The 61629-nt window shown below is 39.3% G+C and overlaps 3 protein-coding genes across 5 annotated transcripts; all 3 read right to left on the minus strand.

Moving 5' to 3' along the window:
• Positions 1-35453: 35453 nt before the first annotated feature.
• Positions 35454-38875, minus strand: LOC103991185 (protein-S-isoprenylcysteine O-methyltransferase A). 3 transcript variants are annotated; one of them, XM_065083552.1, is made up of 5 exons: positions 38584-38875; positions 37814-38057; positions 36266-36394; positions 35954-36060; positions 35454-35847 (listed from the first exon to the last, which is right to left on the minus strand). In XM_065083552.1, exons 1-4 carry the CDS (start codon positions 38828-38830, stop codon positions 35970-35972), a joined length of 711 nt encoding a protein of 236 aa, XP_064939624.1. In that variant the 5' UTR covers positions 38831-38875; the 3' UTR covers positions 35454-35847; positions 35954-35969. The 3 variants fall into 3 exon arrangements, with proteins under 3 accessions (XP_064939624.1, XP_009408819.2, XP_018684214.2); XM_009410544.3 differs by having other exon boundaries at positions 35944-36060; XM_018828669.2 differs by lacking the exon at positions 35454-35847 and having other exon boundaries at positions 35974-36113; positions 36322-36394.
• A 1350-nt stretch (positions 38876-40225) lies between these two features.
• Positions 40226-42575, minus strand: LOC103991186 (squamosa promoter-binding-like protein 8). The gene is made up of 3 exons (XM_009410546.3): positions 41861-42575; positions 40886-41061; positions 40226-40786 (listed from the first exon to the last, which is right to left on the minus strand). The coding sequence occupies exons 1-3, from the start codon at positions 42427-42429 to the stop codon at positions 40413-40415; spliced, it is 1119 nt and encodes a 372-aa protein (XP_009408821.1). The 5' UTR covers positions 42430-42575; the 3' UTR covers positions 40226-40412.
• Positions 42576-46374: 3799 nt separating this feature from the next.
• LOC135594099 (uncharacterized) lies at positions 46375-60528 on the minus strand. Its single transcript, XM_065084519.1, has 8 exons — positions 60300-60528; positions 58829-58878; positions 58636-58751; positions 57509-57872; positions 56115-56294; positions 47753-48379; positions 47575-47646; positions 46375-46401 (listed from the first exon to the last, which is right to left on the minus strand). Exons 1-8 carry the CDS (start codon positions 60526-60528, stop codon positions 46375-46377), a joined length of 1665 nt encoding a protein of 554 aa, XP_064940591.1.
• Between the last annotated feature and the right edge of the window lie 1101 nt (positions 60529-61629).

The following is a 61629-nucleotide window of genomic DNA, read 5'->3' on the forward strand; positions in this document are numbered from 1 at the left end:
GCAATGTACTCCGCCTCTGTGGTCGAGTCAGCAGTGGTATCTTGCTTGGAACTCTTCCAGCACACTACTCCTCCATTCAAGGTGTACACATACCCTGAATTCGACTTGCTATCATCGACATCAGACTGAAAACTTGAGTCAGTGTAGCCTTCAACCTTAAGGCTATTACCTCCATATACTAGTAAAAGATCCTTAGTCCTTCTCAAGTACTTAAGGATACACTTTACTGCTTTCCAGTGCTCCAAGCCTGGATCCGCCTGATACCTGCTCGTGACACTCAGAGCATGCACTATATCAGGCCTAGTACATAGCATGGCATACATGATAGACCCTATTGCTGAGGCATAAGGTATCATATCCATGTTCGCCCTTTCTTCTGGAGTCTTTGGGGACATACTCGTAGAAAGCGATATCCCATGTCTCATCGGTATGAGACCTCTTTTGGAATTTTCCATGCCAAACCTTTTGACAATAGTTTCTATGTACCTGGACTGGGACAAGCCAAGCATCCTTTTGGATCTATCTCTATAGATTCTAATCCCCAAGATATAAGATGCTTCTCCTAAGTCCTTCATGGAGAAGTGTCTAGATAACCAAGTCTTTATTGTGGATAGCATTCCTATGTCATTCCCAATGATGAGGATGTCATCCACATATAACACCAAAAAGCTAATAGCGCTCCCACTTACCTTTCTGTATACACAAGGCTCATCTTCGTTCTTAACGAAGTCATAAGATCTGATTGCCTCATCAAATCTTATGTTCCAACTTCGGGAAGCTTGCTTTAATCCATAAATGGATCTAAGCAACCTACACACCTTATCTGGGCAGTTCTTGGACACGAATCCCTCAGGTTGCATCATATACACCTCCTCCTCCAGGTTCCCGTTGAGGAATGCGGTTTTCACATCCATCTGCCAGATCTCATAATCATAGTGTGCTGCAATAGCCAATAGAATTCTGATGGATTTTAGCATTGCTACGGGTGAGAAAGTTTCGTCGTAGTCAACACCTTGCTTTATAGGTCTCTACCTTTCCATCTACTCCGATCTTTTTCTTAAAGATCCACTTGCAACCGATGGGTACAATACCTTCGGGTGCATCAACTAGGTTCCAAACCTTATTGGAGTACATAGAATCCATCTCAGAATTCATGGCTTCTTTCCACTTCCCGGAGTCTATACTCATAATAGCCTCCTCGTAGGTCTGAGGATCAATATCCTCTACATCCTCTGCTCTAATATGTCCCACATATCTCTCAGGAGGATGGGATACTCTATCAGACCTGCGTAAAGTTGAAACTTGTGTATTAGATACCTGAACAGACTCGGGCTGTAGAGTGGTGCTTGAGCTTGGTTCCCTAACTTCGCTCAACTCTATCATTCTCCCACTGTCTCTGCCAAGAATGTGTTCCTTCTCAAGGAACACTGCTCTCTTAGCTACAAAGACCTTTTGGTCCTCGAGATGATAGAAATAATACCCACAAGTTTCCTTGGGGTATCCCACAAATTTGCATCGCTTTGTCCTTGATTCTAACTTATCGGGGTTGTGTCTTTTAATGTGGGTAGGGCAGCCTCAAATCTTAACTACTTTAAGATCAGGCTTCTTCCCTTTCCATATCTCATATGGTGTAGACACCACCGACTTAGTTGGAACTCTGTTCAGAAGGTAAGCTGTGGTTTCTAGGGCATATCCCCAGAATGAGATGGGTAGGTCAGCGAAACTCATCATGGACCGTACCATATCTAATAATGTACGATTTCTCCTTTCAGAGACACCATTGAGCTGAGGTGTATAAGGAGGTGTCCATTGGGATAATATCCCATGGTCCTTGAGGAAGTGAGTAAACTCTATACTTAAGTACTCACCTCCTCGATCTGATCGAAGAGTTTTGATACTCTTTCCAGTCTGGTTCTCCACCTCATTCTTATACTCTCTGAATTTCTCAAAGGCCTCGGACTTGTACTTCATTAAGTACACATATCCATACCTTGAGAAATCATCAGTAAATGTAATGAAGTAGGAGTAACCTCCAATGGCATGAGTTGACATGGGTCCACATACATCACTATGTATGAGTTCCAACAACTCAGTGGCTCTCTCTCCAGTTCCACTAAATGGAGAGTTGGTCAATTTTCCACGAATGCAAGGCTCACAAGTTGCATAGGACACATAGTCGAATGGATCTAGATATCCATCATTTAGCAACTTTTGAATCCTTCTTTCATGGATGTGACCTAGTCTACAATGCCACAGGTATGCACTGTTCAACTCATCTCGTTTCCTCTTAGACACATTTACATTCATGATATGTGGAGTAGTGTCTAACATAAATAAACCATTATGCAATGTTCCTTTCGTGATGATCTTATCATCTAATAATATTGAACAACCATTGTTCTCAAAAACAAATTTATATCCACTAACTGTTAAACATGAAATGGAGATAATGTTTTTGATAATAGAAGGAACAAAATAACATGCATCTAATGCAATAAAAGCTCCACTAGGCAGATGTAAGGCGACCTCGCCAACAGCTACTACAGCAACTTTTGCTCCATTACCTATCTTGAGGTCCATCTCGCCTCTCTCAAGTCTCCTAGGCCTTGCCAGAACCTGCAACGAATTGCATATATGATAAGCACTACCGGTATCTAATACCCATGTGTTATCATAAGAGTCTGACAAATGGAGACTGATCATGAATGTACCTGAAGCTTCATCAAGCTTTTGTTTCGTCCTTTCTGCAAGGTACTCTTTGCAGTTTCTCTTCCAATGCCCATCTTTACCACAGTGGAAGCACTGGCCTTTGTCCTTTGTTGGGTCTTTCTTAGCAACCTTTGCTTTACCTTGTTTGCCCTTGCCCTTTCCCTTCTTAAGGGACCTTTCTGCTTTCCTTTTCTTTCTGGTCTCACCAGTGTAGAGAACTGGCTTCTCTTTCTTAATAGTACTCTCTGCCTCCCTCAACATATTGAGGAGCTCTGGGAGAGTCACCTCAAGCTTGTTCATATTAAAGTTCATTATGAACTGTGAAAAGGAATCTGGTAGGGACTGAAGCACAATGTCCACACACAAGTTATCCTCTAGGACCATTCCTAGACCTGTGAGTTTCTCTATCCACTCAATCATCTTTAGGACATGGTTCTGAACCGGTGTCCCCTCAGTCATCCTAGCGCGGAAAAGGTTCTTGGATATCTCATATCGTTGAGTCCTTCCCTGTTCCTCAAACAATTTACGGACATGTAGGAGAATGGATCTGGCATCCATCTTTTCATGTTGTCTCTGTAACTCTGGAGTCATAGAGCCCAACATATAGCACTAAGCAAGAGTGGAGTCATCAATGTACTTCACGTAGCGAGCGATCTCATCCTCGCTTGCCCCTTCTTCGGGCGTAGGCATCACTGTATCAAGGACGTACACGATTTTCTCCACTGTGAGAACAATTCTCAAGTTACGGAGCCAATCCGTATAATTTGGACCAGTGAGGCGGTTGACATCAAGTATGCCACGTAAGGGATTTGAAAGCGACATTTTCTGAAAATAAAGATGTAGCAAAAATGAATAACATGCAGATTTTGCAAGAAATAAACTATCAAGATATGGACTTCTATCTTAATATGCTCCCACTATTTTACTAACGAGTCACGCGACACCCTCAGCACGTGAAACGGAAGTCTCCGGCAGACTTCTAGTGGGGATCAGGATCCAATCAGCGTCTTAGTGTAACCTCGAGGGACTCGACCAATCACACTAAGCCTAAAAGGTAGACAACTCTTGCCGATCACAACTCCTTGTGATTCCCGTCCTGTTCGGCCTCCGAATCACCATGGCCTCGAGGGACTCGACCAACCATGATGCTCGGTTAAGTCAACACCTTCGTTACAAGATGAGTCTGATTTGATGATATACCCTCGAGGGACTCGACCAAGCATATCATGCCCTCAGGTCACCGGTGACATCTCTATGTCGTAAGCAAGATAGCGAATCGCGATATAGGTGAGTCTCGAGGGACTCGACCAACTCAACCTACACCGGGATTCGGTTCCTACTCATAACGATGGAAGGCCACGTGGGTCAATCTAATTGCCTCACGTTTACCGACTTAATATTATCGAGAGATGTTTCTATGATTTGGTCTCCTAATATGACATGTCACACATATACATATTTAATATATATCTACATCGCATGCAAATATATATACATATCTAGTATGTGTATAAACAATCACACCAGATGATCATGGACCACAACCTAATATGATTAGGCCCGAGCCAGTAGGCCTAATCACTCACATCAAGATCTATGTGTGCAACGGTGCATCTCCATGCCTTGTGATCGTCCATCTCGTCCTCGTCGGTTCCGTCGACATCTTGATGCATCTCCATGCATCACGATCGTCCGTCTCGTGGGTCCCGCTATGGCTTCCACGCTCCCGCTGCGCCTCCTCATGTGATTACAACTTAATCATAGGCACGCAGGCCCGACAATAAACGAGAAATATAATGGAGGTTCGCAGACCTCAATAATAATAATCACAAGTACACACATCACACGGTCCATGATCATCCGTCCACTCATCATACATCACATGTATAAATAATCATCATCATGTAGGACTACTAGATAATAATAAAAATAATAATCAACTAAACCTTTTAATTAATTAATATTTTCTGAAATCAGGGATATATAGGGAATTTCTCAATTCCTAAGGGTATTTTCGTAATTTGGACAAAAGACAGAAACTGGAATTTCTCAAATTCCGAGGGGCAAAACTATCTTTTGCGCAGAAAACCCTAATACCCTTTCCCCTTTTCGCTGCTGCCGCCGCCGCCACCCTGCCGGCGGCGGCCTGTGCGGCGGGGCGAGGGCACTGCCCTCGCCTGCAGGTGGCACGCCCGCTGGCGGCGATGCCGCTGCGGGTGGGCGCCCTCTTCGGGCGCCGCCGCCTCCGCGGGCGGCTCTGCCCGCGAGTCAGCGCCCGCAGGTGGTGCTGCCTCGCTGGCGGCCGCCCCTACGGGGTTTTTGCCCGTGGGAGCAGCGGCCACAGGCGCCGCTGCCCTGCGGTGCCTCAGCCCGCGCTGCTGCCCCGCGGCGCCTCTGCCCGCGGGCTCAGTGGCCGCAGGCGCTTCTACCGAGCGGGCTCCCAGCCCCGCCGGCCGCAAGCCTGCTGCAAGCAGACCGCCGGCCGGCTGCTGCAGGCACAGCGCTTGCGCATGCGCCGGCGCTGTGCTGCCTGGCTGCGGTTGCGGCTGGCTGCAGGCATGCAGATCGAGGGCAGCAACTGTTGCTGCCCTTCCTTGCTTTTGCGTCAACGATTTTGACGTCAATATTCTTCCTAAACACAACACACGCAGTTCAAAAACCAATCATTCGCACGAACAACCTGGCTCTGATACCACTGTTGGGAAATCATAGGGGGGGCGACATCATATGCGCAGCGGAAGAACAAGAAAACAAAAATCCCCGATTCCCAAAAAGATGTTCATCGTCGTGCGAAGATTGGTGCGCAAAATCCGCAAAAACACAAAAACTGCGTATAGAGATTGTGTTACCTAGGGAGATCGTATATCCCTGTTTCCTTGCAGATCCTTAGGAGAGGGTGAAGGAGGTCAAGCGTCCTCCTCTCTAGCGGTGATCCACACAGCAGGGTTGCGACGACGCTCCTCAAAACTCCAGGCCTACTCTGAGGTGGAGAGGGAGAGGAGAATAGGAAGGGCAAGCAAAGACTCTGGCCTATGAGGCTGTGAATCCCTCCTATTTATAGAGATCCCGTGTCAAAACCCTAATGGGTCCTTTCCCTAGTGGGTATTGGATCTGCATCCAATAAGACAAGGGCTCCGTCGGATATCTCATATCCGAACCTCTACTCATCGCAATGCCTACCATATGTGTGTGACCCTCTAGGCCCAATATCGAGCTGGCCGTGAGCCATACCTGTCAGAACTCCTTCTAACTCAGTGAATTATTATCTCTGTAATAATTCACTCGACTCATCGACTACGGAAGTACTAGGCCACTACGCCGTAGTCCCCAGACGATACAGGGGAATCCAATCCATTGGACCTGTCTGTCCTCAGTTACCATGTACCTATAGTCCCTCATCCATCTAATATCCTAGAGACCGTATATCGAGCATGGTGCTGTCAGACCCATACGGTTTCTACTCGAGTCTCGCTCTAATCGGATTCTCCCGGAGAACTCTTTCTCTCTCAACCCGAATGACCCTGGCCAGGGATTTGTCTGAGCAAGAACACATGGGATATTCCTCTCATGATACCGAGAGTGGATGATCCTCTATCGACACTCAATAGCCCTCGTAAGGTCGACTACCACTCCCAATGACCAGCTGTACTAGATCTGGGAACAGCCAAACCTATAAGTCTGGTATCAAAGAGTGGAGCACTCATACAGGACATCCTTGGTGTCTCAAGTCTAAGAACCAGATACACCACTAGGACTACGGAATCGTTGTCTGACAATAAGGCATCATCAACCATCCAGCATTCCGTAAGCGGATCAATCAGTGAACTCATTCTCCAATGAGCACCTGTACTGTATCCCTAGTGTCCCTACACGAGCAGCTATGAGACCAGCTGCATCCATCATATGGACGGGTATACAGCACACCAGTCTATCCGGTTATCACGATGTCCCTCTCGAGTAACCTATGACCGGGATTATTTAGGATATGTGTTTAAAGGTGAATCGATCTCATTATCGTGATCTCATCACGATCCGATTCCCATTGCACAAATCCAAGGATATCACAATATATATGCATTTATGCAATAGTTATAAAGTGATATATGCCAAAATATAATAAGCAAAAAGATTCTGTATCAAGTCACACGTGCCATCACTCACGTGATTGGCTTGCTGGGCACTTATGACTAGCACACTAGACCATTACAATTGATCCATTTGGACTTATTTGGACCAATTGATACAACAAGTCTAGGTGGAAGCAAATATGCTTTTGTGATTGTGGATGACTACTCTAGATACACTTGGACCTATTTCTTAGCTCACAAAAGTGATTGCTTCAAGTGTTTCTCTAAATTTTGTAAACTCACTCAAAACGAAAAAGGCTTTATGATTTCATCAATTCGTAGTGATCACGGTGGTGAATTCCAAAACCGTGACTTTCAAAATTTTTGCGAAGTTAATGGGTACAATCACAACTTCTCAACTCCAAGAAATCCTCAACAAAATGGAGTAGTTGAAAGGAAAAATAGAAACCTACAAGAAATGGCAAGAACTATGTTAAATGAACATAGTTTACCCAAATATTTTTGGGTCGAAGCCGTAAATACGGCTTGTTACATCATAAATAGGGTCCTAATAAGACCATCTCTATCAAAAACTCCTTATGAATTATGGAATAACAAAAAACCAAATATTTCTTATTTTAAAGTTTTTGGTTGTAAATGCTTCATTTTAAATGAAAAGATTGCCCTAAGTAAATTTGATGCTAAATCCGATGAAGACATTTTTCTTGGTTACTCCTCCGTTTCTAAGGCCTTTCGTGTCTTTAACAAAAGGACCTTAGTAATAGAAGAGTCTATTCATGTAGTTTTTAATGAAATTTCTGATTTAAAGAAAAATGATTTTGATGATGATCTTGGTTTTGATAATTTGAATTTAAACGAACCCCCTCCTCAAAATAGCCATTTGAATGCATCTTCTTCCGAAATTTCTTTACCTAAAGAATGGAAGTATGTAGATGCTCATCCAAAGGAGCTAATTATAGGAGATACAACAAAAGGGGTTCAAACTCGTTCTTCTTTCAAGAATTTTTGTGCTAACGCCGCTTTCCTTTCTCAAATTGAACCTAAATGCATTGACGAAGCCTTAAAAGATGATTTTTGGGTCATTGCAATGCAAGAAGAATTGAACCAATTTGAGAGGAATGAGGTATGGAAGCTTGTTCCTAGACCAAGTGACCACTTAGTCATAGGTACTAAGTGGGTCTTTAGAAACAAGCAAGACGAAAATGGTATCGTGATTAGAAACAAGGCTAGATTAGTGGCCAAAGGTTTCAACCAAGAAGAAGGTATCGATTACGAAGAAACCTTCGCTCCCGTGGCTCGATTAGAAGCCATAAGGATGCTCCTTGCCTATGCTAGTAGTAATAATTTTAAACTATTTCAAATGGATGTCAAAAGTGCTTTCTTGAATGGTTTTATTTCCGAAGAAGTATATGTCGAACAACCTCCCGGATTTGAAAATTCTCTTCTTCCTAATCATGTATTCAAATTGACTAAAGCTCTCTATGGCTTGAAACAAGCTCCTAGAGCTTGGTATGAAAGGCTTAGTTTCTTTCTTATTTTAAATAATTTTACCAAAGGCAAGGTTGATACTACATTGTTTATCAAACATTTTGAAAATAATTTTCTTATTGTGCAAATTTATGTTGACGATATTATTTTTGGCTCTTCGGATGAATCACTATGTGAATCATTTGCCAAATGTATGAGTCATGAATTTGAAATGAGTTTAATGGGTGAATTAACTTTCTTTTTAGGATTACAAATCAAACAACTTAGTGATGGTATATTTCTTAACCAATCCAAATATACATTAGAATTGTTAAAACGATTTAACATGGATAATTCAAAAGCAATAAACATCCCTATGAGTACTGCAACTAAGTTAGATATGGATGAAAATAGTGAAAATTTCGATCAAAAAACATATAGGGGAATGATAAGTAGTCTACTCTACCTCACCGCGACTAGACCAGATATTATGTTTAGTATAGGACTTTGCGCTAGGTTTCAATCTAATCCTAAATTATCTCATCTGAAGAGTGTTAAAAGAATATTTAGGTATCTTAAAGGAACTCCAAATTTAGGATTGTGGTATCCAAAATCTGAAAAATTCGATCTAATAGCTTATGCAAATGCCGATTTTGGCGGATGCAGGATAGATAGAAAAAGTACATCCGGAACATGCCAATTTTTAAGACATGCACTTGTTTCTTGGACTTCCAAGAAATAAAATTCAGTTGCACTATCTACGGCGGAAGCCGAATACATTGCTGCAAGTGCATGTTGTGCACAAGTCATTTGGATGAAAAATACATTAGAAGACTATGGAATTCACTTTAAAAACATTCCCATAAAATGTGATAATACTAGTGCCATATGTCTTACTAAAAATCCAATTCTGCACTCTAGAACTAAGCACATCGACGTTAGGCATCATTTCATACGCGATCATGTCATTAACAATGATGTTGTTCTAGAATTCATTGACACAAAGCATCAATTAGCAGATATATTTACAAAAGCTTTGAACGAAGATCAATTTGAATTCATTAGAAGGGAATTAGGCATGTTAAATTGTCCCTAAAATGAGCTTCACGAAAAATGACTCGTCCTTTTCCTTTCTTTTGTGGATTTGATTTCTTCCTTCTTCTTCAATTCAAAATGATCCATTAAAGTATAACTTATGATCTTGAGGGAAGAAGCTAAACAAAAGGGAGGAAGAAAAATTTTTTTTCTTTCCTCCGCGGGATGCCAGCGGTGGCACCGCTAGATCCGGCGGTGACACCGCTCGGTTTGGCGGTGGCACCGACCGAGCAACCCTTATTAACCCGAGGGGTTAGGGCCGGCGGTGACACCGCCCCCAACCCGAAAAAAAGGGCTCTCAAAACCCTCTCTCATTCCCTCTAACCCTCATTCTAACTCTTAGAAGCATTGGAGAAGGATTCTTGGTGGTCCAAGCTTTCTATCTCTCAACATAATCTCCATAAGGTAACACTTGAAATCCTTCTTTTTGGTATCCCATTCCCTCTTTTCTCTCCTCTTTCCCTTGCTTATTTTTCACAATTTCATCATCATCTTGTCTAGATAATGGCTCATAAGAGATCAAAAGGAAAAAGGATTGAAGGAGATTCATTTGACCATGATCTTTTTAGATCAAAAGAGGTAGCCCTTAGCTTTTCAAAATTTGAAACACGATGTATCCATAAGGGAAAATACGTTGATCTGGATGAACTAGAGGACTTAGAACACATAAGGTGGTTTGCACACCTAGAAGCTCTACCTCTACTACAAATAGATGAACCAATCTATCCGCGATTAGTTAGATTGTTTTATGCCAACCTATATGAGGACAACGATAACCTAAGCACTCATCTTCTAGGAACACCCATTAGAATATTTGACAGCACTATTTGTGAGCTAATTGGCATAACTGAAAAAGATAGGGGATGCTATTTTAAAGGTAAATGGGACGTCAACACAATAGGAGCAACCTATACCAAAGCCGTAGAAACAATTTTTGTAAATCCAAACCTTGACTTCCTACCCAAGAGCTGTGAACACTTACTACCTTTCAACTCTAAAATTCTTCATCACATTATCACAAGCATCATATTCCCCAAACAATTTTATCTTGACGAAATAAGTCAAATAGAGATAGGAACCATGTATTGGATTATGACCGGTCAGCATAATTGTTTTGGGTACTTAATTCGCCAACACATGCAGGATATTATGGCTAAAGATACTATATTGCCATATGGGAGGTTAATCACTAGATATCTTCATGCCTATAACATTTGCATTCCACCCGATGAAGAATCTATTCAAAATGATCGATATAACATAATAAATAAAAACCTACTGAAAAGACTTAGGAGCACTTTTAGGAATGGCATATGGGTTAGGCAGCCTAGAAGGACGGATCCAATTCCTCAACCAATAGAACACCCCGAAACATCAATTCTTATGGGAAATGAATCTCCTCCTCCTAGTCCCTTTGGCACAGCACCTTCAGCTCCTGTTTCCTCCTCTGAAGATCTCATTATGGCGGAACAGTCTCAGATCAAATCTCAGTAAGTACAAATTCAGAATCAACAAGTTGAAATTTTGAAGACACTACGACAAATGAATGAAAAAATAGATATCCTGTATCAGCACTATGGATTACCTCCTAAGGATTAAATTGATGTATCTTTTTATTCTGTTCTGTTTGCTTTTAACAGCAAGTTCAAAGTTTGTCATCGATTGAACGATAACTGATCCTTCCTTTTAGATAACTACTGTTTTGATCTGCATAAATGATGATGTCTTTTGGATAAACTATTTCTGGCAAATTTGAATGATGAACTTTGGTTCCTATTAAATGCTAAACCTTTTTTCTATGATCATCAATTAGTTGGCTTGTCTCTTTTTGTTGATGACAAAGGGGGAGAAGTGATGACTAAGTGATGACTTACACCATAACAATAGCATGACTTATATGAATTACAAAAACTTGCGTGATATGAATGTCTTATATGCCTTGCAAAATCCTTGAAAATATCACAAGATTGATTGATCATATTGCAGGCATGCCTTACATTTACATCATGAAATTCATGTTGAAAATCTTTATCTTCTATCGTAGTAAAAATTGTCTCTTATCATGATTTTCATCGAAGTTTTGTATTTACTATTGCTTAATGAGAATGACGATAAGTTCTACAGTTAGAACTTATCGGTTTATGCTTGAATTCTATGGATGGAATTCAAGTGTTTTCATCTTCTCATAATATGGCATATAGATAGGGGGAGTTATGTTTAACTCTGTCATCAATCGATTGTCATCATCAAAAAGGGGGAGATTGTTGAATCTCAGATTTTGATGATGAAATCAATTGATGGGTTAATTGATCTAATCCATATTATTGAGTTAAGTGTGCAGGATTAACTACGACAACCAGAAAACACAAAGCAAGAATACCGGAGTCAAGATCGATGGACGTTTAAGAGTCCGAAGAATCGTCGGAGATGCTGCCGGAACCAACCGAGAAGAAATCGGGAACCTATCGGAATTTTCGGAAGTTCGCCGAAGAGATCGTCGGAGGTTCATGGAGATCACCGAGAAGGCTCGGCTACTCGTTAAAGTCATCACAAGATCGGGAGCTTGATGGGAGTCCGTCGGAAGAAGTTCGTCGGAAAGCTCGCCGAAACAAGACTCGACGTTCACAGTTGAAAGCTTGCTTAGGATGTGTTTTTGTTATTAGTTCACTTGTAATTAGGATTAGGATTAAGAGATAATCCTATATCCTGGTTAGGGGCCAACTGGGCCCAAAGTCGGATATGGTTTGGGCTAAAATTAAGCTAAACCAGTGAAATCGGAGAGCCAGGCAGTGGCACCGCCTGGCTGGGCGGTGACACCTCCTGGGCTAGGCGATTGCACCTCCCAGCACCCAAACGCTGGACGGTGGCACCGCTTGGTTGGGCGGTGGCACCGCCAGCATCGGGAACCCAAAGAGAATTCAAATTTTGGAGCCCAAAATTTGAATCCTCTTGAGGCCTATAAATACCCCTCAAATCTCAACTGAGATTACAACTTTTGAGAAGCATTTGATTGAGAGAAAAGTCTTAGAAAGTCTTAGCAAGTCTTGTTTTCAATTTGCTAGAGAGTTCTCCTCCTTCTTTCTTATTGAAAACTTGTAAGAGGTTGAACTGCTTGTAAAAGGTTGTAAGAGGGGTACTTACCCTTCCATTTCAAGAGATTTGCTAGTGGAAGGTGGGAGCCTCATCGAAGAGGGGCCTCGCAAGTGGATGTAGGTCATTGACCGAACCACTCTAAAATCAGGCGTAATCTCTGGTTTGCATTTCATTATCGCTATTTACATTACTGCAAACCTTCTTACATGCATTAGTTCCTTATTACCTTTGCTGCACAACTCTAAGAATACATTTTCAAGTTAAGCTTTTCAAGTTCCGTTCTTATCGTACGAAAGATTTTTCTAAAACCGAAAGTTTTAATCCGCTGCACTAATTCACCCCCCCCCCCCCCCCCCCTCTTAGTGCCGCTCCGATCCTAACAATAAATACTCTACTCCTTTCTGTATGAAAAGGTAACAAAAAGAGTAGAAAAATATGAAAAAATCTTTAAGTGTTGGGGTGTAAAAGTGTTATAAAAGTGCTAAGAGTCCTCCTCTTTCTTTAGCCTTGTAATCATTAGAGAAGAGGTGTGAGGCTTGTAAGGGTTATCTCCTAAATGTATGAAAAGGATAAAGCTTTGTAAGAAGGTAGTTGGTCTTCTCCTATTTAAGGAAGACCATTAGTGGACGCCGATGACCTCGATGGAGGAGGAATTGGAAGTGGACGTAGGTCACAACGACCGAACCACTATAAATCCGGTGTGTTCTTTCCTTACTGCTTTCTTTCATTACTTAGCTGTAGTCTACACTTTACATTTACTCTAAGTTATTACTTTCATTACTTTTCGATACGGGCTTTGACGAAATGATTTTATCGAACGAAACTTTCTAAATCAACGTAATTTTTATCGCTACACTAATTCACCACCCCCCCCCCCCCCTCTTAGTATCGTATTGATCCTAACAATGCATACCTATGGCATTGTAGGCTAGGTCACATCCATGAGGGAAGGATTCAAAAGCTGTTAAAGGATGGGTATCTAGGTATATTCAAATATGAGTTATATGCAACTTACTAGCCTTGCTTCGTGGAAAACTGATCAACTCTCCTTTTAGTGGAACTGGAGAGAGAGTCATTGAGCTGTTGGAACTCATACATAGTGATGTATGTAGACCCATATCAACTCATATCGTAGGTGGTTACTCATAATTTATTACTTTTACTGATGATTTCTCTGGACATGTGTACTTGATGAAGTACAAATCTGAGGCCTTTGAGAAATTCAAAGAGTATAAGAATGAAGTAGAGAACCAAATTGGAAAGAGTATCAAGACTCTTCGATCAGATCGAGGAGGTGAGTACTTGAGTACAGAGTTCACCTAGTTCCTTAAGGACCATGGGATTCTATCCCAATGGACACCTCCTTATACACCTCAGCTCAATGGTGCATCTGAAAGGAGAAATCGTACATTGTTAGACGTGGTACGATCCATGATGAGCTTTGCCGACCTACCAATCTCATTATGGTGATACGCTCTAGAGACCGCAGCTTACCTTCTGAACAGAGTTTCAACTAAGTCAGTAATACACCATATAAGATATGGAAAGGGAAAAAGCCCGATCTTAAGGTTGTTAAGATTTGGGGCTGCCCTACCCACATTAAAAGACACAATCCTAATAAGTTGGAATTGAGAACGGAGCGGTGCAAGTTCGTGGGATACCCCAAGAAAAATTGTGGGTATTATTTCTATCATCTCGATGACCAAAAGGTTTTTGTAGCCAAGAGAATAGTGTTCTTTGAGAAGAAACACATTCTTGGTGGAGACAAGAGACAATGGAAGTGTGATAAAGTTGAGCGAGGTTAAAGAACCTAGCTCAAGCGCCACTCTACAACCCAAGTTTGTTAAGTTACCTAGCACATAAGTTTTGACTTTACATAGGTCTAGTAGAATATCTCATCCTCTTGAGAGATATATGAGACATATTAGAGGAGAGAATGTTGAGGATATTGATCCTCAGATCTATGAGGAGGCTATTACGAGTATAGACTACGGGAAGTAGCAAGAAGCCATGAATTCTAAGATAGATTCAATATACTCCAACAAGGTTTGAAACCTAGTTGATGCACTCAAAGGTATTGTACCTATCGGTTGCAAGTGGATCTTCAAAAAGAAAATTGAAGTAGATGGAAAGGTAGAGACCTATAAAATAAGGCTAGTGGCTAAGGGGAATCGTCAAAGGTAAGGTGTTGACTATGATGAAACCTTCTCACCCGTAGCCATACTAAAATCCATCCAAATACTATTGGCTATTGCAGCACACTATAATTATGAGATCTAGCACATAGACATGAAAATTGTATTCCTCAATAGCAACCTCGAGAGGAAAGTGTATATGATACAACCTAAGGGATTCGTGTCCAAGGACTACCCAGATAAGGTGTGTAGGTTGCTTAGGTCCATTTATGGACTAAAGCAAGCTTCTAAAGTTGGAACATAAGATTTGATGAGATAATCGGATCTTATGACTTTATTAAGAATGAAGATGAGCCTTGTGTGTATAGGAAGGTAAGTGGGAGTACTATAACCTTCTTGGTGTTATATATGGATGACATCCTGATCATTGGTTATATAGACACTTCTCCATAAAGGACTTAGGAGAAGCATCCTATATCTTAGGGATTTGGATATACAGAGATAAATCTAAGGGGATGCTTGACTTGTCCCAATCCAGGTACGTAGACACCATTGTCAAAAGGTTTGGCATGAAAAATTCCAAAAGAGTTCTCATACCGATGAGACATGAGACATCACTTTCTATGAATATGTTTCAAAGACTCCTGAAGAAAGGACGAACATGGATATGATACCCTATGCCTCAACGATAGGGTCTATCATGTATAACATGCTATATACCAAGCTTGATATAGCGCATACTTTGAGTGTCACAAGCATGTATCAAGCGAATCCAAGCTTGGAGCACTAGAAAGCAGTAAAGTGTATCCTTAAGTACTTGAGAAAGACTAAGGATCTTTTACTAGTATATTGAGGTAGTAGCCTTAGGGTTGAAGGCTACACAGACTCGAGTTTTCAATCTGATGTCGATGATAACAAGTCAAATTCGAGAGTATGTGTACACCCTGAATGGAGGAGCAGTATGCTGTAAGAGTTCCAAGCAAGATACTACTACTGACTCGACCACAGAGGCAGGGTACATTGTTACAGTAGAGGTAGCAAAGGAGGGAGTTTGTATGAAGAAGTTCATCACAGATTTGAGAGTCATGCCGGGCAACAAGAAGCTGATTCCCTTATATTACGATAACAATAGGGTGATTACTCAAGCGAAGGAACCCAGGTCTCATCAGAAGTCTAAGCATGTTCTGAGGAGGTTCCACCTAATCAAAGAGATCGTGACCCGAGGGGATGTAGTAATAGAAAGAGTTCCATCCAAAGATAACATCGTAGATCCACTAACAAGGTCGTTGTCTCAAATTGTCTTTGAGCATCACAAAGGTCTAATGGGGATCAGACATAGAGGTGATTGACTTTAGGTCAAGTGGGAGATTGCTAGTCATAAATGCCCTGCAAGCCAATCAATCCAATCACATGAGTGATGACACGTGTGACTTTACACGTAGTCTTTTTACTTATTATTATTATTTGATATTTTATCACTTTATATTGCTTGTTGTATGAATATATTATGATGCCTATGGATCTATACAATGGAAATCGGATCATGATGAGATCACGATAATGAGACTATTTCGCCTTTAAACACAAATCTTAAATAATCCCAATCATAGGTTACTCGAGAGGGACATCGAGATAACCGGACAGACTACTATGCTGTATACCCATCCATATGATGGATGCAGCTGGTCTCATAACTGCTCATATGGGAACACTAGGGATATAGTGCAGGTGCTCATTGGAGAATAAGTTCACTGATTGATCCACTCACGGAATGCTAGATGGTTGATGATGCCTTATTATCAAATAGCGATTCCATCATCCCAATAATATATATGGTCCTTAGACTTGAGACGCCAAGGATGTCCTATACGAGTACTCCACTCTTTGATTATAGATTTGGAGGTTCCAGATCTAGCACAGCCGATCATCGAGAGTGGTAGCCAACCTTACGAGAACTATTGAGTATTGATAGAGGATCATCCGCTCTTAGTGTTATAAGAGGAATATCTCATGTGTTCTTGCTCAGACAAATCTCTGGCTAGGGTTATTCAGATTGAGAGAGAAAGAGTTCTCTGGGAAAATCTGATTAGAGCGAGACTCGACTAGAAACTATATGGGCATGATAGTACCATGCCTGGTATATGATCTCTAAGGTATTAGATGGATGAGAGAATATAGATAGGTCCAAAAGATTGGATTCCCCTATATTGTCTGGGGACTGCGACGTAGTGGCCTAGTACGTTTGTAGTCGATGAGTCAAATGAATTATTATGGAGATAATAATTCATTGAGCCAAGAAGATGTTAGGACCCTTTTTCAGAGCTTTTGAATAATGTTTATTGAGTCTATTTAGTCCAGTTGTTTATTGAGTCGGTTTGGTTCAATTAGAGTCAAGTAGAGGTTTATTTAATATTTATTTATTATTAGAGTTCAAGTCCTGATGGACCTTGGGTGGAACTCTATAAATAAGGATGTAACTACTTCTTTTCGATAATCTAAGAAAAATACTATTGTCTTTGGACAAACCCTAGGAGGCCGATCCCCTCGAAGAGATCAAGGAGGGCCGATCCCCTCGAAGAGATCAAGGAGGGTCGATCCCCTCGAAGCGATCAAAGAGGCCGATCCCCTCGAAGTGATCATTATCATTCCCTTTTCTCCCATTTCTTCCACGATAAAACTTTAGGGTCTTATCATTTGGTATCAGAGCGACGATAAGACCTTTAGGGTCTTATCATTTGGTATCAGAGCCTACGATAAGACTTTAGGGTCTTATCATTTGGTATCAGAGCTTACGATAAGACTTTAGGGTCTTATCATTTGGTATCAGAGCATCCTCATTTCTTCCATTTCTTCCACGATAAGATCTTAGGGTCTTATCATTTGGTATCAGAGCCTACGATAAGACTTTAGGGTCTTATCATTTGGTATCAGAGCACGATCACCGCCGCACCGCCGTTGCCGGCATCGCCAGCGGCTCCGGCTGTAGTGCGATAGAAACAGAGCAGCGATCCTCGGCGTTCTCGCTGTAGTTCGTCATCGCGTTCAAAAAAAAAAAAAAAAAAAAAGGGGAAAAGGAAAAGAAGAAACACGAGAGGAAGAAGAAGCCGCAGCCACCCCTGCGTCCCCTGCTTCCGGCCAGCCCACCCGCCGCTGCTTCTCTCCGGCCAGCGCCCACCATCGCCCCGCTTCCCGGCCGGCGACCACCGCCGCCTCTGTTCCCCGGCCAGGAGACGACGCTGCCAACGTCCATCCCAGCCCTACTACCGCCGCCCGCCTCCCCTTGCGTCGCAGCGCAGCCGCTCGACCTCTCCTCCTCGGCGATCGTTGGTGACGCTGCTCCCAGCCGCGCCACCACTGCCGCCTCCCAGCCGCAACCCTAGCCGTGCCCCCCCTTGGGTCGCAGCCCCTCGTTGCAACGGTTGCAGAAACAGAGTTCCTCTGTTGCCGCAGCCCCTCGTCGATCGCAGCCGCGCCGCCTCCAGCACTCCTCTTTCCCTCCAGCGCCGTCGCCGCGCAGCCGACCCACCACCACTGCCAGCCATCGTGCGACGACCGCCGCACGCCTCCCAGCAGCCGATCCTCCTTGCTCTGCATCTTTTGTAACCGAAACAGGGCTATCACGGCAACTCACATCTGCTGCCTTTGTTTCCAGCCGCCGCCGTCGCCTCGAGCGCCGTCGCCGTCGCCTTCCAGCCGCTGCTCCCCCGTGCGATGACTGTCGCTCGCCTCCCAGCCGCTGCTCCCGCTCGCTTCCCAGCCGCTGCTCCCCTCATCCGTCGTGACCGAAACAGGGCAGTTACCACCGTCGAAGTCGCGGGTTCCCTTGCTGCCGCAGTCGCGGATCCCCTTGCTGCTGCGATCGCCGGTTGCCTTACCACCGTCGATTCCTATTTTCCACTGCAGCCTCAACCTTGGCAACGCCACCGCAGCCGCCCTCCAACAGCACACGCAACGAGCTCTTGTGCGGCCGCTTCAACCTCGGCAACGCACGCACCTACTCCTTTTCTCAACCTCGATCGCTTCAACGACACCGTTGTGTCCTCGCACGCGATCATCGACGTTACCAACGCCTTTGTAGTGCAGTAGAGACAGAGCAACGCTGCCTTCCATCCACACCGTCTCAACCACCGCAGCGACAGGCCCTTGGCGACGTTGCCCCTAACTGCAGCCACATCAACGCAGTCGCCTTCCAACCTCGGCACTCTCACCCCACGCCTCAATAGAAACAGGGCAGCTATTCTTCCTCCAACGCAGCGACCGCAGCACTGCCCTTGGCATCCACCTCCTCGGTAACTTCGCATCTACAGTGTTGATACCCTTGTCCGATACCAAAAATAGGAGTTGAGATTACAGATTTGCAGTCTTACGCAATAGCCACCGATAACTCAGTGAAAGCACAAATGGAAGCATTGGAAATTAGAATTGAGAACCGGTTACAAGAAATACTTAATGATTTCAAAAAGAACTTACTGGGGAGCCTTAGTAAATTTCAACAAGGTAGGAGCTCAAGTTCTACGTTGCACAGATCTGAAAATACAGGGAAAGGGCCCCAAGATTATGACACAAATTATTTACACATGAAGATGGAATTTCCGAGATGGAAAGATGGAGATCCGACCAATTGGATCTCTAAGGCAGAAAATGTTTTCCATTTTCACAGAACCCCAGAAGAATCCAAGGTAGAAGTGGCCTCAATCCAACTTGAGGGAGATGCACTCCAGTGGTACGATTGGTATGAAACTTTTCACGGAGTTCCTTCGTGGGAGTAGTTCAAAAGAGGGCTTCTTGTTCGCTTTGGCCCATCCGAATATGAGAATGTTGATCACCAGCTCGCCAAAATTCATCAAACTTCTACAGTGTTAGAATATCAGAGTAAGTTTGAAAGATTATCAAATCAAGCTAGAGATTGGTCGAACCGACAACTTCTGGATACATTTATTGAAGGGCTTATTCCAGAGATCCGGTGTGAAGTTAAGGCTCGTCAACCCCGTACTATGATAGCTGCGATCTCATTTGCAAATCTACATGAGAAAAAAATTAGCAAGGAAAGATCAGCAAGGGGTTTGTATTATGATGAAAAATGGAGTATGGAGCACCGATGTAAACAAGGGCAACTTCTGATGATTGAATCAATTGGAGAGGAACCGAAAGCTAAGAATGTGGACTCCGATCATGAAGGTATAAATTCTAATGAAGAGGTTGGACCTACCATACATACAATGCATGCATTAGCCGACTATTCTAACCCGCAAAATATGAAAGTTGGCGAAACTCTGGAACATCAACCTGTTATAGTTTTGATTGATACTGGTAGTACTAACAATTCTATGGATAGTGAGACTGTTGACCGATTGACCCATCACATTGAAGACTATGATAGATTCGAAGTAAAGATCATTGATGGATGGACTTTCACTTGTGATAGCAAAGGTTCAAAGATAAAATTGATTATACAGGGCCAGAAGTTTCATGCAACGATTACTACACTGAAAAATCGACATGTTGCTTACACTCTCAAAAAGTGGAGACCATACTTACTTGATCAACGGGTTGTGATGCGTTGTAGATAGTCTATTGTTAAAGTGCTGAAAGAGAAGCTCCCTGAGATTGATGCTACTCAACCTTGAGGACAAGGCTGATTTGAAGAGGGAGGAACTGTTAGGACCCTTTTTCTGAGCTTTTGAATAATGTTTATTGAGTCTGTTTAGTCCAGTTGTTTATTGAGTCGGTTTGGTTCAGTTAGAGTCAAGTAGAGGTTTATTTAATATTTATTTATTATTAGAGTTCAAGTCCTGATGGACCCTGGGTGGAACTCTATAAATAGGGATGTAACTACTTCTTTTCGGTAATCTAAGAAAAATATTATTGTCTTTGGACAAACCCTAGGAGGCCGATCCCCTCGAAGTGATCAAGGAGGGCCGATCCCCTCGAAGAGATCAAGGAGGGCCGATCCCCTCGAAGCGATCAAAGAGGCCGATCCCCTCGAAGTGATCATTATTATTCCCTTTTCTCCCATTTCTTCCACGATAAGACTTTAGGGTCTTATCATTTGGTATCAGAGCGACGATAAGACCTTTAGGGTCTTATCATTTGGTATCAGAGCCTACGATAAGACTTTAGGGTCTTATCATTTGGTATCAGAGCATCCCCATTTCTTCCATTTCTTCCACGATAAGATCTTAGGGTCTTATCATTTGGTATCAGAGCCTACGATAAGACTTTAGGGTCTTATCAGAAGAGTTCTAATAGTTATGACTCATGGCTAGCTCGATATTGAGCCTAGAGGGTCACATACATATGGTAGGCATTGCGACGAGTAGAGGTTCAGATATGATATATCCACCAGACCCCCTATCATATTGGATATCCAATAAATCCCTTGAATTATTGGATCCTATGGAGGAGATCCAATAAGAGTCAATGAGAGATTATTGGATAGAGATCCACTAATCTAAGATGCTTGGGTAGTTAGATAGAGATTCAATACTCAATAGGACAAGGTCCATTAGGGTTAAGTTGATAGGGGGCCTCTATAAATATAAAGGAACCAAAAACCCATAGGCTAGAGGTTTTCTTAGTTGTCACCTCATATTCTCCTCTCCCTTTCTCCACCTTAGATAGCAGGCCTAGAGATTTTAGGAGTGTGGTCGCAGCTTTACTATGTGGATCACCGCTAGAGAGGACGCTTAAACTCCTTCATCCTCTCCTATAGATCTGTAGGGATTCAAAGATATACGATCTCCTTATATAATATAACTATCTCACGCGTGATTTTCAGTTTTGTGAATTTTGTGCACTAATCTTCGTACAGCGATGAATACATCTTTGAAAATTTTGGGGATTTCGTTTTTATATTCTTTCGTTATGCTTATGATGTCGCCCCTAGATTTCCCTATAGGTCTCCCCTTGGCATCAAGTAGCATCATTGATTTAGTTTCAGCTACATAAGATACATTAATATGTTTATTTAAATTAAGTGTTGGATCATAAGCCAATTGTATCTTATATATTCAATTTTAGTCCTACTTAATATAAGACCTTTAGTTTTTAAATATTACCTCATTAACTCAAGTTTATAATTAATTTTACTCAATCTCTCAGTAACTAAGATAATATCATTATCAAATATTTAAAAACTAAACTCAATAATATTCTATAAATCATAATATATAAAAAGCTAAAAATTCATCATTCTAGTTTTCAATCTTGGTTGTCTAGAGAAATCATTAGACCTCTCTTGGATGCTAATTAAATTAATAAAATATTTGTTAGGATCTTAACAACACTAAGATGATAAAGGGGTGAATTAGTGTTTTAGTAAAATTTAATTAATTTTAAATTTTAGTTGAGAAAAACATGTTTTAAAAGCATGATTAATGAATTATTGAGCATATAATAAGAATTACACGTCAAATGAATGATAATAAGTAAATAATCATGAACAAAAGAATAAATAAAAGAATGAATGACACACCGATTTATAGTGATTTAGTCTTTTCAACCTACAACCATTCTCGTTTCATCTACCTGTTAGGATCGAGAGCACTAAGAGGGGGGGGGTGAATTAGTGCAGCGGAAATCTTACAGCGATTAAAAACCAAAAGCTGCGTTCGTCCGATAAAAAATGATTTCGATATAAAAGCAGAATCACAGTGCAGTTTGCGTCTAAGCGCAGTTTTGCGTCTAAGCGCAGTTTGCGTCTAAACACAGTTTGCGTCTAAGCGCAGTTTGCGTCTAAGCACAGTTTGCGTCTAAGCGCAGTTTGCGTCTAAACTCAGTTTTACGTCCAAACGCAGTTTTACGTCAAAACGCAGTTTTACGTCTAAACGCAGTTTTGCGTCTAAACGCAGTTTTACGTCTAAACGCAGTTTTACGTCAAAACGCAGTTTTACGTCTAAACGCAGTTTTGCGTCTAAACGCAGTTTTACGTCTAAACGCAGTTTTACGTCTAAACGCAGTTTTGCGTCTAAACGCAGTTTTACGTCTAAACGTAATTTTACGTCTAAATGTAGTTTTGCGTCTAAAAGTAGTTTTGAACCTTGAAAAGCGTTTTACGTAGAAAGCAATTTGTAGTTATAAATGGAATCCGAATGTAAGCGTAAACTGCAGTGTGAAGATCGTACGAAAACACGATTTACGTTTGAATGCAGATTCTGAAAGAACAGCACTTAGAACTTGTTCGTGAAAGCGCAGAGAGCAGTAGTAATGGAGGAGGTTTGCAGTAATGATAAAGTGCTCAAAAATAAACGCAAACCAGAGATTTAGAGTGGTTCGGTCAGCCTTGACCTACTCCACTTTTGGCTTCCTCCACCGACGAGGTTGCCGACGTCAACTAGCTGCCTTCCTTCAATGGGCGAAGGCTAACTGCCCTTTTACAGTTTCTCTCCTTTTGACAGGCTCAGGAGACAACCTTTACAGATCCTTTCTCTCCTCTCTTTACAACTCAAGACTTGAAGAACAGAAGGAGGAGAACTTTAGGACTTTACACAAATTTGAGCTCTTAGAATCACTGAAAAGATCAAGAATTCGGTGTGGATCTATATCTTTTCAGTGCTGAATGGGTGGGGTATTTATAGGCCCCAACCCAGTTCAAATTTGGAGCTCAAAACGATCAAATCGATCAAATCCCAGAATTCTGGGATCAGGCGGTTGCACCTCTTGACTGGAGAGGTGGCACCGCCTGGCAGAGCTCGAAGAATGAGCTCAGGCGATTGCTTCTCTCTGCCAGAGCTCGAAGACTGAGCTCGGTGATTGCATCACCTGGCAGAGCTCGAAGACTGAGCTTGGTGATTGCATCACCTGGCAGAGCTCGAAACTGAGCTCGGTGGTTGCATCACCTGGCAGAGCTCCAAACTGAGCTCAGGCTGATGCACCTCTCTGCCAGAGCTCGAAGACTGAGCTCGGTGATTGTATCACCTGGCAGAGCTCGAGACTGAGCTCAGGCTGATGCACCTCTCTGCCAGAGCTCGAAGACTGAGCTTGGTGGTTGCATCGCCTGGCAGAGCTCGAAACTTGAGCTCTGGCGGTGCTACCTCTTGGCAGAGGAGGTTGCACCGCCCAGTCTAGCTCGTAGACTGAGCTCTGGGCGGTTGCACCTCTCGGCTGGGGCGGTTGCACCTCCCAGCCTCGCAGCCCTGGCGGTTGCACCTCCTGGCTGGGGCGGTTGCACCTCCCAACCCCACAGCCCAGGCGGTTGCACCTCCTGGCTGGGGCGGTTGCACCTCCTGGTGCAATCAGGGTCTGAATGGTTCACTCCATTCGGCCCACTTTGAATCTTTTCAGGGGCCCAATTGCCCCAAGATTAAGCTAATGGGATCACCTCCCATTTTCATGCTTAATCATCATGCTAACTACGATTAACTCTAAGACAACTTCTGCAGCTTTGCTCCGATGCGTCAATCGCTTCTTCCGGCGAGTTTCCGGCCAACTTCCGTCGATCAACCGATAACCCTCGGTGATCCTTCTGCGGACATCCGGCATACTCCTGGACTTTGCGACGATCCACTTGGCGAGTTCTGACGAGCTTCGCTTGGCAAGCTTCTGGACTTCTCGGATCTGTCCTCGCTGAACCTCCGACGACCGTCCGAACTTCCGTCGAACTCTCGAACTCCCAACGTGATCATGATCTTGACTCCGGCGCAACACCTGCTGCTTGTCTTACTCTTATCGTAGTTAATCCTGCACACTTATCTCAACACATAGATTAGACAACAAATGACAATTGACTTCATCATCAAAATCCGAGATTCAACAATCTCCCCCTTTTTGATGATGACAATCAATTGATAATGGAGTTATCCTTAACTCCCCCTGTCTATATGCCATAGTTGAGATAAGTCAACCTTGAATTCAAGACTAAGAATTCAAGTGACGTATTGATAAGTTAGATCAGTTAAACTTATCAATACTCCCATCATGATACCTATCATGATGTATCTCTTCAAGGATGATGTCAAAGCTTGACATTCATCATCACGTTTGTATTATGGTGTTTGTAACTGTTCATCATGTAAACATATAAAGCTACGAAGGACTTTTTACATGATGCACACATTTGAGATTTTCTAGCAAGTTTGCATTTACTTCACAAAATAGGATATCAAATCAAGATATGATGCAAACTATAGCACATGTTCACATATCTCTTGGTGATGCAAGGATGGCATAACATTGTTTATAGCATCATTCAAGTATTTGCAACTATGACATAGATATGATGATGGCAGTTCAGCTATGACATAGTGTTTATCAATTCATATGTTTCTCCCCCTTTGTCATCAACAAAAAGCATGATAGCATTATCAAGCATATAAAGGAAGTCATGACACGTATATCTTTTTATTATTTTTGCTTGACGGAGGAAAGTCATTTTTCAAAGAGTTTTCATAAGAGTGTACAAGAACATCCCATTTTTAGTATACAAACCGAAAAATGAACTTCTTACATGCATCTGGTTAAAAATGTTTGTGACATAATTTGCAACATGTTATTTGATCAAGCGTTTGTCAAGGCATGTAATAGTAATAACATCCGAAAAATAATTTTAACTAGTTAAAGTATTCGGACAATTCAACATTCCTAATTCTCTTCTTATGTGATCAAATTGTTCTTCACATAGGGGTTTTGTAAAAATGTCAGCTAGTTGATGTTTAGTATCAATGAATTCTATGGTTACGTCATGATTGGTGACATGATCTCGTATAAAGTGATGTCTAATATCAATGTGTTTGAATCTTTTGATGTAGTAACACAATTATTTCAAGTGCAGCATTCTATCATATTGCATAGCAAGATTTTTATTTCAGCAAGTGTAGCATTGCATCACATGGTAAGATAGCAATCATATTAGCAACCATATCAATGTCATACTGCTGACTTATCAACTTACATTGGTATGTTGCTTCATATTTTTCAAGGCATAGGCTTTTAAACCTTTTTAGTTTCAGTGCAAAAACCGAGATAAACAACAAGAGATGTTTGCAAATATGCTTACACAAACAAAGATAACTATATGTACAGCATATCAGGTAACCATAAAGACAAAGTCCTTCATGAATAACATAAAGAGTTTACAACATCAGATGTTTATACAAGCTTATTCATGAAGTGGAAGATTAAAGTGCCTAAGTAAAGAGTCAAATTGTCGATGGATTTGCTGCAGCTCGGTTAGGATTTGATCTTGTTGAAGTTCAAGCCGTTCTTGTCTTTGTTCAAATCGGTCCATCCGAATCCCGATATCTTCGATGGATGATGTGTGAGTTTGCTCAACCGGATATGTTTCCTCAAAGGGACAGATCGGAGGAGAGTGGGTACTCCTAAAGACTGGGGTTTCCGACTCTGGTTCAGGCTGAGGGGGATCAGTTCTTCTAGGCATTCTAACCCAGTTACCGTTTTTATAGTGACATCTTAGTCGGTGAAGTAGATTTTTGTTTATTATGCTGAATCTATCTGATTTCATTACTTCTTCTTCTAGTGGTATTTGAATGTCGTAAGCTTTCATTATTCTAGTAATTATTCCACCATATGGGAGCATCATATCTTTCGTAGATAATTCCAACATGTTTTGTTGGATCAGATAGCCAAGACAAATGTCACGTCCTTTCATGATTAGGTACATAATTCCTAATTCCAATTGACTCACTTCATCATGATGGTATTGTTTAGGAAGAATTATACTAGTCATGATATGATGAAGTATCTTAGTGTTAAAGGGCAATAGATGTTCACAACTTTTAGGAATAGATTCTATGTTAGGATTGGCAAGGATTGTTCCTAAGGCTTCAACGTAGGATGTTTCAATAGTTTGTTCATCCCATGATCCTTTAAAGTAAAGTCCTATGCTTTTCATGGGAATACCTATCATATCACAAATGAATCTATCAGTGATTGAGATGTGTTGTCCTAAGAGATAGGTTGATATCCTTTCTTCATCATCTATTTGCATGTTGTTGTAAAACAATCTAACTAGTCTAGGATAAATGGGTTCGTTGATCTGCAAAATGGGAAGTAGATTTAGGTTTGCAAACCAATGGATAGTCTCTACATCTCTTAGTTCATTCAGATCTACGTATTTTCCCTTATTGATGCTTCTTAGTTCGAAGGAGAGAAATTTTTCAGCATGGTTTTTGGAATCAAAAAGAGTGAGATCAAACTCTTCTACTACTCTCCTCTTTCCCTTGTCCCTTGAGGATCTTCTAGATCCCATTACTACTGCTGTTTAGAGGGATGATGATGAGCTAAAGTAAATGAAGAACAAAACAGAATTTTAAGAGCTTCTTAGAGAGTACCTTTGTGAAATCTTCAAGGGAAGGAAGAATTCTTGATGTTTTGCTCCGAAATGGGAGGTGTTTGGAAGGCTTAGAGGAGTGAAATGGGAATGGAGGAGACTTGGAAGAGTAGAGGAGAAAATGGGGGTGAGTTGTGGTCGGTTCCTTAGCCGGCCCTAGCGTGATTTTAAAGGGCAGAGCTGCTGGCGGTTGCACCTCTGGCTGGAGCGGTGCAACCTCTGGCAACCTGTGATAGCTGGAGGTGCCACCGCCAGCTGGAGAGGTGCCACCGCCTGCAGCAGGTGAGCACTTAAGATGATTTGATTAGGGAGCCTTTGCCTTGAGGAGAGTTTCAAAGCAATTAATGATTTCGTATGAGTTTTTATTTAAGGAAGAAGCTCTTTGTAAGATAGATCTTTTAACGTGCATACGTATGTTTGTTTGGTATCCCTTTTAAGATCATGACATATTTAGTTTCTACAAGAATTGATTCGTAGATGAACGAGTTTTGAAAATCAGGGGGGTATCATATGTTTCTGATTGTATCGTATTTGTGATAACTTCCACTTGTTACTTAAGCGTTGCGAGTTCCTTTTTGATTGTTGGTTTATGACCATTGAGAGTCAAGGAGCAGAATATTATTTCTTGCTCCGGCCTAGACTTTTAATGTTTTTATAGGAAGGGATGATCTTTAGGAACCCATTTGCTTTTGGGTGCCTCATAAATAGATCTACATTTTCTATCATGTTGCATAGAGTTTATCATGGTTCCCTTAGGAACCCAAATTAATTTGTTTGGACTTATTTTCTTGAATGGACAACAATGTGTCTTGTGTCCAGATTTGCAACAAAAGTTGCACTTGGTTTGGTGTTGAACATGTAAGATGGGGCCTTTTACAAAGGTAGTTGGATTTCGGTGAGGACTCCTCACAAATCCAATCCCACTTCTTTTGGGAATGTGACCCTTGTTTGCAAGGATCATGTTTAATGACTTGCTACCAACCTCGAATTTCTTCAAGGTGTCCTTGAGTAGCAGGTTTTCTTTTTGCATAGTTTCTAAATCATGACATTTGATACATGAATTTAAACTATCATGATGTTCGACTTTTAACTTATCAAACTCACAGGTAAGACTATCATGCATCTTTTTCAGCAATTTATATTTTCTACTTATACTCTTGCATTCGTCAAATAAATCATTGAAAGCATTTAATAATTCATCGAAAGATAAATCAGCATCTATTGAATTTGTTACCTCGTCTTCGATGGCCATTAAGGCGTAATGAGCAACTTGCTCGGTGTTGGACTCCTCTTCCTCAGATGCGCTCGAATCATCCCATGTTGCTTGGAGCGCCTTCTTCTTTGTTGTTCTTTTCTTGACTTGGGGACAATCACTTTTGTAGTGTCCCGGCTTTTTGCATTCATAGCAGATCACCTGGTCCTTTTTGGGTTCAAGTTTATTTTTTGCATCATTCTTAAATTTGTTTCTTTTAAAGAACTTTTTAAACTTTCTTGTTAGTAGTGCCAAGTCATCATCACAGTCCTCATCACTTGAGTTTTCTCTCAAGTGGCATTCTGACGTTTTGAGTGCCATATCCTTCCTGTTCTTTGGAAGGATGTCTTCTTGCTCTTCATGAGCTTTACAAGTCATTTCATAGGTCATTAGTGACCCGATTAGTTCTTCAAGAGGGAAATTTCGCAGATCTTTTGCCTCTTGAATAGCGGTGACTTTAGGATCCCAACTCTTAGGAAGGGATCTTAGTATCTTATTAACAAGCTCAAAATCTGAAAAGCTCTTTCCGAGTCCTTTTAAACCGTTGACGACATCCGTGAAACGGGTAAACATGTCGCCAATGGTTTCACTCGGTTTCATCCGGAAGAGTTCGAAAGAGTGTAACAGCAAATTGATTTTTGACTCTTTTACTCTACTTGTGCCCTCATGGGTCACTTCGAGTGTGTGCCAAATATCAAATGCAGTTTCACAAGTTGAAACACGGTTAAACTCGTTTTTATCGAGTGCACAAAATAAGGCATTCATAGCCTTTGCATTTAGAGCGAAAGCCTTTTTCTCCAAATCATTCCAATCGATCATTGGAAGAGAAGACTTTGAAAAACCATTCTCGACAAGATTCCATAATTCAAAATCCATAGAAATAAGAAAGATCCTCATTCGGGTTTTCCAGTAGGTGTAGTCCGTCCCATTAAACATGGGTGGACGTGTAATAGAATGGCCCTCTTGGTTTCCGGCGTAAGCCATCTCTCTTGGGTTTTAATCCTTTTGAGAGTTAACCGGGCTCTGATACCAATTGTTAGGATCGAGAGCACTAAGAGGGGGGGGGTGAATTAGTGCAGCGGAAATCTTACAGCGATTAAAAACCAAAAGCTGCGTTCGTCCGATAAAAAATGATTTCGATATAAAAGCAGAATCACAGTGCAGTTTGCGTCTAAGCGCAGTTTTGCGTCTAAGCGCAGTTTGCGTCTAAACACAGTTTGCGTCTAAGCGCAGTTTGCGTCTAAGCACAGTTTGCGTCTAAGCGCAGTTTGCGTCTAAACTCAGTTTTACGTCCAAACGCAGTTTTACGTCAAAACGCAGTTTTACGTCTAAACGCAGTTTTGCGTCTAAACGCAGTTTTACGTCTAAACGCAGTTTTACGTCAAAACGCAGTTTTACGTCTAAACGCAGTTTTGCGTCTAAACGCAGTTTTACGTCTAAACGCAGTTTTACGTCTAAACGCAGTTTTGCGTCTAAACGCAGTTTTACGTCTAAACGTAATTTTACGTCTAAATGTAGTTTTGCGTCTAAAAGTAGTTTTGAACCTTGAAAAGCGTTTTACGTAGAAAGCAATTTGCAGTTATAAATGGAATCCGAATGTAAGCGTAAACTGCAGTGTGAAGATCGTACGAAAACACGATTTACGTTTGAATGCAGATTCTGAAAGAACAGCACTTAGAACTTGTTCGTGAAAGCGCAGAGAGCAGTAGTAATGGAGGAGGTTTGCAGTAATGATAAAGTGCTCAAAAATAAACGCAAACCAGAGATTTAGAGTGGTTCGGTCAGCCTTGACCTACTCCACTTTTGGCTTCCTCCACCGACGAGGTTGCCGACGTCAACTAGCTGCCTTCCTTCAATGGGCGAAGGCTAACTGCCCTTTTACAGTTTCTCTCCTTTTGACAGGCTCAGGAGACAACCTTTACAGATCCTTTCTCTCCTCTCTTTACAACTCAAGACTTGAAGAACAGAAGGAGGAGAACTTTAGGACTTTACACAAATTTGAGCTCTTAGAATCACTGAAAAGATCAAGAATTCGGTGTGGATCTATATCTTTTCAGTGCTGAATGGGTGGGGTATTTATAGGCCCCAACCCAGTTCAAATTTGGAGCTCAAAACGATCAAATCGATCAAATCCCAGAATTCTGGGATCAGGCGGTTGCACCTCTTGACTGGAGAGGTGGCACCGCCTGGCAGAGCTCGAAGACTGAGCTCAGGCGATTGCTTCTCTCTGCCAGAGCTCGAAGACTGAGCTCGGTGATTGCATCACCTGGCAGAGCTCGAAGACTGAGCTTGGTGATTGCATCACCTGGCAGAGCTCGAAACTGAGCTCGGTGGTTGCATCACCTGGCAGAGCTCCAAACTGAGCTCAGGCTGATGCACCTCTCTGCCAGAGCTCGAAGACTGAGCTCGGTGATTGTATCACCTGGCAGAGCTCGAGACTGAGCTCAGGCTGATGCACCTCTCTGCCAGAGCTCGAAGACTGAGCTTGGTGGTTGCATCGCCTGGCAGAGCTCGAAACTTGAGCTCTGGCGGTGCTACCTCTTGGCAGAGGAGGTTGCACCGCCCAGTCTAGCTCGTAGACTGAGCTCTGGGCGGTTGCACCTCTCGGCTGGGGCGGTTGCACCTCCCAGCCTCGCAGCCCTGGCGGTTGCACCTCCTGGCTGGGGCGGTTGCACCTCCCAACCCCACAGCCCAGGCGGTTGCACCTCCTGGCTGGGGCGGTTGCACCTCCTGGTGCAATCAGGGTCTGAATGGTTCACTCCATTCGGCCCACTTTGAATCTTTTCAGGGGCCCAATTGCCCCAAGATTAAGCTAATGGGATCACCTCCCATTTTCATGCTTAATCATCATGCTAACTACGATTAACTCTAAGACAACTTCTGCAGCTTTGCTCCGATGCGTCAATCGCTTCTTCCGGCGAGTTTCCGGCCAACTTCCGTCGATCAACCGATAACCCTCGGTGATCCTTCTGCGGACATCCGGCATACTCCTGGACTTTGCGACGATCCACTTGGCGAGTTCTGACGAGCTTCGCTTGGCAAGCTTCTGGACTTCTCGGATCTGTCCTCGCTGAACCTCCGACGACCGTCCGAACTTCCGTCGAACTCTCGAACTCCCAACGTGATCATGATCTTGACTCCGGCGCAACACCTGCTGCTTGTCTTACTCTTATCGTAGTTAATCCTGCACACTTATCTCAACACATAGATTAGACAACAAATGACAATTGACTTCATCATCAAAATCCGAGATTCAACACTACCCTCATAGCAATTAGCTTCTACTAATTATCTTCCTTTAACATATAAAGATCAACTACCCTTATTACAACTTTCTTTTTTTCCATGATTAGAAGAGAACATTTATGGTCGATCTTTTACAACAATACTATCATCATAATATGGAGGTGCAAATCTTTACTTTGGTATTACTATAATTACTATAAGTGATACCATCATTGTCGTAGGTAGTTTAAGCCAAGTATTTTGCCTGGTCAAAATTTAGCCTAACTTCAAGCCCAATTATTACTATAAGCTTTCTTCGTAGGCTCCATTTAGTCCGATATCAGCTCAAATTAGCTCAAAATCAGTTGACCAAGACTTTGACTCATCAATCGCTTATCAAGCATATTGTCAAAGTTTTTCGACACATTATTGCTACTTTTGTTATGTCATCAAATCTTTCAGCACATCGTCCAATTCTCTGACTTAATGTTTGATCTTTAGCATGTCGACCATTTCTCTAACTCAACATCTAACTCCTCAACTTGATGATCCTCGAATGTGATAATGGATTCTTCAGGTCCACATTTGATCTTTAAGTGGCCCAAATCGTTAGTTGAAGTGTTTCTTATATTACTTATCTCAATAGTAAATTAGTTTATCAAATTTATTAATTAATTTTATTATCAAAATTTAGAATTCAATATCAATATTTAAAAATAACATATTTATCCCTTTATATATATATACATATATATATATATACATATACATATACATATACATATACATATACATATATATATACATATATATATATACATATATATATATATATCAAAATTTTGGAATATACATATGCATCCTTTCAAAATTCTAAACCTTTCATATATTAGAATTAGAAAATATTAAAATATTAATATTTAAAGGATTTAATATTTTTAAAGCATATTGATATTAATTTGAGTTTAAAATTATTATGCTAATAGTCATTAATTAAGTTCTTGATGTTAGCATGATAAATTAATATTCATTAAAATAATAATATAAAAATCACTTGTTTTGATATGATGAATTTGGTCTTAAGTATTTTATGATTTGGATGGATAATCATGTGACAAAAATTAACTACATAATACTAATAAGAAACCGTAATATCTCAAATAATTGAGATCACTTTAATATAATAATAATTTAAATTTAATTCAGAGGGATAATTACAAAAATTTTAGGGATACATGTGATTTTATGTTATATATATAAAAGAATAATATGGGAAGGGTTGCAATGCATGTTTTACACCATTTTCCTATTATTCCTTCTTAGGACTTGATTTGTAGCCGTTTCTACCTACCTACCTACGCACTATTTACCATTAAGACTCGCCAAACCACCGCACTCTTCCACCTCTCTTATATCGTGATGACGACGGAGTAGGAGGAGAAACCAGCGATCATCTCTTCATTGGAGCAGAAGGATTGTCTGTGGTTGATTGTACTCCTGCAGACTGGCGGCGGAGGTGGTGATGATGTCTCGGTGGTACAGGAACGTGGTCTTCCACCTCAAGCGAGCTTGGTACGCCGTCTCCTGCTGCCTAAGGTCCCCGCGGCAAGGTGAACATTCGCCCATCTGCACTCTCGCCGTTCTCCCTCCATCTGTTCCTCCGCTTACTGCATGTGCAGAGAGAAGAGAGAAAAGATCAAGTAGGGAAGATGACGCTAATCTCTTCCTCTAAATAAAGAAGAAACTCCAAGTCTTCTGTCACAGGAAGAACATAAAATATACGTGAAGAATGAGATGACAATTCTTTCCGTTTCTTTCAATCCAAACAAAAAACACAGCTTGGCCGTTCAATATAAGTTCCCTTGGAATAATTTCTGTCGATAGAGATTGTAATTAGAGTTGTTCCAAGGTTTGCTGTAAAAGAAAAGATCGACGCCAACCATGTTCTTCTTGCCTTTGGACAGGTAGAGGGATACTTGAGCTCCATGATGAAGTGCAGACGTGTGAATACGAAGATGTGCAAGTCATGTGGGACATGCTGACCAAACCTGTGATGGAGACGGAGACGGAGACGGTGGCGAATCAAGCAGAGGAACCGATCATGTCGGAGGCTGTCGTCGTGAAAAAAGCAGAGGAACTTCTGGAAACCACCAAAGAGAAATTAGAGAAAGCTTTAGATTAGTATTAGCTCTTCCACAGCTCACGATCTTATAAGATCACAAGAACTGTAGGATGATTGTATGGTATGTTACAAGCTTCATGTGTACAGGTAATAAGAAACCTCTTCCCTGGAGTACATGAGATGAAAGAAACGTTTCATGGCATTGTTAATTGTATCTCTCGCCTCCATCTTTTAGGTGATGAAGTTAATTCTCTCTCTCTCTTCCCCATATATATATATATATATATATATATATATATATATATGAAAATTAAGTTTTTTGATATATTATTGAAGAAAAAAACTATTACTATTGGGTTTTTACTTAAAAATAATTTTTCATCAATTTATCGAAAATATCTCTCTCCTCTTCACCAATCGCTCCTGATCATCAACACATCTCTGTCTCCACTGCTTCCTCCCCTAGCTCACACAGTAAGCAACATCACCCATTCTCCCCCTCCCATTTCCTTTTCTTCTCCCTCCTCACTTCTGTCTTTAATGGGAAAAGACGATAGATAATAAGGAAGGAGGAGAAAAGGGGGAAGATGATGAATGATGGGGAAAGAGGAGTGTTGCCGCTCGTGATGGGAGCAGGGGGCAATAAAGGTGACAATAGTGACTGATGGAGATAAAAGAATATTTTTATTATATTGATGGAAAAGAGATGTCCTATGGTTAAAATCAATTAAGGAAGAGTCATTTCCTATAAGTCCAATAGTTAGAACTATTTTAGGTAAAATGTTTTTTTTTTTTTTTCTGTTGATGCATTCCTTTAATAATTTTTTTTCTTATCAATGCCCTCACATTCTATGTATTCGTAAAATACTAAAGACCTATAGAAAAACATGTAACTAGGGAACAAACATAAACCAACTTATCTCCTTTGCGAGATTCTAAATAGGTATTTTTATTGGTTTTGGATGAATAATATTAAAAAATAAGCTTTTATATCAGTATTTTTTAATATGATTATAATGTTTTTGCTACCTCTACAATAAACTAAAGAACAAAAGTATACTACAAACCAATTCATCATCCGGTGAGATTTCAAATTTGTATTCTTATTTATTTAGGAATAAAAATATGATAAAAAAATATTTTTTATATCAATTATAATATTTTTGACACATCGACCAAAAAAAATTATAATCAAACTGGTCCACCTTATAGACTTATCCAGCGACGTAAAAAATTCAAAAAGAAAAAGAAACTATCATGAAAGTGTGGGAGATATTCTTATATTCTATCAAAAGGCATTTTGGCATAAGAAAAAAAAAAGAGATTATCATATCCTACCAAAGGCATTTTGGGATAAGAAAAATGAAAACACCGGTGGGATAAAACCAAAATTGGAGGAAAAGCCCCAAATGAAGGACTTCTCCAAAGAACTCATCCTATATCTTTTAAATATTAAACCTTTGACGCAGGCCACTTCCTTTTTTTGCATTCATTCATAAAAACATAGATTAGCCACTATTTATCATGATTATTAATGAGTCTTTAAAAAATAAAAAAAAAAAGTCTTTAAAAAAATTGAAAGGAACAAATACAAGAATAGCTGATGTGTAGGTAGGTATGCATGTAATATTTTTGAAAGATATTTAACATCATATGAAGCTTCCACGTTATTATACTAATAGTCAACTAACTTAAGTCTCCAAATTGCTACTGCTGTTCAAATATGCATCCCAACAAATGTATAGCGGACAAAATGCTAAGTTTACACAAATGAAATCGTCAGGATGAAGAGTCCAAAAAAGCTAGTTCTTCTCAGGCTTCCTCCTATTTCCTGATAAATATGTTCATGTTGTTATCCACGTTCTAGCATCCTGCTAGTCTACCTTAGAGACATAAAAGAAATAAGGATGATTGCTGCAAGCAGGCTCATTCAAGGAGCCCTTCAAATAAAAAGTAACATCAAAATCATTTGACTTCATGATACTTGAACGGCTACTGATTAATCTATTCAGGTGATGGCGATGAAACCACTTTTAGATTATCAAAAGTTAAAGAACCTCTCTATTGAAGCAGACCACCAAATGAAACCAGAAAACTTCCAGTACTACAAGGATTATTCAGATTACAGCACTTCAAAACAACATATCTTAGATGAAGATGACCCCCCTTCTTGTGTTTTACTCTCAGATAATGTGAAGGATCCAGGAAGCTCCTAGAAGCTTCGACACCTTGGCCACATCACTTATGTTACACAGATTCTTATGGATGGATCCTAGGTTCACAGTTTCCTTCTCCAGCAAAGTTGAGGAAGGCAAAAATGAGATGATGAATTTGTTTCCCTGGGTAGCTACATGAGTCGACACAAATAAGGTAACCTGCATCGAGAGATTCATGAGTAATCTCTACAAATTACATGTGACTCAACAAAGGAGCTAGCAGATATAAGATGAACAAAATACTGAGAGAAGTACTTGAAAATACTCGCGCTTTTATAGGTTTATCTGATGAAGGGAAGACCAGATGGCACTCTTTTTGCATATTCTACATACTGAAACCCAAAGAATTGCCTCAAGAAAAACTCTTCATATCTGTTCCTCGGTTAAGGATCAAAAGGCTCATGATATTTGTCCAAAGTAGCAACCTACAGATTTAAATGAATGTGAAAATTAATCATGCTAAATGCTGTAGCACGACACGAAGGCCACTAACAAATAGTCCCTAGAGAAGTCTGGAAGTAATCAATTAAGAGAAAGCAATCATATTTCAGATATAATTCTTTGACAAATTGGATACGGTATTCGTGTAGAGAAGAATCGCCAAACAACAACTATAAAAGCAATGATGCACACCGGGTTGCATAGCATGATCTGTGTTCCAGTTGCCCAGATGAAAAAGCCAGTGTAGCCAGGATGGCGGACAAATCTGCTTGGTCACAATAGTAAGATGTCAGAAAATCTTATTTGCTGGTACCAAATGCATGACAAATAGCATGAAACATGGACAAGTGGATATGGATTCCCAGGCAGTGACGAAAAATATGCATTTGAAGAGTCATCGGCATAAACCACATCATGAAGCAAGTTACAAGTTTCTTTCAAATGGTTATCCTATTCATAAACGGAATTTACATGGTTGATTATATCAGTGGAAATTAAAAAAATAACAGTCCATGATAGTCAAGAGAACACTGATGTGCAATATTAAAAAAGGTTACTACAAAGGCTCAAGCTAAATTGCCAGAGAAATTATACTCTCCTTTGAAACAATAAACAACCATCTGTAAAAGAGCTGCAAGCTTGCAGTTGCTAATTTTCAAGTTCATGAGAACTTGATAACTAATTCTAAATCATAAATCAGGTTTAAAGATATATAATGTGAATGATAATCAATTTAATTCATTACCAAAAATATAAGAAATCTTATTTGATTGGTGGAATAAATCTTAATTTCAACCATAAATATATAACTACAAATAAAGTAATCAATGTAGCTTTTTTCTTGCTTTCTCAAAATATCATAAGTCTCTACCTTACATATTGGAACTAAAGATCTGGTCATCCAGGCTTCTGGATGTCTCTTCTCAGCAGCTCTATCTGGCTTTTCTAATATCTTTCATGGTCTATACTTATAATGACTTAACTAAATAAGACCTTAATCCTTTTATTGAAGGGAGAGCTGTCTTTTAATCACACAAATTTTCTGGTAAGGGAACTCAGAGGCATCAATTAGTGAACTTTGAATTAAACTCCGCAGATATAAATCTAGGTCCCAAAACTAGGAAAAAAATTCAACCAACCAGAGAAAGTAAGAGATGAGAACACAAATATTATCTAAATCCAAATTTAGATCCCAAACTAATTACATATTCAGAAATCATTCATATGATGGGAACCTAATAAAGAATGTTGTAATCCAAGTGCGCACACAAAGTGATGAGAGCAAAAGGGAAAAACAACATCTAGAATATATGATGAAAAAAATTATTTCTTATATTTCATCATTCTACACAAGGAGACTTTGATCTCAGGGCAGGTGATGACAGTATTAATTCAGCCCAGTCTCATGAATCATCATAGCACACTTAACAATGAAGGTGTTCCTTTCTTGTACTTATAAAAGGTAATAATGATATGATATGCACCCATAAAGTTGCCAATCAACATAAAAAAACAAAAAATAATTACTCTTCCTGGTTCCAGTAACAAAGGGAAAATAGATAAATTGTTACTAAATACAACCTATATTCTATATGAGGAAGCACCAGTCACTCTTGATATATGCCAAAGCTAAAACTGAGCATCAAAAATAAATTATCACATTGAGATGCACATTCTCACTGACCTATAGATACCATGAGTAATCAATTCATGGTGGTCATCGTGATATTTTCTAATCAGATGTGTGAAAGATCGGCCAGCTGTTATGACTGCAGCTTTACGTATAAGCTCTCCAATTAATATCATCACAAGCCCAATGTTGCTAACCCACCAATACTCTTTCAACCTTGGGAAGAGGAGAATCTCTATAGCATATTCCAGCAATGCACAAACCATTGCAACAACATACTGCTTGCTAATCAGAAGTGCTGCACAACAAGCATTTCATTATATACCAGAGGCTTCTTAAAGAGATTAAATCGGATATTAACCGTAGAGTAATTGGAAAAACAAAAAATCTAAGTTTAAGCATAAAAAACAATTAACATTTATTTTACAATGACACTTTTGTAAAGTACTTATATAACAGGAATCGAAGGCAATCATTTCTTATAATGTAAAACAAAATTGCATGCTGTCTAACCATTCCACTAACCAGAAAGTGAGACAATAAATCGAAAACCAATAAAGTGAAAGGAATAAGCTAATCGCAGCCAGATGTTGGAAAATGCTCTAATTATCTACTCAAAACCCTAGAAAATAAGCCAACCAGAATACCCCTCTCACGCATGATTAGAGTCACCTCAGTCTTCCTTTCTTTCACACTTTCTCCGCTCTAATTCAGTTCCCGATCCTCCAATTTCGCAAATGAACGCAAGATGATCCAAGGAATTCTCGAACTACAACGGCTCCAAATTCCAAGACGAATGAGAGAGGTAAAAAAAAGGCACTCACAACTGAGGGTAACATTGGACCGGCCGTGGAAGAAGACGGCGAGCGCGTACTCCGAGGAGTGGAAGAAGGCGACGGCAAAGATGAACTGCGGCAACTGCCGGGAAGCCGTGTAGGCCATGGCAATCTCGGCCATTTCCCCTTGCAACAACCCCAGGAGCGCTGGAATCCCTCCGCCCAACCTCAGGAGCAAAATTCCAGGGTTAGGGTTCGACTCGGCCGCTCGACCGGGAGAAATGGGAGAGCGCATACAAGTCGAGGAGGGGAACGCCGCGAGCGAGTGAGCGAGCGAGCGAGGCGGCGTTCGACTCCCGCATAGAAGTTGCCATAAAGAGAAGCCCAAAATTACTGGGCCCCATATTACGGCCCACTTGGGGGGCCACTAAGAGTGCAGTGCTATCAAGCACTGGCCCTCCCACCTCAGAGAAGATGTGATTTTGGGGTTATATTATTATTATCACATTTGATATATAATTTTTAATCTAGTGCTCCTTCCTTTTCTAAAGAATAATTCACATAAGTATCGAGTTCACCATATATGTTAAGAAAGATGATATATTTTTGTTAGGATTAATGCCACAATGAGAACCTGAATGCAACATTGGCATCCAAAAGGGGTATTTAGATCCTCAAGGCATTCCGGGCTCTTCTTCGGACGTAAATTGCTTGAATAGTAGTACCACCGTCCAAATCGAAGGAACTCCCATGTGACAGTAACTGCGTTGCCGGGCGTCCCTGCTGAGCCCTTCACCATTGATGAACGAGAGCTGCTGCTACTGCTGCTGTCTCCCATTTCATTTCTCACCTACCACCATCGGCAGCTTCCAAGACACTCCACTCTGTAGCTTCAGCTGCATGCACCGTGGACGTGATCCTCTAAAACACAGTTCGATTTATGTGCTGGAGGAGATGATAGCACGGGAGGAAGCAGTACTCATGCAACGTACGCATGTTTGTATTCATGGAATAGCTCCTCCTTTACTCCTGTGCAAAAGCTGCAGCTATGTTCTCGATGATCACACGCAGCACGCCGCTGTGTGCTTCAGGAGATGAAAAGGCTTCCGCTCTGCGGCGACGAATCAAAACAGAGAATAAGAGGACGAAGAAGATGATGATCAGGCAAAGCAGGTCAAAATACGACGCTTCGTCTCAGAGCTGCAGTGCTATGGACCGGTCAACAGCTGCACAAGATTCGTGAGCTTAACCGGTTCCCCGGACACCACGCCGTACGTACGCACGGGAGATGTATGTACACGTACCACACGTATCTATTATATGACCGGTATTTGAAAGAGAATTAAGGAGAACAAAAAAATTAAGTGCTAAAGATCAAAATTGGCTTCCGAGAGAAATCCAATTCATCACTTAAAGTGGATGGCGAAGTTGAACTAAGTGGTGTAAAGGGCAAAATAAAATAAAATAAAAATCAAAAATCAAAAAATAGCTTGAACAAACAGAATTCGATTTTTTTAATTTTTTTTGTGGTTTAGCCTTTTTATATTTATTTCATAAAAACATATGACAGCAAGCTCGCATCCCTCATCGAGAGAAGAAGAGATCTGTTCCATGCTTCCGCATTCTCGGATTATATAATTTCAACAAACACCATGCATGCCTGGGGAATCTTAAAACGACACAAGATATCTTGAACACCATCCTTTGAATTCATAGAAACGGAAAAGGGGAGGGGAGGGGGATCTGAGCACATCCTACACAAATTTTCTGCAAAGGAACCAACTGAAGATAGAGAAGAAGAGATCAGAAAGAATAAAATCCTTCTTGCTACATCAGAGCTAGCAATTGCTGATCCATTCATTAGAGTCTGCCTCCTCTCACATGAAGTCCAGTTCAAACATGGCTTGTCCAAGGTGGAGGAGATTGGCTTGCTGAAGGTGGGTGCTGTGGCTTGAACAACCTCCTGTGGACTGGGTGGCCTCATTAGAATCGGAACTCAAGGGGGGATTGTGGTGGTGGAAGAATGTGCCGCTGGATTCTGAGAGGGAGAAGATGTGCTGCTGCTGTGGGAACTTGTCCTCCAACATTGCACCTAAGGTTCCTTGACTTTGGTACATGGTGTTAGAATCCATGCCTCTTCTTTCATCTGCCCCAACTCCTCTTATAGATAAAGCTGGTTCATTCCTCAAATGACCACTCCTTTTGGTACTAATACCAGTGAGATAAACAGGAGTTATGGACTTGGTTGGTGCTGTTAATGGAGGTCAAAGCATGAGAAGAGCAGAGATTTAATAGGAAGGACTGCGCAAAGCAAAAAGAATTATAAAAGATGGGGACTTCAGATCATTACTGATGTCTTGAGCCTGTTTGGTCTTCTCAATATTGGAGTTGGCTGTGGGAATCACGGAGGCTGAGGACTCTGCTATTCCTGTTGCGAGCTGAGGCTTCCTCCTCCTGCGGTTGTGGTCGGCCAGGCGCTTCCTGCAGCTCCTTTTGGCTTCATCAAACTCTGCCAGCGCATGGAACCTGACCACCATTTGGAGGAGAATGAGGAAGAGAGAAGAGACCTCCATCTGTTAATAGGAAAAATGGCCAAACATCCAATTCTACAAGGCTCTCTCTCTCTCTCTCTCTCTCTCCCCCCAACATGAGAAAGAGGAGCATGTAGAGTTAAAGGATGCCTGCATCAAACCAAGATGTAGAAGCTACAAAAGAGGGGGGAGAACCCGGTCCTTAAATAGACGACTTTAATTTCTATTCTAACCAGTGGAGAAAAGGGTAGGTGCAGTCATTAAAGCACCAGATGCTAGCTGTGAACTAATGTTCATGGAGAACATACGGAGATGGAGGAGCACTTTCTCTATCAAGGAACTGTGGTTTGCTGGTTCATGCTCATATGATTCACAGAGAAAAAAGCATTGAGTTCTGCAGTTAGTGCCACTGGTCTCCATACTTAAGGATAAAACAAAATAGAATAGGGCAATGTGAAGGCTATATAGTTCACATGACTTTTAGAACCTTGTAAACTAGCTCAAGCATGCGAAGACATTATCCTAGAAAATGTACTGAACTCTAGGACACATTTATTGCTGTTGCTGGGAATATTACTACTGATCATGTCCAAATGATCAGGGGGTGATCGAGGTCTTGCAACTCCAACTTCATCTGCTGCATTGCACCCACGCTCCACAAGCAAACATAGGGAGCATAAGACATGGAAACACGGGATCTTTTGGGCTGAAGGAAGAATGAATTGGGTGTGGAATTTGTATGTGGATTCATGTTTCTTCTAGTCTTCGTAATGGAGCTGACAAACGGATCATACCTGCTGCATTGCTGGCAGAACCGCTGCTGCAGTCCATGGGCGATGACGACGGTGGCCTTGGAGTGGAACTCGCACACCTTGTGTCGGCGGTGGTAGTGCTTCGCGCCGGAGAGATCGGCTTTGCACCCCTCGGCCTGGCACCGCGGCGGCTGGTGGCTCAGCGAGTACACGCCTCTCGACCTCGCGAACAGGTGGTCCATCTCGAGGCCGTCCCCGGACGAAAAGTAGGTCCTTTGGCCCAAATTTAGACCGATTCGGCCTCCGCTGTCGATGCCATCCTCCGTCTTGATGAGCGCCACCGGGAAATCCGGCACGGGCGGAGGTGGACAGAAGGCGAAGTGGTTCATGGGGAAGAGAGGAGGCGGGCAATCCAGGGCGGGAGCAGGAGGGAAGATTGGGCGGCTTTGGAGGTCGATAGCTTCGTGGTTGGTGGTGGGAACAGCGGCGTTGAGGTTGTGGGAGGCCGTCGCCCAGTCCCAAAGGTGGCGCTTTTGGTTGTTGCCTTCCAGCCCAGCAAAGGACACCATGGAAGGGACAAAAGCCTCAGCAGAGTTGGACCTGTTCATCATCTTCCCATCAAAAGACTCCCACGGAGGAAGAGAGAGAGAGAGAGATAGAGTGAGAGTAAGAGAGAGAGAGAGAGAGGGTGAAAAAGAAGCAAGAGGGACAAGGGAAGGGGAGAGTACTCAGAAGAGGAAGTTGGGCTCTGGCTTTTCTTCTCCTTTATGGTTTGTTCTGGGCGCAGGTTAAGTATGGAGCAAAAGAGGCAAAGTGGAGAAGCAGGAGAGGGAAAGGGAGAGGGATGGTGATGGTTATCATCACCACCACCACCACCATTATTACTAATTACTGCTGCTGCTACCTGTGGTAAAGCAAGGCACAGAACATGGAATTTATTCCACCGAGGGACTCATGGCCGTGGTGTTCTGGTTGAGGGCTTTGCGAAGCTCTTTTAAGCGATCATGATTCATGATGAGAGGCTTTTAGCATCTCAAAGGGGTTGTTGATCCTTGTTCTTTTGCATGTAATCCATGTCAGAAAGGTTGATGGTGACAGCGGTACGAAGTAGAGGGAGGAGAAAAGGTTCCACCTTTTCATCTCTTCCATGTTCCTTGCAGGCCCCGTTGCTCTCACCTCTTGGAGTGAACTTACCTTGCTTCACCTTTCACCTTTCACCTTGTTCTCCTTGCGGAGAACTCTTAACTGCACCTGTGTCTTTCTCAAACTCAACAGCCATCAGATCTCAATCTCATATCACCGAATGATGAAGAACAATTTTCATGGAGGGGAGGTTTCAGAAGAGTCCTCTCAACAAAGAGTGGGGAGGACATGGGAATGGTGATGGCAGCAGCGAGGGATCACCCAGTGGTCACCACAACATGCCCCTTTCGTGCATGCGTGATGGGAAAGGGAATTCGATGCTTTCTCTTCTCTTCAATGCTCCAACCACTGAAATGGACACTTGCATCTTTTACCATGCGATGCAGCAGTCAAAAGGAGAGAGCGAGAAAGAGAACAAAAGCTTGTAGTACGTACATGGAGGCACTGCATGATTCCATGTACGTACGTAGAAGCAGTCATCTGAGTTCAAATGATGGAGTAGCTCTTAAACAGAATTCAACTCTGTTGAGCCTATCAATGATGCATCAAAGCTGCCTTACACATGAGGGCAGATCTCAACACCAGTAATCCAGAGGGATTGGATATGGATTCTGGGGGACATAATTGAGTTCATCATTGTACCAAATATGTTATATGTGGATGATGACTTGGTACCGCGGAACTATTCCTTGAAACTGGACTCTGAACATGAATTATTAGGTTTGTTCATATGAAAGAGCAGATAGATCAAACTGCAGTGCCACCAAAAAATAAAAAATCAGGTAAATAGATCATCTGTAATCTATCAAACGTTCCTTAATATTTGTGTTAGGGAAAGTATTCAGCATCTGCCTAATAGTCATATACTCCATCTTTGAAGTTTTTCTTCCCGACATAAATGTTGAGCCATTTTTCTCTAATATTAACCTTTTTATATATTAAATTATATTAGGCTCCGCTACTGCAACATCTGCCTCGAAAGTAGCTTCATCGGCTTTCCTCACCACACCCACACCCACACGCCATCTCGTCATTATCAGATGATGCTGCTGCTAATGATGGGAACTGCTCTCCACTTCGGATCGATTGTTCTCCCTTCAATGCCTTAAAGATCTCAATGTCTTATCACCAGGACATGGCTGATGGCTGAACCAGAAGCACTTGCAACTCTCCTTCACATATCCTAACTAAGAGTCATTAACTAAAAAGCCCAACTACATTTCATAATTTTTTTTATTCGTTTAGTGAAAAATGATAAGGGTGATTTACTTAAAAAAATCAACACCTTATGGGATTTTATCTATCCGATGGATGAGGAAGAGAGACGAATGTGACAAAAAAATAAAGAAGATAATGCTACGTGGAAAAGGAGAGATGTGTGATAGATTAAGAAGAGTACAGTAGAGGAAAGGGATAGATGAACACAACATAATATTTTTTTCTCATCTAGTGAAAAAATAATAAAGAATATAAGAAAATAATTCGATCAAGAGAAAGGATGAAAAGAGCCTTTCATCCTACTCGTAAATTTTTGTTAATGTCAACGCATCTAAACCATTACATGTTACATGAGACACATGCCATCGTCAACCAGTCATCTAGAGGTCTAAACTATTAGATGAAATATAACTGGATGTACGCACCGTTGTCACAAAGAAGGAACTCACCACAAACATTTCTACACACACATAGAACCACAAGTTTGAGAGACGATCTGCTACAGTACACTGTTCATAAATAGTCAGCCAACATATTGAATACCTGATGCACAACTTGCACGACATGCTTGTACGATGGCTAACGTCTGCAGTGTACTGCCACAGTTTTGTGGCAAGCAGACATGTCTTATGGAGTTTGTCATCTACGTCGTAATGACCACCCAAAGTTTGAGGTCCCCAAACAGTATCTAACTTGTGTGTGATGCCATTGACAACAGGTATCTAACAGTTTCTTTGCCTGCCTCTCACACCGTTTGCATCATCCTCCAAAATGTTGGTATCATGTGCCATCTCACTCACTCTTGTATTTTTTTTTATCGTAATTATGAGAATCGGATCGAATATTGACTCTGTCAAGCTTTGGATCATTGGATTATTGGTTGAACGAATTGAGAGAAATTTTATGACCTTAATCGTTATATATTGAGTATTTTTATAAGTAATCAATTGCTTTGGTCCTTTGACAACTTTCAAGAATTTTGATGGTATTTTTCCTGCCACAATATTTTCCTTGGTTTTGTTCAAGCAAAAGGGAAGGGGAGGAGAGGGAAAAGGTGATGGCTGATGTCGCTTGCTGTGTGACAGTGGAGACGGAGATGTGTTAGACGATGGGGGGTGATTGGTGAAGAGGAGAGGGATATTTTCGATAAATTGATGAATAAAGTTGTTTTTAAGTAAAAACTAATTATATAAAGTAAGACGTTTTTTAAATAATATATCAAAAATACTTACATTTTCCTATATATATATATGTATATATAAAGAGAGAGCGAGAGAGAGAGAGAGAGAGAGAGAGTGGCAGATAAAGCATGACATATTTATTTAAGTCTGAACCTGGTTTTAATTTTTTGGGAATTATTTTAGCCTTCTAAAATGTTAGACAATAGACAATAGTGGATTTTGGATTATTCAACAAAGATATAATGTTAAATCTAACTTGATTCTATGATCTTTATAAAGTAAAAGAAGAGAAGTTAGGAACGGATGAGTAAGACACAAAATGATATCCTAAGATTACAAGTTCAAAGACTCATTTATTTAATATATTTTGAAAGCGCTTCGTATATATCTTATTATATCACCATAGGATCAAAAGATTAAAATATACCTTCACCACTTATTTTTTTATTAAAAAAATCATGATATAAAAGTATGATAATAGATGAAGAACCTTCTTCACATATCATGCTAAGAAAAAAAGAAGAAAAAAAAAAGCTGTATATTATTTGTATCCGAGATAACGATGAAGATGAGAATCCTGAAAACATTAGTAGAATTTATTGTATATGTTAGAAATATTTTATGCACGTCCGACAACTATGTTTAATGAGAATCCTGAACACATGAGTAGAATTTATTGTTATTGAATATTTTAAAAATATTTATCTGTGTGAGATGAAAGAAACTAAAGTAAGAGAAGAGGATATATATTGGATTTGACACACAACGTGGCGTATGTTCAACTTTCAGTTTAATCCAAACTTTGAACAGTGGTTATCAATAGGCGGTGGCCCAGAGGAGACAGTGATGATATTAATTTGCTTGTCACGTGTCACCTATTAGCAGACTCGACAGTACAGGAAACTCTCACAATTGCTCATGTTTATGTACTGATGTATGCTTCTATTGAGCAACACATGCTGGTGTGTGGCTGACTCAGTCAAAGATGCCTTGCCATGTCTAATAACATGAACTTCAATAGCAGTCGTAGCAGATTTTTCTCTGCAAGACAAAATTGTGAAATATTGATATTAAGGAAAAGACTCGTACATGAACCTTTAGCTGCACTTAGTCAATTAATTGAAACCCAAAATATTTGATATCTAAAACATGAAATCCACCCCTCCTGTTTTTTTTTTTTTTTTTTTTTTGTCGTACAAAGTTTAATAACATGGAACTGGAAGCTTGCTTTGTAGTCTAATCAATAGTAGAAATCGCTAGTAACTGGTTACCACAAGCTCATAAATATTTGCTGCAATCTCTAATACATCTCTAGTAACATACAACATAATAATTACAGATGCCATGCATATATTAATTACAGCAACTATACAGTCACTCCGTGCCTCTGGATCCTTTAAGAATAGTGTACAACAAATAGTGCTGTGGAAGAGGGTTACATTCAACCTCCTATCTTCTTCCTTCCTCTTCTTACCTGGGACTGGCCTGTTCTCGGTTGGGTTTCGGCAGGCATCATATATATGTTTGCCTTTGACATTGTCCGAGACCTTGTGTTTGACTAATAGGACTGTAAGTGGTTGTCAGTCTCACATCAAGTTTAATTGCTTGCATGCTCCGGTAGATAGATGCCTGCAACTGGCTCCTCCTTGATGTTACTGGTTGAATTGGGGCCTTCCTTTAGTCCACCATAAGGACCTCTCTCTAAGTCCAATTCCAATGGACTGAACCAAAGTGATCTCACACAGCCTAACCATATCTTTGTGTTAAATTTTTCAACATGGAAAAAAAGACAAATATGGTGAAAGTGCAAAGTAACTCCAGTATGAGCATCATTTCCTAAGGAGCAACCAGAATCTTGGGAGAGAGTTTATCTAATTGTACTTTCCTCTGATGAATAAATGAGAATAATCCCCATCAATTGATATGAATACATTACAGGAATCTGATTGGCAACAGAAGAAATTGACTTCAATTTTCACATCTTTTACTTTCATCAATGGTCTTTAAACATAATAAGGACAACAATGGGACTAATAGTCTAAAACCTAGCCTTAATTAAATGGATAGACTGTGTCTATCAACAGATTAGTAAAGGAAATATTGATCAGGTGGCATATGATTTTAAAACAATTCCGAGTTTATTGCTGTGCATATGTTCCTTAAACGAATTATTTAATTACAAAATTTCAGCATACATCAGGAACATAAACTAACCTTTGGACACATTTGATGCCTCATCCAGAATTGCTGGTTGGAGGGAACAATGAATATTTTCCTTATGCTCTCCTGAATAGAAAAAAAAAGAATAATACATTAATTAACGGTAGGAGAAAATAAAACCCATCCATAAAATTAATTTCATCTGCATGTAATTGGAAGCATTGTGTATCACCTTTATTCTCCAATCCTGTGGAAGCCAAGGCATGAGACTCAGACATATTCTCCAACTGTTCCATTGTCGCTGAAGTCTCTTCAATATCCTGTCACGGGTATAAAAAATTATTCCGTTCCACAAAGCCGGATATAGCTTGCAACTCCTTTTTTTTTTTTTTTTTTTTTTTCTGAAGTAAAAAGAAATAGACATAAAAAACTGATACAAGACGGGATGAGAAAAATGTGCCTTCTTTTCATCTGGCAGAATGACAGGAACAGACAAACGGGAGTCATAGGCAACTCTAGAAGGAGTAGTCTCTGGAGGCAGAGCAGTTTGCTTTAAGGTATGAGTTAATTCTATGTCAAGAGCTGCTTCAGTATCTAAAGCATTAATATTGGGAGAAGGGGCATTGTTCACTGCAATTGGCTTTACAAGTTCAAGTGCCCTTGCATCAGACTGCCTTAAGGTTCTAGATGCACTGTCATCTTCAGCATGCAAAGCCTCAGTCAACGTTGAACTATGATTGATGCCCAAAATCTTTGTAGAATCTCCTGCTAACATGTTTTCTTTAGATTTGAGTCGGACTCTTCGAACTTCATCAAATGTATCCCTTGGTGTAAAGGTAGAATAGTCCCTCTTCAGGACCTGTACACAAACATATGCTTCTCTTATCAGATGCCAAGCCTTGAATGCCAATAAATGGAAACAAATCTGAATGGAATAAGCTTATGTTCATCAAACTTAAAAGGAGAAAAGAAACTCACTCTCTGTTTCTGTTCTTTTAGCAAAAGGTGGTAATCACTCAACTCAGTCATGAGAATTAAAATGATTGTACAAGTGGAGCCTTTCTGTAGCTTCCGGATACTTAACATTAAACTATGCTTTTTGAAAAAAAAAAAAGAAAGAAAGAAAGAAAGAAAAAAGGTGTGTGGTTCTGCTTGGGAACAAGATGTTCATATTTCCAATCATAGGAGTCTGCTTGGCCATAAAGTTGCAATGTAAATTTTGTTAGCATAAAATCTGTAAGCATGCTATCTATAATGCGGAAAAATTTTTATACGAAGATTGAAATCAAATAAATTGGATCTAACAATATTACGATGCATACCTTTCTTGTTGTTCAAAAGAAATAAACCTTATTTGATCTACAAGTACTCTATCGTCGGATCTGAAATATCAATCTGCAAGGATCTGCAAAAAGAACTAGATCCTTCTCCTCTCTTCCTATCTTTTCACAGGACCACCTAGATTGATGGATTAGGGGATTTAGGAAGAGGGAGATTGAGAGAAAAACTTAATCTCTCACTTGACTCAGAAAAACCTTAATCTCTCAATTGACTCAGATACTATACTCAGATGCGCACTTGACCCCTAGAGGTCATATCTATCAGATGCGCACAGATGATATCTAATGATATCTTTAGCCCCTAGAGATCCTGTCTATTTATAGGCGAGAGCAGAGGGTCTAGGATAAGTTATTAGGAGAGTTCCTTCCATCAAGGTTATCTCCTAAAGAATCCTACTTAATATGGACTTTTTTTTTCTATTGGCCAATAACCATAATCAGAATCCAATAATATCTATAATATATCTTACCTAATTAAATAGGGCCATATAATCTAACATTCTCCCACTTGGCCCAATAATTAGTAAGATAAAAAAAACTTAAAAATTAAAAATAAATAAACAAAATTTATTTAAAAACAATTTGACTTAATTGGATTCTGAAATTTTTGGAAAACTATATACACACACGTGAATTTTAGAAAATAGGCCAATAAGTCCAATAATAATAATAATAATAATACTACATTAAGTTTGACTAACAATATGAGTCATAGCGGTTGTATGCCATCAGTGTCACACTTCCTTCTATGTACCACAATACTGTTAGCCTTTCCTAATGCAGTCCAAAATGACCCCTATAATTTGTCTTGTCAAGACAATCCTGTCATCATATTCAATCATAATATGTACATACATAATTGTGAACAGGATAGCAGAAACAAATAACTTTAAGTACGTAAGTAAAAATGTCAATTATAGTGTCCATTCAAACATGCATCACCATATCCTTTATGGGTTGCTCACAAACCTAATCATAAGAACATGTTCTTTCAAAATACTTTAGACTGTAAGTCCTAAGTGAATGGATCAGCAATCAATACAGTGGAACTCAAGTAATTAATTGACATTAGATGTTTCTGGACTCATCTTCTCTAACCATCAAGTACTTTATACCATAATGCATATAGATGCAATAGTACTTGTCATTCTTAGAGAAGAAAACTACTACAATGTCATAAAATATCTTCAACGACTTGGTAATTGAGTCTGACTACACCAAGCCCTGAGATAAAAATTTTGCAGTCACAAATTTGATTAGTGGCCTCAAAGCATGCCACAAAATCAACTTTTATTATCAATAATAATAAATTACCTCTCTAATTACATAAATATTAACCGTAAGGTGGACTTCCTATTATCGAGGCAATTTATACAATCAGCTTATGAAAAATACCATTATTTCAAGCTAATATAATTTTATACATGTGAACATATAATCATTTGTCCCTTCCGGATATCTTATTACTTTCTTTGTAGTCCTTTAATGTTTTTACTTTTGGGTAACTCCAATATATACCTAATATTTTAACTGTAAAAACTGATATCTTTTCTAACAGAGACTTGAGCATAGACTTCCAACTGCGCATATACAAAGAATATCTTATTTATCTGATTCTTTTCAAGTCATTTTCAAGCATTTACTATTGACTAAAATTTTGCTTTTATGATTTACTGAACAAAGCTGTATATTAAAATCATTTCAAGACTCGGTTGATATATCCTTTCTAAGACAATCTTCATAATCATTGAGGTCTATCATTGAATTACTCAATGTTAATAATATAGGATGTCTCATTCGTATCAACCATATTAAAACTCTCAGTGACAAATTCTTGATTTAGTATAATAAATCAAGATCACTATTGGTAAGGCAAAATATTATCCATATATAAGACCAATATAATAAACTTGCTCCCACTGATATAAATACTAATTAATAGTATTTACCTTAAATATGAAATAATGATATCAAGAACCTTTATATATCATTACCTTGAAGCTTGTTTAAGGTCATAAATGGATTCCTGAATTTGCATACCAAACTTTATATTTCTTTCATTTTCTTTTAGAGTAAATCATGTAGAGTAACCCATATAAAGCTAGATCTTAAAAAAAAAAATATATTTTCATATCATTATGATATAACTTAAGCTCATAATGAATCATTAATGTCATGATGATTCTTAACGAGTTCATTAAAAATCTCGTTATGGTCGATACATTTCTTACAAGTAAAACTTTTAACCACAAGTCTGACCATTATATCGACATTGTCCTTTGAGCCACATTTATATAATAGATTCTTTTACAATTATTAGATAATTCGATAAATTTATCAGACACCATTCTGGTTATTGATTTTAACTCTTATTTTATGGTTGTTCTACAAGACCATTAATAATGATATCAATATAATGTGGGAGTTTAGTAATGTTATTTTGTTGTTCACTTTTATCAAATCATTTAATGATTTGAGTAACAACAATCTCTCGAATAATAAAGGAGTATTAACTTGCGTCTCCTTTATATCAAAATTAAATTTCGAGATTTTCACTCCCACTGATTTGCTATTTTATAGGAATCTTATGTTACCAGATTTAATTGTCCTTGTACTATGATTAGAGCAATAAAATATGTACCCCTTTTAAACTTTTCTGAATAGATAATAAAATATTCAAAAATAATTATTAAATCTAATTTTCTTTTATGTGAGTTGAAGATCCTTATCTCCATAGGACAATCTCAAATATGTAAATATCTTAAGTCATGTTTCCTATCATTTCATAACTTAAAAGAAGTCATGTAATTTACTTACTAGGAACAACATTCAAGATATACGTAGTCATCCTTGGAGCTTCTTTTCACATTGATTTGGGTACAAAAGAATAATCTATCATGCTCCTAACCATATCTATAAAGTACGATGATATCTTTCAACAATCATATTATGCTGTAACACATCTGGTAAATCATAAACCCTATTTTTTTCAAGAATCTAGCAAAAGAATTATAATTGGGTTCATCATAAATACCATAAAATTTATCACCCTTTTCAGATATGATGATATTGACTTTTCTATCTAATTGTTTATCAACTTCATTTATATATATTTCAAGAGTGTAAACGGTCATACACTTTATATGAATTAGATATATATAATCATATCTCAACATATTATTTATATGATGATAAAATATCTCTCTTTAATGAGACAAAAGCATATAGTGATAAACATAACCTCAAGGAGTTTATAAAACTAAATTTTACTTCGATATTTAATTATATGATCATTGTAAACTTATGATTCATATTAATTCTGCATAGACTATTATACAGAATTCAAAGATTAATTTTATTAAATCACAATAAGTTTACAACCACCAAAAGGGAAATAATATTATAACAATTCTAGGTAAAGAACTTAAATTCCCAGAATTATAAGAACATAACATGGATTCTCAAGATTTATCAAATTGAATCATCTTTAGATATAAGCGATAAATACAAACTAATATCGCTTTCACTTTAAGATAATTCCCTACATTGATAAATATCTCATTCTCTTTTGGTTTTATCCCAATATCTATTATAGGTAACATATGATGAAGCATCAAATTAATCCATCAATAATATCCGTAATATTTGATTTGAACCATACAAAGGTTATAATTATACCTTTTTTTTTTTTTACATTTCAAATCAAATCTTATAGTATATTTCTTCTTCACATAATTTTATTTGCTACAAAAGTAACACTTCATTATGAAGATATTCTTTTATGAGTTTATATAATAATTATAAACTCAGGTGGAATTACGCTTTATCCTTATTTTAGTGTTACCTACTCTTTGAGTAGTACTCAAAATATTATGAGTCTTGAGCTTACAGCTTTTATCATTTATTTTGAGGATATAATATTAAATTCCTCAAATACTATCATTTTAAGCTTTCAACTAATGACTTATTAGATAATTTAAATTAATCCTTAGATATTCTTATGCGCAAGTTGTAAACTGTACTGAAGTCTAAGTATCATAAAATTAAGTATTTCATGACTTTCTTGATCAGTCACCTCAATTATTTATTTCACAAAACTTTTAGTAATTATGTTATGTTGTGTTCAATTAATCTGATCAAGGTCTCACTCACTCAATACAACTTATATATGCTCAAGCCATTTGTTTCAGAAAGTATAGGGACATTTACATAAACACAATAAAGGAAGTGCCACAGTAATAATATAACATTAATGCTTTGAGTTTCCAAAATATGATGAACTATTGATATCATCTATATTTCACCTTTGGGTAAAATATTGACATATCTAGTGTTCACTCAAAATCACTTATGGAGGACTAATACCATTCTTGTGGAATAATGTTGTTACCTTTGGGTATACAACCTTAAACTGCAAGAATATCCAAAACAGTATCATCCTACCCCATCACATAATTATTTGAAATAGATTCTCCTTTGGGATTATCTAAATCTCATAATTATATGTGCCATCGTGAATATTATTTTATTTAATGTCATTTAGGATGAATTTCATAATGTATTTTATAGATTATTAGTCCAAGTCACTTTAGTGGCTACAGGACCAATACAAAAATATAAAATACAGTCTAAAATATCCCATGAATGACATGAACTTTATTGTAATTCATATCCCATAAGCCTATCATCCCAGGCTACTTTGGTAGCTACCGGTCAGATAAAACTTAAGAAGATAAATTACAAATAATATTCACTAAATTTCTTTATCCTGATTCATGCTGCCATTATGAATATTATTTTATTTAATATCATTTAGGACTAAATACATAATGTATTTTATAAATTATCAGTCCAGGTCACTTTGGTGGCTACAGGACCAATACAAAAATATAAAATACAATCCAAAATATCCTATAAATGATAAGGCCTTTATTGTAATTTATATTACAAAAGTTTATCATCCAAGGCCACTTTGGCAACTACAAGTCAGATAAAACTTAAGGAAATGAATTACAAATAATATTCATCAAAATTCTTTAATTTATGCTAAGCAGTTCAATAATAGAATAACAACCATAATAATTATTGAATATTAATGCTAAGCAGTTTTAATAATAAAATAACCATAATAATTATTGAACATTAATGCTAAGTAGTTCAATAATAGAATAACCATAATAATTATTGAACATTAATGCTAAGTAGTTCAATAATAGAATAATCATAATAATTATTGAACTTTAATTAGTAAAAGAAAACTCATATGATAATCATGATAATATATAAATCATGTCTTCATTGCCTTCATGTGAAAAGTAAACATAATTTCACAATTTTAAATATATACATGTGAATAACTAAATAAATATCCAAGAACAATAATTAGAATTTATTTATCACATGTATAATCAATAATTCATATGACAAAACTATAAAGTAAACCATAATTTATAGTTTTTTTAATCAAAAATTAAATCCAATCAAATAACCAAAATATAATCATGATTAAATTCAATCATAATTATAATAAATCATATTTATCAATTTTATAATTGAGAATATAACTTAAAATTCTCAATTTGAATAAAATTATAAATATATGATAGGATATAAACTGAAATTAAGAAATTCACGAAGGGCAAAACTGTAATTTGGCAAAATTAGATCCGAGGGTAAAACGGTAAATATGTTGTCAGAGCATAAACTGGAATTACGAAATTTGCAAAGGGTAGAATTGTAATTTTGCAAAACCCTAACCTCGAGGTCAAAACCGTAATTATGCCAAAAACCCTAATTTGCCTGTGCCCGTTGCGACGTGCGGCGCTGCCGCCGCGTGCGGCGCTGCCGTTGCGACGCTGCCGCTGCTTGCGCACGGCCGCTGCGGCCTTTCCTGCCTGCGGACGGCGCGCACAGCTGGCCGCGGCTATTGCCAGCGCGCGGCCGTTGCCACCGTGGGGGGCTGCCTCTGCCCACGAGCGGCCGCCGTGGCGGTTCCTGCCCGCGCGTGGCCGCCGCTTGTGCACGGCCTACCCACGCGCGGCCGCCGCCGGTGCGCGGTTGCCATGCCGCCGCGCTGCCTGTGCCCACGCGCGACCGCTCCCACTACCTACGCGCGGCTGCCGCGGTTCCTGCTCGTGCTTGGCCGCCGCCTTGGCGCTTAGCGCGGCTGCCGCTGCCTCTGCTCGCGCTTAGCAGCGGTTGCCACCGCCCTTCCGCAATCACCGCGTTCACATGCGGTGCGGGATGTCCGTGATGCCGCCACCGTTCGCAAGCAAGCCGTGATGCGTGGCTGCGAGGTGGTACACGGCCCTTCGTCGACAACGATCAATAGAGATGATCATCTCAATAACATCGATGATAATAAACAATAAATTCATCGATCAAACATAAAATTATACATTGCTCATAATCAATAATAGAGCAAATCATATAGAAAGAAAACAGATCAATAATATCCAACGAATCATTCAAGCATCGTAAAGAACAATAATAGATCTAATATATTTGATCTCAAAAACTTGACTATGATACCAATTGTTAGCATAAAATCTGTAATCATGCTATTTATAATGCGGAAAAACTTTTATACCAAGATTAAAATCAAATAAATTGGATCTAACAATATTACGATGCATACCTTTCTTGTTGTTCAGAAGAAATAAACCTTATTTGATCTACAAGTGCTCTATCGTCGGATCTGAAATATCAATCTGCAAGGATCTGCAAAAAGAACTAGATCCTTCTCCTCTCTTCCTATCTTTTCATAGGACCACCTAGATTGATGGATTAGGGGATTAAGGGAGAGGGAGATTGAGAGAAAAACTTAATCTCTCACTTGACTCGGAAAAACCTTAATCTCTCAATTGACTCAGATACTACTCAGATACGCACTTGACCCCTAGAGGTCATATCTATCAGATGCGCACAGATGATATCTGATGATATCTTTAGCCCCTAGAGGTCCTATCTATTTATAGGCGAGAGCAGAGGGAGTTCCTTCCATCAAGATTATCTCCTAACGAATCCTACTTTAATATGAACTTTTTTTTTCTATTGACCAATAACCATAATCAGAATCCAATAATATTTATAATATATCTTACCTAATTAAATAGGGCCACATTAGCAAGCAGTCGCTCATGTGTGTTTGATAGTGGTAAGAAATAATCTAATAGAACAAAGTGTAGTACAGTCTCCCTCTATTGCTAATCTTCCTCGGCTAGGACATATTTATCAAATGGCTAGAGAAAGTACCTTGGATGAAGGTAATGAATGATGGGAAGTTGCAAGAGTTGTTTTATCAATGCATGGACGCAATTCACTGGTTGGTGTGGCTTTAAGCATGCTCATACTTGAAATTGGCGACTCATATGGTAGCAAGGATTGCATATATGATTTGGCAATGTCCACGGGAGAGATTACACCTCCAAAATCCTAGAGGTGGCACTATAAGTTTACATCAGAGCAGCATTATCAATCAATGCAAATAAGTAATGCAACTTTTAACTACTGTCCAAAGCAGCAACAGCAGCCTCTAGAATGCATAGCTGGTAGATAACAATCGTAGAAGGATATATTGTATACTGTGATTGATGTATACTTAAATTTAAATGAAACTCATGTTATTAATAAAACCGATAAACTCAAAGTACAATGTCACAGTACGTTAGACAAAGAATCTATTGATAAGAGATGATAAAGAACTCATAAAAGTAGCTCTCAAGAATTAACTATTCATCATTTTCTTCATCAAACCTAATTGTGATACACTGTGAATGGACCTGAAACTTGAATGTAACTATTTAACATGCCATTGCTGCATTTAATATATATATGGCAGGAATAATCCTTTAGCAATAATAGTAACCATCAGAATAAACTGCAAAGAAGAGAAGTGTTGAGATTTGATGTGCTTGTAGGTACTTACTGCAATCTGCATCAACCGAGTGTATTTCCAAAATACTAAAACAAATTAAACATATCCTTGCCGACACTAAAAATATTCATGTGTTACGAAAAGGAAATGAGCAGACACCATTTCTCCTAAATACATATCCTCCTCTTAAGAGACTTCATGAATTTTTGGATTACTCCCCACAAGCCATAAAAGGAAAGGCTCTTCTCATACCTAAATATTTATATATAAGAGCAAAAGATTCGATAAATTCATATTTGAATAGGGTCGATCTTGATACATCCCTAGGATGGCTTGAAACCAAAATCAAATCAAATTGTTGGCTCAAAATTCACTCTATTTGATTCTAAACAGAGGAGATCTTGGATTAATCCATCAGTAGTTCTCCTGTGTATGCTTGTCCTATTTTCTACCAGTGCATGGCAATTATTACTTGATTGTATGAATAGAATGGAGGCAGTTTTGTGCTCGTGGGTCAGAAAGACATCAAAATTGTGTTCATAAAACCCAATGGAAGCAAAAGATCATAATAAATAAACTTGATTTGACAAGAAAATTAGCTTTACATGGTATATAACTTCTCAAAATATAAACAACAAAATTGTTCAGGATTAAATGTAACAGCTATTAAAACTATAATATCATTGAATCATGTTGTTGGCCAGCTTCCAGTAATATATAAAGACAAATATGAAGCATGATAGTGCAAAAAACCCAAGAAGATTACACTTACATAATGAAGCACATCAGTGTTCAGAGTGCAAAGCCCATGATCAAGAGAAGCTTTTAAACATGATGGTGTCCTTTTCAACTCTAGCCCTTTTCTAGCCTCTATAACAACTGAGTCATGGAAATTGAATTTAACTGCTGGAGAAGCGGAAGGCCCAGGAGAATGACAGTTCAGAATAGATGGAGAACGAATTGTCTTTGGTATATCTCCAGATTGATGCAAAGATTGACAAGCTTGTGGACAAGCAAAGGCCTCCCTAGCAGCCATGTTAGGAAGTTCTTTTGGTACACAATGCTGATCATTTTCTGCAGATTGAACATCTATAACCCGTGATTGAATTATCTTCGTTAATTTGTTGCATTCATCCCTGGTAGAAAATATACAATAAACATCCAAAAAATTTAAAGAATGAATGCAATAATTAAGATGGAAACTAGAGGTCCACATGTTCAATTATTGCAACAGAAGACAGACACAAAACTTAACCATGACCCATTTGACAATGACATTTCTATTAAATTTTGTAATAGCATTTTAGTTCTCTCTAAAGTTTTTGATGCAGAAATTTTCAAATTCAGTACTAATTCCCCATGATACTGCCATTCCTTCAGGTAGAGCAGAAAAGCTCTGTTACCATATCCTGTCTTTCTTCTCTAGTATTGAAAGGTAGAGCAGAAAAACCCTCTCATTCAATAAAAAGTTCAGTTTCCTGAAGTTTAGAAATGAAACAAAAACACAAACAAATGTATATTCTGTTTTCTGAAAGACAAAAAAAAGTCATAATTCCTAAATGGTCCCGACAAGCCATGTTGTAGTTGGATTTTTTTTTTCATTAAAAAGACAACCTCGTGCATGAGAGGTAATGACATGCTTTCTTCACAAAATTCTAATCCATATTCAATCAAATACTAGCAAAAAATGCAATAAGTCTGGTGCCTTTTTTTTGTTTCATACACTTCAAATAAAAACTCAAACACAGGTCTATAATGACAAAAGAAACCTAGGAATGTCGAGGCCATAAATTGATGAAGGAAGTAATTTAAAAAAAATGATATTTCTAAGGGGATATATAAAAGGTAAGATAAATCTATACTAAATAAAACAAACAGAAACATCAATATTCTAATCACCTTGTAAATGTTTCTCTCAATAGCAACTGCTCTATAGCAGATTTAGCCTCAATTTCTGTGATGATAGATATTGATCCTTCCAGCCAGTCATTTACCATCTTTGATGTTTTCGTTTTCTGACCGTATACAGAGAAGACATCTCAATATTTACCAGCATTCTTTACGAGGCTTTTGAATCAATATTAATATTTACCTTGCTTAACTTATGTCCTTCACAAGCCCGAATAGTATCTTCCTCTTCACCTGCAGAATTAATTCAAGAACTCAGATATAAGGTATAACAACATAAATTTGTAATAAAGGTGAAATTAAAAAGCTGTTGATTGATAGAAGATAAGATTTCCTAACTAGAAATCTCTCTATTCTGTTGAGGAAAATCTTTTATTCTGTTTCTCGTCTGTATAAATAGGATTGAAGCATTTTTTATTTTTTCAATAAAGTTTCTTCACTTCTTCGATAAAGTTTCTTCAGTAATTATTATCTTCTATTCTTTTCATCATGGTATCAGAGAAGTGAGAAAAGCTTGTTTTTGCTGCCTTCGCTGATCTGCCAACAGTCGGTGGACTTAAGGAGAACGAATGATGGACTTAAGAAAAACGAAGGGGACGCCTGTGGACTTAAGGAGAACGAAGGGTGGACTTAAGGAAAACGAAGGGAATGCCTGTGCCCTCACAGCAACAACAATTGCAACGATCTGGTCTTGCCCTAGCTTGTAAACCATTCTTTGCATCGATCGAAGATTGGTATCCTTATCAGGAGCACCATCTTGCGGGGGCATGATAGAAGATAAGATTTCCTCAACTATATGAGGAAAATCCTCTATTCTGTTGAGGGAAATCCTTTCTCCTAATCTGTATAAATAGGAGAGGGAACATGTGAATAGATTGAAGCATTTTTTATTTCTTCAATAAAACTTTTTCACTTCTTCAATAAAGCTTCTTCAGTAATTGTTCTTATTTTCTATTCTTTTCATCATTGATAAATTGTTTGATAGTAACCTACAAAACATCGACAATAGCAAAATACGATTAAATAGTTCCATTATATTATTCAATCAAGTAGAGATAGTTAAAACATAAAATCAACCACTCAGCTTCAAACCAGCCAAAGTAGAGATTGGGGAACACTTTTTACTTATAAATATTCACAACTCCAAGCTATCTCATTTTGGCTAGAATCAGAGGCAGCCTATATTACATGACAGAAGAATATAATTATGATGATGGAAGCATTGTATAACCCCTTTGTTTTGTGCAACCTAAGACAGGCAAAGCTTCTGATAAACACATCACAACCACCACTGCGTGCATTAGGACCAAAAAACGGAGGTAAAGAGATAAAATTGGTCCAATTCCTTTGACAAGATTTTAAACGAGACAAAAAAAAAATCCAGAAATAATAATACAATAAAACTAAAAAGAACATAATATGATATGAATTATGAAAACCAAAAGAATTTCAAACTAAAACAAATTATACATATTGTAAAAAAGAAAAAAATGGTCTCCTTTTTCTTTTTGAAGCTTCCGGTAGACGCATGCATATTTCTTTTGCTAATAATCTATGATACGCCTGTAACATTTGTTGATTTTAGGAATTCGATGTACCCAATGGCAAGAAATAGACCTACAGGAACCAAAAGAACAGATAATGGAGGAGCTCACTCGAATTGCTATCTGTGCCCTCCTCCGACGAATAGAAGGACGATGAGGAAGACGGGGCGGAATCAGGACCCAAGACAGCGGAGACAAGTTTCCCCGCCCCAGAGACGAGGCTCGACAACCACCCGTCACCATCACCGGACTGGGCGGCCGGTTCCTCCGCTAGGTGGCCGGGAGAGGACGGCGACGACGCCGCCCGCCAGCCGCGGCGACGCTTGAAGAGCGAGGCCATAGGCGAAGAGAGAACGAGGGAGGGGAACGGAATCGAATGGAGAGGGCGGGAGAAGGGTAGGTAATAACGGGAAAGCCGCCAGGATGCTGTCCTCCACCTTCGCACGCCCTTCAATTATGGCGGGGTGACAGTTGTAGCGAGTCACGGTCCTATCACGTGACAAATTACTTGTGACTCCCACGTGATGAGGCGACCTCGGCTTATGCACGCAAACAATTAAAAATACATGCCTCAAATACTTAGAAAAATTAGATTGAGAAAAAAAAGAAAGGAACTGACTTCGATAATTTATTCCATAAATTCCTCCTAATAATATAAAATTTTATTAGATCTTCCCAACATGCTTTTAGTAGATTTTATTATATAACTAGTTTATGGCACGACGATTTCATATCTTATACCATAAAGTATAAAAGATATATCTAAATATAATTGATAATATGATTTAATATCGAAAGAAGAGTATAACAGTTGATATGGAAGGAAGAGTGACTTTCAAGTAACCATGACCTCAAATATAATCCTTATAATATCAAACTAACTTAAACAGGAGGAGGTTTTGTTAAGAACACATCCAATACAGTATTACATTATTGGACCTAAAGAACTCTTCACTCGGTATAGTGATAGACACGAAATAAACATTATAAATCCAAATCAACATCTAAGTCGGAAAACTTCAAATTAAGATAAAAATAAATAAAAAGGTCAAGAAGTCGATTCAAACTATAACAAATTAATAAGATAAAATTAAGGAATTAGAATCGATGGATGCTTTGATTAAAAAAGAATTGATATAATTTGTTTCTAATAAATTAAGTGGATATAAGCGTGATTCAGCGATCAATACCTCAGCATGCATCAGCTTAAAAGTGGGGAAAGAACAAAATAACGAGTCGCTTTAAACGCATTAGATATCATAGCCAAAATGTCAGAAGCCATTACGTTACATAGCCTTCACTTTATCAGTATCAGCTGCAGCAGCTAAAGAAAGACGGATGCGGGATCTGTCGAAGTAGGGATCCTGGACGTGAAAAAGATTCTACACTGGCGGCTGCAGCAGAGGAATGGGAAAGAATTTTATATAATCTGTTGATTCTG

Source organism: Musa acuminata, chromosome BXJ1-9 (genome assembly GCF_036884655.1).
Source record: "Musa acuminata AAA Group cultivar baxijiao chromosome BXJ1-9, Cavendish_Baxijiao_AAA, whole genome shotgun sequence".
NCBI lineage: Eukaryota > Viridiplantae > Streptophyta > Magnoliopsida > Zingiberales > Musaceae > Musa > Musa acuminata.

Coding starts and splice junctions, on each gene's coding strand:
- LOC103991185 (XM_065083552.1), bottom strand. CDS start 38,830: ATGCGCTCTCCCATTTCTCCCGGTCGAGCGGCCGAGTCGAACCCTAAC. Junction 36,395..37,813: donor ATTACTCATGGTATCTATAG/GTCAGTGAGAAT, acceptor GTGACCAAGCAG/ATTTGTCCGCCATCCTGGCT. Junction 36,061..36,265: donor TTCTTCTCTACACGAATACC/GTATCCAATTTG, acceptor ACCGAGGAACAG/ATATGAAGAGTTTTTCTTGA.
- LOC103991186 (XM_009410546.3), bottom strand. CDS start 42,429: ATGATGAACAGGTCCAACTCTGCTGAGGCTTTTGTCCCTTCCATGGTG. Junction 41,062..41,860: donor TTCTGCCAGCAATGCAGCAG/GTATGATCCGTT, acceptor AATGGTGGTCAG/GTTCCATGCGCTGGCAGAGT. Junction 40,787..40,885: donor CAAACAGGCTCAAGACATCA/GTAATGATCTGA, acceptor CTCCATTAACAG/CACCAACCAAGTCCATAACT.
- LOC135594099 (XM_065084519.1), bottom strand. CDS start 60,528: ATGGCCTCGCTCTTCAAGCGTCGCCGCGGCTGGCGGGCGGCGTCGTCG. Junction 58,879..60,299: donor GGGCACAGATAGCAATTCGA/GTGAGCTCCTCC, acceptor TTAATTCTGCAG/GTGAAGAGGAAGATACTATT. Junction 57,873..58,635: donor TTGAGAGAAACATTTACAAG/GTGATTAGAATA, acceptor ATTTTCTACCAG/GGATGAATGCAACAAATTAA.